The 72,089-nt window shown below is 29.3% G+C and overlaps 4 protein-coding genes across 4 annotated transcripts; 1 reads left to right on the top strand and 3 right to left on the bottom strand.

Moving 5' to 3' along the window:
• Positions 1-5,157: 5,157 nt before the first annotated feature.
• Positions 5,158-6,942, bottom strand: LOC124921074 (probable protein phosphatase 2C 25). The gene is made up of 4 exons (XM_047461678.1): positions 6,336-6,942; positions 5,910-6,257; positions 5,607-5,786; positions 5,158-5,497 (listed from the first exon to the last, which is right to left on the bottom strand). The coding sequence occupies exons 1-4, from the start codon at positions 6,828-6,830 to the stop codon at positions 5,336-5,338; spliced, it is 1,185 nt and encodes a 394-aa protein (XP_047317634.1). The 5' UTR covers positions 6,831-6,942; the 3' UTR covers positions 5,158-5,335.
• A 10,257-nt stretch (positions 6,943-17,199) lies between these two features.
• Positions 17,200-19,844, bottom strand: LOC124921980 (probable polygalacturonase At1g80170). Its single transcript, XM_047462692.1, has 9 exons — positions 19,605-19,844; positions 19,387-19,533; positions 18,488-18,661; positions 18,379-18,402; positions 18,102-18,309; positions 17,954-18,035; positions 17,765-17,873; positions 17,575-17,691; positions 17,200-17,491 (listed from the first exon to the last, which is right to left on the bottom strand). The coding sequence occupies exons 1-9, from the start codon at positions 19,809-19,811 to the stop codon at positions 17,243-17,245; spliced, it is 1,317 nt and encodes a 438-aa protein (XP_047318648.1). The 5' UTR covers positions 19,812-19,844; the 3' UTR covers positions 17,200-17,242.
• A 22,261-nt stretch (positions 19,845-42,105) lies between these two features.
• On the top strand, positions 42,106-50,592 carry LOC124915884 (plant intracellular Ras-group-related LRR protein 7). The gene is made up of 9 exons (XM_047456634.1): positions 42,106-42,380; positions 42,605-42,674; positions 43,012-43,058; positions 43,903-44,011; positions 44,179-44,264; positions 45,147-45,237; positions 47,285-47,370; positions 50,017-50,103; positions 50,228-50,592. The coding sequence occupies exons 1-9, from the start codon at positions 42,282-42,284 to the stop codon at positions 50,336-50,338; spliced, it is 786 nt and encodes a 261-aa protein (XP_047312590.1). The 5' UTR covers positions 42,106-42,281; the 3' UTR covers positions 50,339-50,592.
• Positions 50,593-52,676: 2,084 nt separating this feature from the next.
• Positions 52,677-57,217, bottom strand: LOC124915876 (neutral ceramidase 1-like). Its single transcript, XM_047456628.1, has 9 exons — positions 57,016-57,217; positions 56,268-56,640; positions 55,981-56,189; positions 54,749-55,358; positions 54,363-54,633; positions 54,160-54,285; positions 53,988-54,051; positions 53,719-53,888; positions 52,677-53,393 (listed from the first exon to the last, which is right to left on the bottom strand). Exons 2-9 carry the CDS (start codon positions 56,576-56,578, stop codon positions 52,845-52,847), a joined length of 2,310 nt encoding a protein of 769 aa, XP_047312584.1. The 5' UTR covers positions 56,579-56,640; positions 57,016-57,217; the 3' UTR covers positions 52,677-52,844.
• Positions 57,218-72,089: the final 14,872 nt, after the last annotated feature.

Below are 72,089 nucleotides of genomic sequence, written 5' to 3'. Positions count from 1 at the left end.
TTGTAACTCTAATTTTTCTTGCATTATATTTAAAGTACCTAATTTTTTTCTTACATTATATGTTCTGGATGTTTGGTGCATGAAAGACGGAACAATAATGAATAATCAAGATTTGGATGCATGAAAACTCAACATGGTAATCACTCACTCACCCACCCAATCCTAAATCCTAATCTAATTAACTTGCCTTCTTTCCAGCAGACAAACAAAACCCACATGAAACACTTAACATGCATGTGATGGGTTTTGTAACAAAAAAAAAAAAAAGAGGGGAGTGGGACTTAACCTTAATTATATAATCTCGACATGGGCTACCTCTTGTCTTGTTATTGTCTTTTGTTTTTTGATTTACATATCTTTTTGATTCCATTCAATCTTATCATGGAAAATCTTAATAAGAATGATAACTTTACTATACGCTCTGTCGACATGGAATAGTTGGCCTAACAGACTAGGGCCTAAATGAAAAGGGAAAAAAGGTTGAGGGACTGAAAAGAAAAGAAAAACAGAAAAAACCAAACAAACTGTGCAAGATTAAAAATAAAGAGCTTTCATATTCAAGGGCTTTGTTACTTCACTTTAGTTACCGTTAGTAACACAAATGAACAACAAGAAGAGCAACAAAAGTAAAACAAAAATGCTGAACAAATTATCGACTTTAAATAAGAAACCAAAACTTTTACGATGAAACAAAACCTTACTAAAACCAAGCAAACCGACACTACAATCAACTGATGAAACGATGTTTTCTATTAAAAAAATCACTTCAAATCTAGCCCAATAGATAAAACTAAACTTCTAATTTCTTATCTGTTTGGGGTGTCCGACCCATTGGTATTAACTGATAATATATAATTGGTGAAGATAAATTCAATATGTATGTACATCATCTTAATAATAATAATGATGTTGTTCTTGAATGTTTAGGTAATTGGTTAGATTATAAACCTTAATTTGTAAGAACATTGTGTAACTAATTGTAAGTTATGAATAGTTTAAGCGGTCTTAGAGTCAAGTGGTTTTACTCTTGTTGAAGGGTTTTCACGCTAAAGTTTGTGTGTCGTTATATTGTTTGTGTGTCGTTATATTGTGTTACTTGATCAATTGATTGAATATTAATATGTTTATAAACGTGACACTAAAATAGAAAGAATCGTGTTTGCATTACTATTTTTGTTGTTCATTTTATCAACAATTGGTATCAAAACAAGTTATAGTCATTGTGTCATTTTATAATAATGGAGAGTACTATGAGTAAAATGATTACAATTAATGGTTCTAACTATCATGTGTGGAAAGAGGAGATGGAAGATATTATTTATGTCAAAAATTATTATTTACCTATGTTTACTAGTAAAAAGTCATAGGATAAAACTAATAAGCAATGGACTTTGATTCCTCGTCAGATGTGTGGCTATATTAGGCAATGAATGGATGATAATGTTCTAGTCATGTTAGTGAAACGATACATACGAAGAGTCTATGGAGCAAAATTGAAAAGTTGTATGTTTGTAAGCAACAATAAAGTGTTTCTGATCAAATAGATGATGGGCTTGAAGTACCAAGATGAAAAACTATGTCCTATCACTTTAATACGCTTTAGGGAATATTTAATTAATTGGATGAAATGAGTATCAGGTTTAATGATAAATTGCAAAGATTATGGCTTCAAACGTCATTGTCTAACTCAGCCATAAATGATATTTGTACTATGAATGTGGTAATAGTAGTGTCATCAATAAAGAGATGAGAAGAAAATCATAGGATTCTTCTTTGCATTCTCATGTCATGTTTATTGAAAGAAAAGGACTAAGAGTAGATGCTCAAATGAAAAAAATGAAAATAAAAGTAAATCTAATAACTATGCTAATATTAAGTGTCATCATTGTGGAAAAATGGATATCAAGAGATTTTTCCGAATATTCTTAAAAGAGAACAAAATACAAATGGAAAAGAAATGAAAATCGATGATAGTGATAAACATAAAAAGTTAATGTGGTCATCGATGCTATCTCGTTTTTCAATAGACTAGTTGGGTGATTAATAGCGGTGCTTCAAGAGGTGATATTAATCTTGTTTGTCAATAGACTAATTGAGTGATTGATAGCGACGTTTTAATACATGTCACGTCGATGAGGGATTTCTTCACATCTTACACTTCCAGTGATTATGAAAGTGTTATATTGAGTAACGATGACATTGTAAAAATTATTGGTATTAGAAATGTGTGCCTAAAGCTTGAAAATAGCAACACATTTATTCTGAAAAATGTGAAACACATTCTCGACATTCGTATGAATCTGATCCCCACCAGTAAGCTCAATGATGAAGGGTTTTACAATACTTTTTTGATGGGAAATAGAAGATTACTAAAATTCCTTTGATATTGGTAAATGGAGAAAATTGATCTTCATTTTATATGATTAGGGTAACGATTACAGATTGTTCAGTCAATGCAATTGATGATGAAAAAAATGTAGAACTTTGGCACAAAAGACTTAGTCATATGAGTGAGAAATGTTTGATAATATTGGCTAAGAAAAATTTTCTCTCTGAGTGAAGATTAGTTTTTGAAAAAGTGTTCATTATTTAGCGGAGGGAAGCAATCTAGAGTTACCTTCAAAAGTGTTCATCACATGTAAAACCATATATATTTGAGTTAGTGTATTTGATGTGTGGTCCTATGAAAACAATAACAATTGGTGGTGTTTTATATTTTGTGACTTTTATGGATGATCATTCAAGAAAGAATTGGGTGTATATTTAAAGTCCAAAGATTATGTGTTAGATGTTTTCAAATAGTTTAATACCTTTAAAAAGGCAAACTGACGCAAATCCTAAAAGTATTCGGACGCATAATGATGATGAGTATTGTGATATTTTTTATGAGTATTGTAAAAACACCTAATTTGAATTGTTTAACTAAGAGGATGAATTAAACACTATTTGAAATGATGTTTGTTTTGATAATCAAATATACCGAGATAATTTTGGGATGAGGCTTTGAATACAGTAATACATGCTTTGAATATCATGTCATGTGTTCCTTTTGGTTTTAAGGTTCCATATAAGATATAGTCGGGAAATGAAATTTTATGACTATCTACACGTCTTTCGATGCAAGGATTTTGTTCATATTCCGAAAGAAAACCGATCTAAGTTTGATGTGAAGACAAGATAGTGTGTGTTCACCAACTATGGGTTGAATGAGTTTGGTTACAAAGATCTAATTCGGAATAAACTTATTAGAAGTCGAGATTTTGTGTTTATGGAAAACCAGAAAATAACAAATATTGATAAAAATATAAACAACTAAGAAAAATAACGATAATTCTATTAAGTTAGATCAAGTTCTTACACATATATAGTATTTTAATCATGGGGAGATGTGTCAAATGATAGTGATGATATCGTTAATGATGAAATTTCACCAACCAATGATGTTGATCTAGTCAAAAAAAGATGATGAAGAAGTTTAGGATGAACTAGTTGAACATTTTTTTGAGAAGATCGGTTAGAAAGTGTTGTTCCTCGATGACATACCCTTCAGGTGAGTATGTAATGTAGGGAAGTCAGAAGCTTACCAAGATGCAATTTTATTAATGAGAAAAAAGTGTGGTTGAAAATTATAGAAAAAAAAAAGATGAAATCACTTCATAAGATCCATATTAATGACTTGGTAAAGTTGTCACAAGACAAGAAGACTCTCAAAAACAAATAGATTATAAGATGCAGACCGGAAAAAAAAAATTACAACAAAGATACAAGACTAAATTGGTTGTGAAAGAGTTTGGTAAAAAAAAATGTATTGATTTGAAGAGATATTATCTCTAATTGTAAAGATGTCCTTGATTCACCACAGAAGCAAAGCTGCAAAAATGTGTTGCGTTATCCACCATAGAAGCTGAGTAAATTGCAAAAAAAAGTTTTATGAATGAGGAAATTTCTCGAAAAATTGGGTTTTAACCAAGAGAAATTTGTTGTGTTTAACGATAGTCAGAGCGTTATCCACATCTCCAAAAACTCGTCATTTCAATCCAAATCGAAGAATATTGTTGTGAGATACAAATGAATTTGAGACATGTTTGAAACAAAGTAATTGGACATGGAAAAAGTGCACACGAGTGAGAATAAATCAGACATGTTGACGAAGACTTTATCGAGTGAAAAGCTTAAGTCTTGTCGATGAAAAAAATGTTTGCTAGAGCCCACCATGAGCCGGAAGGGGAGTTTGTTAGGGTGTTCGGCTCATTGATCTTGGACTAATAATATAATATATATTATATAATAGGTAGTAAGAGTTTTCAGACAAAAATAACAAGAGAGAGGGAGACGAATACAATTGTCAAGAAGAAAACATTTATTTTTCTTCAACAGCAAGAGAACGCTTTAGATCATCTTCGATTTTGTGAAACAACTACTTTCTCTTCTCTCCCTAGATACCTAGAGTTATGTATTTCTACTATTGATGAAGATAAATTCTATAGGTATATATCATCTTTAATAATGAACTCTACCATAATAGCTAGTTCCCACATTAACTACCGTGAGTCATTATGTGAAACCTAAAACAAATTAGCTGGAACAAAAAAAAATCAACAAAACTTAAAATTCAAACCAAACCGACTTGAAACAAAACGTAAACCACATATAGAACAAAACGCTTAAGCAAAACATAAAGCAAAGAATCATTATCTAGATACATATGTGAGTCAAGTGCATTGAAGGAGGATTTGAATCTTTGACTACTTTGTCATCCCATAAAGATATGACACTTGTTAAAGATAATAATAACCTATATATATATATAAATATATAAACCTATAAAACAATAAAAGTTCTTTCAATTAAGATTCAAAGCCTTAGGCCTTCAAGCAGAGTAATAGCATAGAAAACTACAGGGACAACTTAACATGTATGTAGTTCTTCAGATAAATATGTTATTGTATTTTCACTAGAAAAATATTAGCACAAATTGAAAGAATCATATCTTACATTATCCCAATACAATAAACATCATACCAAAAAGCACTTTTGCCACTCTTAATACGGTGAATTGTGCCCCCAAGAACTCTTACCAAACATAAATTAGTGCAGAAAAAGATGGATATACTAAATTGAATTTGAATGAAAAGTTGTGCAAGATAGAGAGATCGATAATGAAAGACGTCCATAGAATAGAATGGAGGTATCATATTTCTATTATTACAAAAAAATGAATGAAATAAAGAGCATATCCAACTCTTTTTCTACTGAGTTATTCGATCATCTATGTATCCTTGTATTTCTCATACCACCTATGAGTTAGTTAGTTACTGTAGTAATATTTTGTTAACTATGCAGAAAAATGGAACAACTGAATCAGCAAAACGCTAACATCATCCAGGCATCCTCGAGAGACCGATAGCTCAGCCAGCTGCTTACAGGCCGCTAATGGATGTTTGGCACCAGAAGAATTCAGATTACGCGCTATGTCAACTGCTTCCTGATTACTCACCTGCAAAATAATAATGATAATAAATCTTCTAAAGATGGATGGAGGATGGATGCATTCAAATCATTTTCAATGATCAGATCAGAGGCAATTTAATTGTTTTTTTTTTTACCTTATCCCACAAGCCATCCGAAGCAAGAATCAAGAACTCGCAGTCCCGATCAATTTTCAGAATTCTGGTCTCTGGATCCGCTGTCACCCATTGCTTTAGCGATCTATCCCCAATCCCCCTTGACACTGCTAAGGAACCGTTGATCCTCCAAATTCCATTACAGCAATCCACAAATCCACCCTACATATATATAAAATCAATCAATCCATCAGTTAATGTTGTGTGTGTCAAATTATCTACAAATAACATATCATATCATATCATATCATCTCATAATCAAACTAAACAACTACTACTACTTACCAAGGACTGAATTCTATGTTTCTCATCATCCCTGGAGGGACGGTGATCAGAGGTCAGGGCCTCCGCGATCCCTCCCCGGCTTAAGACAGCACGACAATCGCCTGCATTAGACACAGCCAGGTTTCCATTTCTGATGATAGCCGTGACACAGCAAGACCCGCCCCGGGACCCTTCCTTTAGAAACTCTGAATCCGTTTTCAAATAGCCTTGTCTGATACCTGCTTTCACTTCTTCCTCAGTTCTTGATCCTGTTCTAAATGATTCCTCTGATATGTTCTTTTCTAAATGTTTAGCCGAATATTCAGCAGCATAAGCACCACCGTGCCCATCAAAAACACCAAAGAAACCCTAAAAAAATTTCAATAAATCAGATTCCTAAATAAAAAAAAATAAAAAAAATCTCAATTAGGTCATAAAGAAAGCTACCTGCTTTGAATTTCCTTGTTGGTTGACCACCGCCGCCGTGTACCGATCTTCCATATTTTCTCTCCTACCTCTCTTGCAGTAAACCGAATAACCATCTCCCTCTACTTCCACCACGTCGATCCGAGGACCCACCGGCGTAGCCGCCGCCGCCGGGAAGCCACTTCCAAAGGCCGTCGATGCTAGAGGAATATCAAGCTTCCCCGGCCTTTTCCTTTTCAGCAGAGTTGTTGCCGTCGACGAAGAAAGAGGCGAAACTGGAAGATCGGCCGGAACCTTGTTCAACCCACTAGGAATCTTTTGAAGCCTGAGTCTCAAAGGGGAGGCAGCCGGAGAAGACGAAGAGAGCGCCGCCACAGGGGATGAAGATGGGGAAAGGGTCAAGGTAAGACCTTTTTCGGGTGACGAAACGACTGAAGAGGATATGCGGAAGTGGGAAGAAGAAACCCTACCCGGAGAGAAGACCGGTGAATTGGGGATCGCAACGGTACAAGACATTTTTCTTAGTATTGGGAATTTGGGATTCCTACACAACGTTCGATTTTCGATTTGTTTTTTTTTTTGTTTTTTTGTACTTCTGTTTCACTTGATTGGATTTTGATCCGTTGGGGGGAGAAATATACGTTGACGGAAGAGAGAGATTGGAGAAAGGGTTTATATATAGTAGAGGACGTTTGATGAGGTGTCTCTTTGAGTCAAGGGTGGGGTCCACTTTTAGGGGGTAATCCCGTGTTGTTGTTTTTTTTTAATATTTTATTTAAGGTAATCCGTGTTCTTCTAATGTGTGGATTCGTAAGATATAAGTATTTGACTAGAATTTGTGCTTTTTTTTACTTTTTCTTTATTTTCTACGAATATATCTTTCTCATTATTCTTTATGTTTTCATGTTAATTTTTTATTATTTAATTTTTATAATCAATCAATAAATATTCAATTTACAGAATAAGGGTATAAGTTGGCCGGCCTAAACGGAAGAACCGGTCTAGACCCAACCTGCCCTAAACCGGTCAAATTGAGAAAGTTCATTCGATTTCGAAGTTCGATGATGCAGTAAAACGGGCTGATTGTAGAGAATCGCCCAATTAAATGTTATTGAAATTTATTCTGACTTTTGACTTAATATTTCAGTTCAAATTTCAAATTATTTCTAAATTCTAAACTAATTAAGTGATGTAATTGATTAATAACGAAATAAATGATATTTAATTAAGTTTGAATTTTAAATAAAAATCAAACAAACAAACTCTTTTGGTATAAATAATCATCCAGCTTACAACTTCTTTAATACATTGATTTTGACAGCAAACATCATCCAAAACGAAATACAAAATCAAGTCTCTCATAGTACTGCTTTTGGTCTATTGACCTAATAAATGTTTCTTTAAGAAATTGTTATTGAAATTTAAATACTGAATTATTTAAATATTTAAAAATAAAAAGTTTAAACATCTTAAATTTAATAATTAAATATAAAATAGATTAAAACTATTATACTCTTATATATTAATTATTTAATTTAATATATTTAATTATAAAATTAGATAAATGTAATTTATATTAAATAAATAAAAACACAATACTAATATTTTTCAAACTCGCATATTAAAATCAATTGTTCACGTTAATTAATTGTAAAATTTTATCGGCGTCTCGAAAACTCTATCATTGTTGTTGATTATTTTGAGTCATATTATCAACTTTATATTGTTCAAAAAATTAATTTGTGTTGTATTTCTTTGGCAAAAACTGTCCGGCATCATCTTATTTAAGATTAGAAAACAAGTTTTCAATACGCCACAAGTACATTCAATGAAAATTTTGAATTTTTCATTTAATTAAATAAATAATTCTTTGTTCGATTGAGCTCGACCATCTCGTTGAAAATCAGCGAGCCAAAAATGCACATTTCGATAAGGCGACATATATCCTTGAGTATGAGTATATGCAACATCACATAAAAAAAATATTCATTTACAATTTAAAATAAACACATATATCAAGTTATTAATGTAAATAAATAATATATTTCTTTATGTTATTTGTGACAGTAACCGGTTTATGGATGAGTGCTCTTAGAGTAGTCGGTCTAGCCCTGAACTTACGTGCCTATGACTTCGTTTTTCAGGAAATTTGCGCAGCGAAAAATCCTGAATTTGAAACTTTCTACTAGAATAATAATTTACCTGGTGCTGAAAATAAAAGATTTGACAATGGATTACGTATTATATCAATTAAACACCTTTGAATTATGTGTCACTTCTTCTCATTCCACCCAAAGAAATATAAATGACATATGAAAATCGCAAATGACTAATACATAGCATTCCCCCTCTTCTCTTCCTCTTTATCGAACTTATTCATTTCTCATAAGCATGTATTAGAGTTTCATCTAATGCACATAGTACCCAAATAAATGTTAAAACAAATTATGAAATAAAAATTGAAAAGGTTATATATTGTACCAAACGTCTTTTTCCAGTAGGTCAAATAACGTCTTCATTTCATATCTACATATTGTAGTACTGCATTTCTGAATTATTTTGTATTAGGATAAACCTATCAAGGACGGATCTATGTTAGAAAAAAAATAATTATTTTTTTTTACGGTATAAATGTGACATGACCTCCTAATTTCTTTATTTTTTCAATTTAATTCATAATTTTCTTTTCTAATTATTAAAAAATGGACAAAACCTACATTTATTCACTCACTTTATCCATAACTTTTCCGTTATTTTCTAAAGTCTATCCCAATTTTTTTAGTCCACCATAACTCAAATTTGTATATCAGTTCCTAAACCTATCATAAAAATAAGTCAACATTTCATTTATGCCAATATATTTTGTTTTCCATTTTTAAATATGATAAATAATTAAAAATTTCGTAACTCACCATAATATATTCTTCCCAGTCTTCAGAAGTCCAACGAACAATATTTGTAATTGGATAATATCCATTTCTAGTTTTATTATACCAAATGTCTATTTCTTTCAAATAATCTTATTCATATTTTAATTGTGTTTTATTCTATATAAGTTATTTTTTCATTTCTTAAAATTATTTTAATTTGTATTCTTGTTCCTATCTTTCTTTATATACCAACATCTAAATATAATTTTAAAAATTCAGAATGTTTCTAATTTTCTCTATCAGTCATTTTATTTGTGTTGATTTATCAATTATATTGATAAAATAAATAATTAAACAAAAAAAAAGTTTAATAAAACAAGAAAAAACCTAAAAGAGATTTTCATCCTAAGACTTGTTCTCGGGTTTTTTTTTTTAAATCCAAACAAAATCAATTTTTCAATCAATCACTTCTTAAAAATCACATTACTCATTTCATTAATCAAAATACTAAAATACTCTCTATTTTAAATTATTATTTTTATTTATTTATATATATCCATACTTTTTAAGTCTTTTTTCAAATATAATTATTACCTCCTCAAAATCATTAACAATCATTATTTTTTTCTCCCTTAAAAATTTAAAAAAACCTCAATCCGAACAAAGCCTAAAGACCTCACTTACTTTAAGAAAAATAAAAAGTGAAAATGCAATTTTAGAGAAGTTTATTAAAGATATACTCAAATATTGCCTTAAGCTTGTTTGGTTACATTAAAGGAGAACCAATTATATATGTGGTTTAATCGATTTCAAATTAGTCACGCTAACTCTTAAGGTGGATAGTTCAAAATAATATCCAAGTTAATTACAAGTATTGTGTATTCTCTAAAAATATTAGGGCTTATAAATGTTGAAAATTGAAAATGTAAATAATAAATAATATCCAATTTATAAGTAACCTTTTACAAATAAACAGAGGTAATGATTTTCCTTCCAAAACAAATTAAGAAGACCTGCATTTTGGTAGGCCTAAGAGATTCATTACCAAATAAAACTCAAAGGAGAAACTTGTACGGTAAGAGATGAAGAAGAGAAAACCAAATTGGAAGGCTAAGGGAGAGATCCACAAATTAAAGTAATAAATATGATCTCTTTCAAAAAAAACAGAATGGATCAACGAAAACGAATGTAACAGCAAACGCTTCCAATTTTTAAACAATTACACAAACAGTTTGATTATGATTCTATAATCAACAATGATCGGTAAACACTTTTTTTTATGCCACTTTTTTTGTACCATTCTTTCCTTCGTCCATGAAAAATGATACATTTTCATCAAGGTCATCCTCTTCCCCAACATTAGAAGAAATCTCAATGGTCCCGTGACAATTCTCCCTTGATAGTGTTCTTTTCTGATGACATATCTCCACCATAAGTTGTGATTCCTCTTAAATCAATATTTGTGTCTTTATTGTGTGCTCCAGCTTTATCAAATTTCATATCTCGATTTAGTATAACATTATCTCCACCTTCTTCCAGCCAAACTCTATACCATTTGACATTCTCTGGAAATCCAATAAAGAATAATTTATTTGCCCTGGATCCAACTTCCCTTGCATTACCATGAGTTAAAGTTCTTGTACCAAAAACTCTTTTTTACCCAAATTTTGCAAGCCTTTTAGGCCAAGCCTCATATGCCAAAACCTTGATTTATATTGACTGACCTCGGAGATAATAACTTGCTCACTAGCAATGGTCGATCTCTTGCCTTCTAAGCTTAACCTTTTCGAGTATTCTTCTTTAGTTTTAGGCAATCTTTTCTGAAGTGTCATTTCTCTTAACACTGAAAGTATTTCACATTTTTTTTAGTCTTCAACATAGACTTAAACCTCTTACTATTATGTCTTCAACATAGACTTAAACCTCTTACTATTATGTCTTCTTTCTCGATATTGTTTATCTCTTGCAAATATCCCTTCTCCATTGTTTTCTTGTCTACAATATGCACTCTTAGTTTATTCTTTGAACATCAAGTAACTCGTACTTCTTCCACCTCAAACTTGATAGTCATTCATATCAACAAGAACAACAATTTAGACATCTTTTGGAAAACTCCCATTTTTTGTCAAGAACCCAAGGATCATCCAAACTCTTCACATTTCTCTCCTCTCGAACAGCCTCGCTCTAATACCACTTGTTGGGATACCAGGAGATGAAGTATCCCTTAAATCAATAACAATAACAACATCAAAATAATTGCTGAAATGAAAGAAAATAACTAAAAAATGCAAACATAAGATTTATAGTAGTTCGGTCAAAATATGTCTACATCCACTTTTGAAGCAAGAGACTCTCAACATTATTATCAAGAATGTTACAAGAGTATTGCAATGATTCTCTCATAATGAAGGTCACACATAACTTACAAGAAAACAATGCTCTTAAGGCAAATACTTAATTTTCTAAAGTGTCCGATTGCACCTTTAAATAAGTTCAAATTAGGTCAATATCAATATTTTATCTAAAACTCAAACTTTCATAATATTTTTACCATATTTCTTAATTGTATTTCCATAACAAACGATCAAATTTTCTTTTGTGATAATCTTTTTTCATATTATCAAGATTATACACCAAAAAATATAGTTTATTTTTGTTAAATATACAATTTCTTTGTACCAATATTATATTTGTAATATTGTAAATTCATTCTCAACAACAACACAAAAAAAAAATCAACTGATATTCTATTAGACTTACACGTGTTTAATTATTTTGTGATTTCACATGAATTTTCTGTATAATTTTTTTTTTATTAATAATAATAATAATTACCCAATTTGTCATCACCAAAGAGTATCTTGGCAATAAGATTCCACAAGCCTCACAAGATACTCAGCCCATATAATAACACCAATCTTTGGATTCACTCAAGCAACAAATGCACTCATACACATACTAGAAAGAGTCGACTTAAGATATCAAAATGTCACGAGTTCGATTCTAATTAGAAGCGCTTTAAATGAAAGTGAAAGGTGATTAATGTTGGGATGTCATGTTAATTAGTTCCCCATAATTAAAAAAAAAATACACGTGACAAACAAGTTGGGTATATATAACGAAACAGAAACAATATTTACTCCGAAAAATTATTCGGTTCAAAACTAATTGTACCCTGATATAGACCTGATTTTTTTAAAAATTATTTCTATATAAATATTTATTTTCTATCACGAAATTAAATAAGATTTAAAATATATATAATTAATATTAAGATATATTTTAAATATCAAAAAAAATACTAAAATATTTATATATATAATTAAAAACAAATTCTAAAAAATGACTTAAATAATAATAATATTTAAAATATATATAATTAATATTAAGATATATTTTAAATATTAAAAAAATTACTAAAATATTTATATATATAATTAAAAACAAATTCAAAAAATGACTTAAATAATAATTATATTTGTTTGAGGAGAAATGAGAAAAATATGACATAGAGCAATTTAATTTGTTGAAAAAATAAAATAATTTCTTTATCTTTTATTTTTCATTACACTTTTTCATTTTTTCAATCAATAAGGTAATAACACGGTCATCCTCCCTCTCTCATTCTCTCCCTAAATTTTCATTCTTTATTCATCTTCTTATTTATCTCATATTGTAAAATAATAAATAAAAATATATAATAATAAAAATAATATAACACTAACCACTCTCACATAAAACAGCCGCCGGCTTGAGCGTCTTTTTTCATTTTCTCCTCTACCACGTACCTACGTATCAATATTAGGTAAAAGACTTCTTTTTATTAAATAATCTAGTCATTGAAATTTGAAAACTATATGTGAACAAGATAATGACCTAAATTTAATAATCGGTCACAGTTTATTAAGTCGAGTATTTCATTGGATATCCGGACCCGATTGGATCTGACCCGATCAGAACTGAAATTTTAAATTAAACTAAAATGATACCCCTAAACGTTGCTAATGTTGAAAGGAGTATAAATGGACATTGTGTGTCAAATATAAAATTAACTGGATCAATATAATTTTTTTATTTGATCTATATTTATAACCCATCAATTATTTATTTACTTTGAAGAAAAACAAAAATATATTTACCTACTATAATAAAAGATGAAAAAATTAACTTCATAAACCGTGTATAAAAAATAAAGTTGTGATAGAATTAAACATTTATTTAACAAACAATTAAAATACTTTTGACATGCACCGGCCACATGATGTTCTAGGAAATTCATGAGAATATTGAAAAAATAGATCATGAGAGACTTCCTACTAGCCCTCGTGTATGGGCCCCTTTCTGTATTATTTAAAAAAAAAAAAAAAACATCAGCCTCCTCTGCACAAAAGGAAAATAGGGAAACTTTCATTTCTATTATTATTATTATTATTATTATTATTATTACCACAATATTTTGGGTTACAAGATTTAAAATAGGTAAATATTATAAATAATTAAAAATTGTAGTTAAATATATACACTAAACATATTTTCATTCATATTAAAAATATAAAAATTGTAGTTAAATATATACACTAAACAAATCGATCGATCATGATCATGAAACTCTTGAACTATGGCATGTGTGTATGATCCTGATGAATTAAGTTACTGTGAAATGTTTCTAACTCATTTAACTATAATGATTGATATGTGACATGTTAATGTGGGATAAAAAGTTGACATGATGTTCATAAGTGTTTGTTTCATTGCATATTTGACTTGATGGTGATGACAAATGTTTGAGTATGATTATCATATATTACACATCTTTATGCATATCTGATAAATCGCAGTTTGTTTCTGTTGAAATAATTTGGATGAAGTTAACTGTTATCGATAAGTAATCTGGAAAGTTTGGATGGAGTTAATTTATTTTGTAAATTAGTAAGTTGGAAAATGATTTTGAGCATATATTAGGTGTAAATATAACTATCAAGTCCTGCTGAAATTTGGTGAATATTAGGGGTGAGCAAACGGGTAAACCTAACCCGTATTATCCAACCCATATTCAACCCAAATTAAATTTACCCAACCCATAATTCAACCCATATTATTTACTAATATGGGTTGGGTATTGGTTGGGTTGAGTATGGGTTGGGTAACTCAAATTATTTTATTTTTATTTTTTTATTTAACATGTATTTGACTCATTTAACACATTTTTATTCGTTTAACATTTTTTTTCACGTTTTTGACATTTTTAATACGTTTTTCACACGTTTAACACGTTTTTGATACGTTTAACACGTTTTTGATACGTTTAACACGTTTTTGGCACGTTTAACACATTTTGACACGTTGAACACATTTTTCATGTTTTTGGCATGTTTAACACGTTTAACACGTTTTTGACACATTTGACACGTTTTTGACACGTTTTCGACACGTTTAACACATTTTGGCACGTTTAACACGTTTTAACACGTTTTGACACGTTTTGACACGTTTAACATATCTTTCACATATTTGACATGTTTCACACGTTTTTCACGTTTTTGGCACGTTTTGACACGTTTAACACGTTTTCCACATTTTGACACGTTTAACACGTTTAATACGTTTTTCACATTATTGACACGTTTCACACGTTTTTCACATTTTTGGCACGTTTAACACGTTTTGACACGTTTAACACGTTTTGACACGTTTTGTCACGTTTAACATGTTTGTACACATTTTTCATGTTTTGGCACGTCTAACACGTTTTGACACATATTCCACGTTTTTGGCACGTTTAACACATTTTTCTCGTTTTTGGCATATTTTGATATGTTTAACACGTTTTTGACACGTTTAACTTGTTTTTCACATTTTTAACACGTTTAACACGTTTTGACACGTTTAACATATCTTTCACATTTTTGACACGTTTCACACGTTTTTCACGTTTTTGGCACGTTTTTGACACGTTTAACACGTTTTCCACGTTTTTGACACGTTTTGACACGTTTAACATGTTTTCGACACGTTTAATACGTTTTTCACATTATTGACACGTTTCACACGTTTTTCACATTTTTGGTACGTTTTGACACGTTTTGACACATTTAACAAGTTTTGACACGTTTTGTCACGTTTAATATGTTTTTACACGTTTTTCACGTTTTTGGCACGTTTAACACATTTTGACACATATTCCACGTTTTTGACACGTTTAACACGTTTTCCTCGTTTTTGGCACATTTTGATACGTTTAACACGTTTTTGACACGTTTAACTTGTTTTTTACATTTTTGACACGTTTAATACGTTTTCACACGTTTAATGTCAAACGTGTGAAAAACATATTAAACGTGTCAAAAATGCCAAAAACGTGTTAAACGTGACAAAACATGTCAAAAACATATTAAACGTACCAAAATGTGAAAAACATGTTAATGTGTGAAAAACGTGTCAAATATGTCAAAAACGTGTTTAACATGCCAAAAACGTGAAAAAAATATTAAATGTGTGAAACACGTGTTAATTGTGTGAAAAACGTGTAAAAATGTGTTAAACATATCAAAAACGTGTTAGAATGTTAAAAACGTGTTCAACGTGCCAAAAATGTGAAAAACGTGTTAAACTTATCAAAACGTGTTAACGTGTTAGTTATGTTAAAAACGTGTTAAATGTGCCAAAAACGTAAAAAAGACGTGTTAAACTTGTCAAAAACGCGTTAAACGTATTAAACATGTCAAAAACGTGTTAAACATGACAAAAATGTGTTATTAGTATGAAAACGTGTTAAACATGTTAAAAACTTGTTAAATGTGCCAAAAACATAAAAATGTGTTAAACGTGTGAAAAACATGTTTTAAGTGTGAAAACGTGATAAAAATATTAAAAATGTGTTAAACGTGTGAAAAACGTGTTAAACATATCAAAAACGTGTTAAAATATCAAAAACGTGTTAAACGTGCCAAAAACGTGAAAATTGTGTTAAACTTATTAAAAACGTGTTAAATATGTTTAAAACGTGTTAAATGTGGCAACAACGTGAAAATCGTGTTAAACTTATCAAAAACATGTTAACGTGTTATATATGTTAAAAACGTGTTAAACGTGTCAAAAACGTAAAAAACATGTTAAACTTATCAAAAATGCGTTAAACGTATTAAACATGTCAAAACGTGTTCAACGTGACAAAAACGTGAAAAATGTGTTATTAGTGTGAAAATGTGTTAAACATGTCAAAAACGTGAAAACGTGTTAAACATGTCAAAAACGTGAAAACGTGTTAAACATGTCAAAAACGTGAAAACGTGTCAAAAATGTGAAAACGTGTGAAAAACGTGTTAAACGTGTGAAAAACATGTTAAACGTGTTAAACGTATGAAAAACATGTTATAAGTAAAACGTGTTAAAAATATTTAAAACGTGTTAGATGTGTGCAAAACGTGTTAAACGTATGAAAAATATGTTAAACATGTCAAAAACGTGTTCGACTTAAAGTTGGAAGATGATTAGTTTATATTGGATTAATAATAGAGAATTAAACTAAATTTATATAATTTGGGTAATTTGGGTAACCCTAACCCAACCCAAATTAAACTCAACCCATACTCAACCCAACCCATACTCAACCCAACCCATACTCAACCCAACCCATATTAACCAACCCAAATTAATATTTTGGGTTTGGGTTAGGGTTGGGTTTGGGTAAACCCATATTATGCTCCCCTAGTGAATATAATGAATTTCAGTTTAGTATTAAGGTACTTAGCAATTAGTATATTGAGTATCTTGCAATTTATTTAAGTTGAAGCTTCACCAAGTTATTTGCAATGTCACAATGTGATGTTTTGTGACAGAATAAAATTAGTATGAAATGCGTCTATTTATTTTAGCATGGTTCTTCTCGCCTTCCACATCTCGATGAAACTGAGAATTCAAATATAAACTATCAAAATTTAGTAGAATATGGTAATGACAAATTTCATGTAATAATAGATGATGTTAATAATTATCATCTATTTATTAATCTAAAATAATCTGATTACAATTGTATGTGTAAACAGTAATAATAATTTGTTAATAACTTGAAGAATCTTGAATGGCTAGACATGAGTTTGGTTTTACTTGGCCTTTTGCAGTCCCATAAGCATTATTGCAACTAGAAATAACCTCTTTTCCAATTACAGAAGATTCCAATAGAATAGAATCCAACAATATATTATTGCAAAGAACAACTTGGCTGCAATTCAAATTTATCGCCACTTTCGACTTCGATGTCCCAAACGCTCTCGCGTAGACTACGTCATTTATCGCCACCCCCGTTTCCTTCGCCAGCAAAAAAAAAAAAATTAGCAAACTTTTTAGTAATTATTTTGTAAAATTTGAAAATTTCATATTGTACTTAGTACCGTTTGGTTGCAACCACCCCTAACATCACAATAGTATTGGTCGATGATGATTGGGTTCATTACGTCCGTAAACATAAGATCCTCGAACACGACCCCTCGAACATATCCTCTCCCAACCTTTGGGAATTAATCAACAATTTTAAATTAAAATTCTCTATTTAAATAAAATGTTTATATTTACCTAACTTACCTGCCATGTCTTGATCCGAGCACCATTAGTGGTTCTAATGAAGTGGACTCGACTTACTTTGATGTTATCTACATTTACCACATTCCCACTTTTACCCAAACTTCCAATGCTGTAATTAGAAAAAAAAAACATAAAAATGAGCTTACACTTAATAAAAATACAAATAATTTCCTAAAATGGGAAAACTACCTTATTCCATGACCAGGCCCACATGTGACATCAGATATGTCGATGTTCGAGATATGATCACCAATCGATATGCAATCGTCGCCTATGATGTATCGACAAATCGATCATACGCATATAACAATATAATTCAAAACTTATAATACTTTACCGGTGCCAATAGTGACTTTTCTGATGGTTACATTTTTGGAGTTGCTAATGTGCATCCCATCTGTATTTCGGCTTGTCTCAGGGCTTCTTATGGTTAGTGACTCGAACTGGATTGATTGTGAACCGGTCACAAGTATGTGAGTTTGTGGGCTATTAACTATTGTTATTTTGTTTATCGATATATATTGGCTTGATATAATGCTCAAAGCCTATTTTCAACACATAAGTTAGTAACATGTACAAATAAAATAAATCGTCAAAATTTCTATAGAACTTACCGTTGGAGCAAGCTTTACGCAACCCTGTTGGTACGAATAAAAATAAATTACAATCCAAAAGAAAGTTAAAACTGAAAAGTTAAAAAATGAATGTAGTAATGAATTATACCGGGACAAGTTTAGGGCCCGGGCACAAGATTTTCCACCATTCATCGCCACGACCATCGATTTTACCATAGCCATCGATCTGAAGACCGCTAACACCTTGAAATATAAGCCATCGACCTTGATTCTTTCCATCCCATGCACTTGTGTTTGTTGGAGCCACAATAGTTCCTAATATCTATTTAAATATATGATATTATATATAAGAAAAATATTAAATTTTGATAATTTATTTGTGCCTCAAGGATTGTTTGAATTTTGAAATCATGTTGGAATCAAATTAAACAACCTTAATTATTTAATATAAAAAAATAAATAGGGAATCTTAATTATGAATTATACACTAAACACTATATTGTCTTTAATTTTCTTGGAAAACTAAAAGAAGAAAAAAGAAGAAAAAGTCTTACTAGAACCTTGAAAGGAATAAATAAAATAAGTATCTTGTCTAAGTAACAAAGTAACAACCTGGTCCAACTATAAAATAAAGAAAAGCCCAAACTGTTGTTCCCATTCTTGTCTAATTGGAGCTTATTTGTAGTTTTATTTGAGACAGTATATCTTATATATACAATTAAGAAAAATTGGGTAGGAAATGGATGATGACAATGAAAAATAAAAAATTGTGAAAAAATAGAATATAAAGAATTTTTTTATTTTTTTCGGTAAATCATATTAGGTTACTCATTCTCTTCTTCAAATTTTCTTCCTAATCATTTTTCTTCTGCATATTAGATTCATACATTTTTTAAGCTAGTATTAAAAGAGAAAAAACTAACAAATATTGAACTAAGATAATTTATGTTATTTTTATAATATCTGAAATTATAAAAATACTTAGTTAATCCTAATTATAAATTAGTCTTAAAAATGTAAAACACTAGACTAGACAGACAAACTTACCGACAAGTGGATGAGTTGAGGGAGACAGGGACCGGTAAAAGTCACGGGATACAACAAAAAGGTCCTGTTCCCGGCCGGAACTTTGAGATCCACGGCGGCGGTGCTGTTACTGCCGTTGCATGTCATGTTCCATGCTTTCACAAATGCCTGAAAAAATCAAACTAGCTCCCATAAATCTTTAAATATGAAAATGGATCAAAAACATGAGTAATCCGTACGTCTGTATCGTTGGTTATTCCATCTCCGACAGCTCCAAAATCCATAACGTTGAAATTGAAAGCTCGACAGCAGCATATCAATGGCGTCGACAGGAGGAGAATGAGACAACAGAGAAGCAAGATCTTCTTCTTCTTCTTCAAGAAGCCATTGTTGATGAATTGGAAAGCTGCCCATTTCTTGTTAGGAAGAGAAATTGCTTTTACCATTATAACGGAAAGAGAGAGGAAGATGGATTCTTTAATGAGACAATTGAGTGCAAGTATAATATTAATAATAATATGTATATATAGAGAGAGAAAAAAAAAAGAATAATTTATTTCATTTGTATATATAAGATTTTTTTATTCATATTATAAAAAACATCTATAAAATGTAAAACGTTGTTTTTGTTTTTGTCTCAGGTTGATTTTTTTTTTAATATAGGAAGGTACCTTATTTTTTTTACTATTTAGATCGATTTGAATTATTGTTTTATTTTGTTTGGTTTTACACTTTTAAAATAGTTTACTTAATTAAAATTGATGGTAAGTTATAAACTCGTAAAATTAAAAGTTTACTTAAAATTTTAATAGTTTAATTTAAAAAAATATTAATTATATATTATAATTATTATTTATATATATAATTAATTATTTTATATTTAGTTAATTTTAAAATTTTATATATTTAAATATAAAATTAAAAAAATAATAATAAATAAATAACATTATAAAAAAATATTTACACAATTAATTATATTAATTAATTTATTTTAATAAATAATGATTTTTTTAATTAATAAATATAAAAAATCAATGTAAAATCTTTTAGAATCGTAAAATCGAAATTATTTATAAACTTGTAAAATTTTATTATCGTAAATTTAAAATTATAAGAATTTACCTATTTAAGAGTTACTTAAAATCAGACTCGTTAACCTTCTCTGAAATCCTAAAATTTTAAAAGTCAACTCGAGATTTTATAATATCATTTAAATTTGATTGGATTTTTCGTTCTATATTTTTATAATTTGAATAAAAGTGGTGGTTTGCGCCTATACAAGCATTGGATTGGTAATGTTTTTTTTTAGTTTGTGACATACCTTATTAACCGTGGTAAAGAATATAAAGTTACTAAATTTGAAGTTTTTTTCTTTTGCTTTATTGAAATTGATCTTTTATTTATAAGTTCCTTTACAAGTATTTTTCTAATTTATACGAATTTTTTATTATTTTGATCATATAGATGATTAATTAATATTTGACAGAACTTTTTTCGACATTACTTATCAACCTATAGACAATTACAAATTTCACACTCGTTTAGATTATTTGGTAAAGATTATTCTCCTAACACGGTTGATTTGTTCAACTTATTTTACTTCCTCACATATCGTTATATAATTTAAATAAATTCGTACTTAAGTTACCCTCGATAAATTTTAAGATTATTGGATCTCCTCGATTGAAATTTTTATTTTTTTAAATTTGTCGTACCATTTAATATCTACGTTCTCATTTAATTGTTTTTATTATTTTCTAGATGTACAAATTAATATTTCATAAGTAATTATTTATTTGAATGAAATATAATTAAATCTTTATAAAAAAATGATTTGGAAATTAAATCCGTTAACCTTATTAGCTTCAGATATTAAGTTCTTAAAACTTCCAATATGTTAACTCTTCTTTTATTTCTCATTAACTTACCCACTTATCAATTTGCTTTTAAAATTCTCCAAAATTAATTTTTAGACTCTTGATTTTATGTAACTATTTTGTATCCAACCATTTTTTTCTCTCTCTTAATTTTGCCTTAATTGTAGTAGTTTAACTTAACTCAATGCTACTTTACTCCACATAATAAAGTTTGATTTCGAATACCCATATATATTTAATATATGATTATTATAATTGGGTGTTAGTTGATCTTCTTACCTAATAATCTTAAAAAATATATATAAACTTATTTAATTAAAGGATAAAAAGAAGTGCCACATTTAAGTAGAAGATACATTAATTAATGGAATTAGTTCATTCTTATTAATTACTAAAACATTCAATTACATAATTTTGTATTAACCAATTAAAAAATATATATTTTATTTATTTTATTCGAAATGAAAGGAAATGATCTAATAAATTTGATTTGTTATTTATTTTTAATACTGATATAATAATTATTTATACCAATTTAGAAATCTATATATATATATAATGCTTAATTTTAAAGTATTCCGAAATGTAATGTCAATGTTAGATTGAATATATATATATATATATATATATATATATATATATATATATATATATATATATATATATATATATATATATATATATATATATATATATATGAGTAAATGAATATTTGAATGGTTGATCTGTCCATAAATTTAAACGGTTAAAAATAAAATAAAAAATGTTATATGCATGTCTCAAACTTGAGACCAAACAAAAACAAGTCAAACCCGTTAATCAAGTGTGATTGTGATGTTGTTTGCTGATTAATAATAGGGCGGTATCAATTGAAAATGGTTAAAAAAATATGAATCAAACGTGAGCTCATGATGTTAAATGTTAAAATAAATATGAATCAAATATTTGATTGACCAAAATGAAAAGTAGGTTAGAGATTAGAGGTTGATTTAGAAAAAAAAAAAGTGAGAAGATAGTTATTTTACCGAAATGAATAAAATGTTAAATTAATGTGTTTTATTTTTTATTTTAATATATTATTTGTAATTTATTAATAATTTTAACATTTATACATAATAATAATAATAATAATAATAATAATAATAATAATAATATTATTATTATTATTATTTTATTACGTGGCATAGTATGATATCATCTTTAGTTTTAGATCACTTTTTTTTTTTTTTTTTATAGAAACTTGTGGATAAAATAATTACGTTATCTTTCTATTTTTACAGTACCTTATAAGATAAGATATGTAGTGTTTTCGTGCACACAATTGTTTAAAAAATTGTTAAATATAAGTAAGCATTATATTTGCATTTATGTATAACCACATTATCTAAGGAGACCTCAATTAAAGTCTTAATTTAAGTATCAAGTTATTTTACAAATGACCCTCTAATAACAAAAAAATAAAAATAAAGCTAAGTATATTGTTACTTCGCACAATAAATTCAAAATATGCAAAAACTAAAGAAAAAAAATGATTGAACAATATAAAATATAAAATTCAAACAACCTCTCTTACCAAAAATAATATATAATAATAAAATCATCACTAGTATGCTTAAAGTTAAAGCAAATATTTAACTATCTAATTAATAGAATATCAAATATTTCTCAAACCAATTAAATTAAGAGTATTTTCTTCTTTATGTTTCCTAAAAATTAATATGGTCAAATTAATCTTCTTTATGTAGTTTTATCTAAATATTTTTAATGTAAAAAGCTAGTTTAGGGTGTAACTTTATCTAAATATATTATATAATATTTTTATTTACTTAAAATAATGAAATTCCACAATTCTTATCCTGTACCAATTTATTAAAACAATCTTTGTTTTCATGTAAGTTTACTGTAATATATTTATCTAACTTTTTGTGTTTTTGTCAAGTAGCAATGTTTACTTAAAGAATGAAATAATTTGAATGATTTAGAGTAGATTAGTTAGAATAACTCATTACACTCCTGAATTGAATTTATTTAAGTGATCAAATATTTTACAGATATCATTTTTATTAAAGTGTCAACAATTACTTTTGAATTGTGCTAATTTTAAATAAAAAAAACCTCTAAAATTAAGAAATATTTTTATATTACAAATAAATAAATATATTCAACTTACTTTTTATATAATTACTTAAGATCTGAAATAGGTTATTAAATAAGGATTTTGTTAGCCACTCTGATAAATATAAATAAATATATATATATATATACATATATATATATATATATATATATATATATATATATATATATATATATATATATACATATATATATATATATATATCATTTGAGGCGTTATAATTAACCTGATATTTGAACTTTAAGTCGAGTCATAGGGCTTTTCTCAGTAGAAGTTTAATCAATATTTTTTTTACTTATGTGACTTTATTTTTTTTATTCAGATGTCACTTAAACATATTATTTGGACATAATAAATAAATAAATTATCAAACAATCCGAAGCGACCTCTCTCCATTTTCTCTTCCACATTCTCCATCCTTCCACTTCTTCTTTTTCTCCACAACACCACCTTCCATCGTTTAATCTTATACTAATCATACACCTAATTTTATAACATATATTAATAGTAATTTGTATTTATGATGATGGTAAATCATAAAAAAATGAAACTATTTAAACGCAAGACATACCTGTTAGCAAAGTTAGTCCAAAGGGAACATTGATTTGGTAAGCTTCCCTAACTTATGACAATCCTAGAGCAACCATCCTAATAAAACGGGAACTCTATGGGTACACATATATTCGATATCCATGGGTACTCCATGGTTGAGGCGAGTATTTTAAATCGAGTTCGGGTTTGAGGATGAGAATGGTAGAAATTAGAAGGTTACTCGATAGAGTTCGAACTTGGGGATGAGAATGTGCCAAACCCGATCAGACTATATTAATATATATATATATATATATATTAATTATTATTATTATTCTTAATTTTTTTGGGGTAAAATATAGGGAGGGCAACGGGTACTCTATCCACTGGTATTGAAGTACCCATCCCCGAACCTAATTTATATTTTATTATTGACTCCAAATCCGACGGGTATCTCCACTTCTATTCCCATCCTTGATTCTTCGGGTACTCGATCCCCGACGAGTACCTCATTATCCAATTAAAAAAACTAATTATGAGATTATAAAGTTTGAAGAAAAAAACATAAATAATTTTAAAACTAGTAATATCAAAATATTAAAAATATAAATAAAAACATTATTTACTTTAATATGGTAAATTATAGTGAAATATAAAATAATATTTTAAAAGAAGTTAAAATATTGAATATGAAGAACTATGAGAATATGTAATATTTTTATATTAAAGTAAGTTGAAGATCATGTAGAGAATATTTTTTTAGTAATGTAAATTTTTTTAATATAGAGTGGAGTGTATTTTTTTTATGATATTTGGAGTGTAATGTGAATAAGATTAACCTCAATGATGTATTTAAGAGATATTTGTGATGATGAAAAATTTGAAAAGTCATGTTAAGTTTTAATAAAAAAAATATATACTTTTAATATTAATAAAATTGGGTATTGAATTTGGGTTTTGCACACTCCCAATTTCTAATCCCGTACCCGACTGGGTACCTTCTCCCCTCCCCATGTCCGACCCTGAACCCAATTTAAAATACCCAAATCCAACTATCGAGTACCCACGAATATCGGACATACGATTACCGATTATCCTCTTTAGTTAAATATGTGATTTTTCAAATTCTTAATATTATAATTATAACATTAAATATATATACCATTTATTATATTCACTCACAGTACTTTCCGTCAACAAAACAATTTACAACTCATTCTATTCATTTCACATTTTCTAATACCAAAATATTATTTCCTTTTCTCCTCATCTTTCATATTCAATATATTTTTTTCTTCTAGTTTTTTCAATATTATTTTTCTCTCGTTTTCTTTTTCAATTATAATAACAATAATATTTTTATATTCTTCCACCACTGTAACATAACGTATAGATAAATAATATTTATATTTTTTATATAATTAATTTTAAAGTTATATTTCTTAATTTTCAACATCTAAAATCGTATAAATATTTAATCGGGTAATAAGTTACCCGTCGTTCGGATAGTAAAATGAAAATCGAGTTTGAGAATAAATACTTACTACCGGGCCAGTATACTACCCTTTGTCATCTCTACTTTGGGGATCATCAATGTAACTAAGTGACAATCTAATTGTTTTAAATGTTGTTTTTTCGAAAATGATTGTATGTAGATGTTAGTTTAGCTCAAACTTCCTCAATAGTTACATTTGTACTAGATGAGTCCCTATAGGAAAATTAGGACTATAAACATTTACAAAGAAAGGAATTTCAAGAAATAGAGGTTTTAACTGCGAACTCTAGAAAATTTATTCAAGATTTTATGTAAGCATGTTCGAAGTCTATATTCCAATAAGCTTTTAAAAGGTAAGAGAACTCAATGATAGCTATGCTCAATTTGGAAACTGCATAAAATGCCATGTGGATACTGATCATTCAAATCAAACTATGCCAAAACTTGTTCCAAGGGTAAATGAAACTGAAACAAATACCATCCTACTTCACAAACGCATCATTTTAATAGAGCTACATGTACATAGAAGAAGGTATAAATATTATAAATAATAATAATTCTTTTATCTAAAAAGAGTAATTTTAAAAATAAACAAGAAACTATTATGTAAAGATATCTAACTTCTCATCCAACTACAATTTTCATATTAAACTTAACTAAAAATATATTAAAAATTATTTCTCCATATATCATCAAAATTCATTTCCATCTCCAACCCAATCTATATATATCTAATAACGCTTAATTTAAAATGTTGGAGGTGTTTTACACGCTCTTTCCTAAATCATCCACAAATTAGGTAATTTATCTTTCCTAATTTATTTATTTTAATTAATTTCTCTCTCCTAATATATATATACACATATTTATATACATAAATTTCTTTCCTAATATATAGTATTTTTTTTTTCTTTTTACCATATAGATATTTATATTTTTTTCACACTAATAATATAAAATATATAATATTACATAACATATTTATTTTTATATTTAATAATAACAATGTATAAAATAATGCTCATCATATATTAATAAATAATTCTCCTACTCTATTTTTCTTAATTAAATTATATTAATATTAATTAATTTTTTTTTATTAAATATCAATTATAAAACCTCCAACAAAACGTATAATAAAATATTAATTATAAAACCTCCCACAATGAATTCTCATTAATTTAGTATTAAATATTAATTATAAAATCTTGCATTTAAACCAGACTTTTCATTTTTTTTTCCACCCAAACTTTTCATTTTCTTCTCCACCCAAATATTTTTCTACTTATAAATAATCTTACATCAACAAAGTCCAATTGCAACAATCACCTCAACAAACACTAATATTTTCTTCCTCCTCTCTTACTCTTATTTTCTTAAAAATTGTGTTTGTCTGGTTAAAGCAGATGGGGAGATATTACAACCGAGAATATTCAACTCGGAGTCCCTATGGATTGTTGAGCACGATTGGATCTTCCGATTCTGGCTAATTACATTGGAAAATGCGTAAAGTTTCAGATAGCAACGATAAAAGTTGCATCTTTGAAAGGGGAGAAAGTTTGTTGATGGCGATGACGATGACGTCAACTGCGATTGTAAGATTGGCTAAAGAAGCCGATGACGTCAACTGCGATGGTAAGATTGGCTAAAGAAGCCGTGAAAGGGATAAAGAAATGGTTATCTGATGCATGGCGATTCTTAATTCAAATAAATTTTTTTTATTATCTATTTTTAATGTACTCTCATCAACAATTATAATACAGTCATTGTACCATATAAAATTACAAATTTCTTTCTTAAATATTAATCATATATATAATAATAATATATATATCTTTTCTCACATAATATAAATAATAATTTTTTTTTTTATTTCTCTCTTTCACACTCTATATTAATTATTTTCTTTCACATAATATATATATATATATATATATATATATATATATATATTTTTTTTTTTCTTTTTTCTCTCTTAATTTCTCTTTTACAAATATTTATAATAATAATAATAATTCCCAAATTTTCTCTATTAATAATTATTAATTTATCTCTCCTTCTATAATTACTATTTTTTTTCTAATTAATATTATAAAAAATATTTATAATATACAAAATAATATTATATAAAATATTTATAATTTATTAGAATAGAAATTTTGTTATTTTTTCGGTCAATTAGAATATGCCACGTCATTCCATTTAAAATTATCTCTCTCAATTTCACTCTCTCAATCATTTCTTTAATAACATATATATTCCCTCACCTAATATAATTAATAATTTTAATTCTTTCTCTCTTTCTTACTCTATATTAATTATTTTCTCTCACCTAATATATATATATATATATATATATATATATATATTAATTTCTCTTTTACAAATATTTATAATAATAATAATTTTCAAATTTTCTCTAATAATAATTACTAATTTATCTCTCATTTTATAATTATTATTTTTTTCCTAATTAATATTATAATTTTTTTATAATATACAAAATAATACTATATAATATATTTATAATATAATATAATATATTTATTATAATAACATTTAATATGATTTATTAAACTGATAATAAAATTACAAATTTTATTTTCCTAAATAATAATCATATATATAATAATAATAATAATATATATCTTCTCTCACCTAATATAATTAATTATTTTTGTTCTTTCTTTCATACTCTATATTAATTATTTTTCTCACCTAATATATATATTTTTCTCTCCAAATTTTTTTTTACAAATATTTATAATGGTAATAATAATAACCCCTAAAATTTCTCTTATAATAATTACTAATTTATCTCTCCTTCTATAATTACTAATTTTTTTTTCTAAATAATATTTTTATTATTTTATCTCTCATATATATATTATCTTTTTTTTATTAATTTTAAATAAACTTATTAATAATAAATATTTATTTTTTATATATATAAATATTTATAATATACAAAATAGTACCATATAATATATATATATTCATATAATATATATATATATATATAAATAATATAAAATATATAATATTACATAACATATTTATTTTTATATTTAATAATAACAATGTATAAAATAATGCTCATCATATATTAATAAATAATTCTCCTACTCTATTTTTCTTAATTAAATTATATTAATATTAATTAATTTTTTTTATTAAATATCAATTATAAAACCTCCAACAAAACGTATAATAAAATATTAATTATAAAACCTCCCACAATGAATTCTCATTAATTTAGTATTAAATATTAATTATAAAATCTTGCATTTAAACCAGACTTTTCATTTTCTTTTCCACCCAAACTTTTCATTTTCTTCTCCACCCAAATATTTTTCTACTTATAAATAATCTTACATCAACAAAGTCCAATTGCAACAATCACGTCAACAAACACTAATATTTTCTTCCTCCTCTCTTACTCTTATTTTCTTAAAAATTGTGTTTGTCTGGTTAAAGCAGATGGGGAGATATTACAACCAAGAATATTCAACTCGGAGTCCCTATGGATTGTTGAGCACGATTGGATCCTCCGATTCTGGCTAATTACATTGGAAAATGCGTAAAGTTTCAGATAGCAACGATAAAAGTTGCATCTTTGAAAGGGGAGAAAGTTTGTTGATGGCGATGACGATGACGTCAACTGCGATTGTAAGATTGGCTAAAGAAGCCGATGACGTCAACTGCGATGGTAAGATTGGCTAAAGAAGCCGTGAAAGGGATAAAGAACTGGTTATCTGATGCATGGCGATTCTTAAATCAAATAATTTTTTTTATTATCTATTTTTAATGTACTCTCATCATTATTTATAATACAGTCATTGTACCATATAAAATTACAAAATTCTTTCTTAAATATTAATCATATATATAATAATAATATATATATCTTTTCTCACATAATATAAATAATAATTTTTTTTTTATTTCTCTCTTTCACACTCTATATTAATTATTTTCTTTCACATAATATATATATGTGAAAGAAATAATATATATATATATATATATATATTTTTTTTTTTCTTTTTTCTCTCTTAATTTCTCTTTTACAAATATTTATAATAATAATAATAATTCCCAAATTTTCTCTATTAATAATTATTAATTTATCTCTCCTTCTATAATTACTATTTTTTTTCTAATTAATATTATAAAAAATATTTATAATATACAAAATAATATTATATAAAATATTTATAATTTATTAGAATGAGAAATTTTGTTATTTTTTCGGTCAATTAGAATATGCCACGTCATTCCATTTAAAATTATCTCTCCCAATTTCACTCTCTCAATCATTTCTTTAATAACATATATATTCCTTCACCTAATATAATTAATAATTTTAATTCTTTCTCTCTTTCTTACTCTATATTAATTATTTTCTCTCACCTAATATATATATATATATATATATATATATATATATATATATATTAATTTCTCTTTTACAAATATTTATAATAATAATAATTTTCAAATTTTCTCTAATAATAATTACTAATTTATCTCTCATTTTATAATTATTATTTTTTTCCTAATTAATATTATAATTTTTTTTATAATATACAAAATAATACTATATAATATATTTATAATATAATATAATATATTTATAATATAATATAATATATTTATTATAATAACATTTAATATGATTTATTAAACTGATAATAAAATTACAAATTTTATTTTCCTAAATAATAATCATATATATAATAATAATAATAATATATATCTTCTCTCACCTAATATAATTAATTATTTTTGTTCTTTCTTTCATACTCTATATTAATTATTTTTCTCACCTAATATATATATTTTTCTCTCCAAACTTTTTTTTACAAATATTTATAATGGTAATAATAATAACCCCTAAAATTTCTCTTATAATAATTACTAATTTATCTCTCCTTCTATAATTACTAATTTTTTTCTAAATAATATTTTTATTATTTTATCTCTCATATATATATTATCTTTTTTTTATTAATTTTAAATAAACTTATTAATAATAAATATTTATTTTTTATATATATAAATATTTATAATATACAAAATAGTACCATATAATATATATATATATATATATATATATAATAACAACAACAATAAAAATTCACATCAAATAATTTACGATTACTTTCTCTCCTAAATATTAATTATAAAACCTTTAACAAAATGTATAATAAAATATTAATATAAAACCTCCAATAACATAAATTCTTATTAATTTAACATTAAATATTAATTATAAAACCTTAATAAAATATTAATATAAAACCTCCAACAACATAAATTCTTACTAATTTAGTATTAAATATTAATTATAAGACCTTACAATTAAATCAGACTTTCATTTTGTTCTCCATCATATAATATAATATAATATAATATAATATAATATAATATAATATAATATATATATATATATATAAATTAACAATAAAAATTTATATCAAAGTATAATTTATATTTATCCTCTCCTATTTATTTTTCTTAATTAAATTATATTAATATTAATTCAAATTTTTAATTAAATAAATTTACATTAAATATTAATTATGGTTAGAAAAAAGATAAAGGATGAGGAGAATGATAAATTTTGTTATTTTTTCGATCAATAATCGAATATGCGCCACATCATCCTTTAAAATTCTCTTTCACAATTTCCCTCCCTTAATCATTTCTTTAATAATATATATTCCCTCACATAATATAATTAATAATTTTAATTCTTTTTTTCTTTCATACTCTATATTAATTATTTTCTCTCACCTAATATATATATTTTTCTCTCTTAACTTTTTTTACAAATATTTATAATAGTAATAATAATAATCCTTAAAATTTTTCTTATAATAATTACTAATTTATCTCTCCTTCTATATTTACTATTTTTTTCCTAATTAATATTTTTATTATTTTATCTCTCATTTATATATATATATTATCTTTAGCATATAATCTCCTCCAACAAAAACATAATAAAATATTAATATAAAACCTTCAATTTTTGTTCTTTCTTTCGTACTCTATATTAATTATTTTCTCTCACCTAATATATATATATATATTTTTCTCTCTTTAACTTTTTTTTACAAATATTTATAATAGTAATAATAATAATCCTTGAAATTTCTCTTATAATAATTAGTAATGTATCTCTCCTTTTATATTTACTATTTTTTTTCCTAATTAATATTTTTATTATTTTATCTCTCATATATATATATATATATATTATCTTTAGCATATAATCTCCTCAAACAAAAACATATAATAAAATATTAATATAAAACTTCCAACAACATAAATTCTTATTAATTTAGCATTAAATATTAATTATAAAATTTTATAATTAAATCATACTTTTATTTTGTTCTCCACCATATAATATAATACAAAAATATATATATATATATATATTATATCTAATAACGTTTAATATTATTTATTAAACTAACAATAAAAATTAACATCAAATCAAAGTATAATTTATAGTTACTTTCTCTCCTATCTATTTTTCTTAATTAAATTATATTAATATTAATTCAAATTTCTAATTAAATAAATTTACATTAAATATTAATTATAAAACCTCTAACAAAAATATATAATAAAATATTAATTATGAAAAAGAAAGGTAAACGGTGATTTTTGTAATTGGACTTTGTTGATTTAAGATTATTTATAAGTTGAAAAAATATTTGAGTGGAGAAAAAAATGAATGTCTGGTATTTAATGTTAAATTAATAAGAATTCATATTGTTGTAGGCTAATAACTAATTTTTAAAATAAAAAATATTACAAATTCATGTTTATATGTATATAAAAATATTTGATTCATACAAATTTGTTTCATAATTTTTTTTTCATATATATATATATAATATTATATATATATATATATATTTATTTATTTATAAATATTTTATACAATTTACCTATACGAAGAAACAATTACTAATAACTAATTATTTTTTTTTATGTTTTTCTCTAATTATATATATATATATATATTATATTTTTTCTTTATATAAATATATTCTCTTTTACTAAATTAAATATTTTATAAAAAAAACTTCGAGGATAAACAGTAAACGATCCATCGAAGATGATGAGAATTATTCTGATAAAAAAATTTCTAAATAAAAAACTTGATCCGACTAAATAAGATGTCGCATCAAACAAAATATAACATCAACTCAAATCTAAGTAATTTAAAAAAATATGACACTCAAGTACTAAAAAAGTCATTGAAGGGCCAAGAAAAAAAGTTTTTTCAACCTCTCTGCAACTTTATTTTAGAGAGAAAAAAAAGAAGTAACTTGGATGAATTATTTTACAATTGGTAATTATGTAAGAACATTTTAATTTCCCGTACAACGTAGGGGTATCCTACTAGTTTATCATAATCTCAATAAATTTAGACGAATGATAGGGACAGTAAAATTAAATCCACGAATTCAACGTGGTTTGCCACATGTGTAATAAAGAGAAAAATAATAAAAATTATTTAGTATAAATTCAATCACAAACTCCTCAAATTATTTCTCACTCTCAATTTTCTTCTGCAAAAATTTTCTCCCAATCCAAAACCCCAAACCCTAGCTCATGGTATATATTTCAGATCTAATTATGCAAAATCTTATCCCAACCCAAAACTCTAGCTCATGATAACAAACTTATTAATGTTTAATGTTCAGGAAATCAGCAAAGACAACATCTCAATAGATGAAACATTGAACAAATCGCCCATTGAGCCCAAAAGGTACCGATTTCTTTGCCGAAAACTTATTTTCAAGATTTCATTTCAAGAAGTTGATTACAAGTCCGGTAATGCGTAATGGAATTTGATGTGGGAATCCCTCTCATGTGAACCGTACTACATTAACTTCTCGAGAAGAAACTTGATGATGTAGGAGATTTTTATTGGGAGCTGGTGCAAATGTTCACACAAATTTTGGGATCTAGTGCAAATGTTTGTGCATAGTCGAGACAAAACGTCCAGAAGTGTCTCGAACATGCACATTTTTAGGAAAAAATGTCCCAAAAATGTTCATATTTGGAATAAAATCATTCTAAATATGAACATTTTCGGGACGATTTTGTCCCAAATATGCACATTTCAGGATGTTTATGTCCCGAACAATTGTTCAAATTGACATATTTTTTCAGTTACACTTATTTTCAGTTCAAAATAACCAATTGGAATGACATTTCGCAATCGAATTCCTAATGTTGGAATGACATTTTCCTCCAAAGAAAAAGTTCATGATTTCTACATATCATATGCCCACTCAACTGGATTTGGCGTCACCAAGTTAAGGACCAAAAATGTAAGTGATAAGCATAAATACTCCAGGATTAATTGTGTCAAGAGTTGTATGAAAGAAATAAGGGTCAAAACCAAGTTTCAACCTAGACCTACAACTAAGACAAACTGTAAAGTTAAGATTAATGTAGTTGTTCGGAATGAAGGGGAATATGTGATAATAAGTGTATGTCTTGAACATAACCATACATTCACCCTAAAAAGATACTCCATATTAGATCCTACAAAGTAATAGACGAAAATGCAAAGGATAGATTGAATACAAACGATGAAGCTAGAATAACTGTGGCCAAAATATACCAATCTGATGCGGTGCGAGTCGAAGAGGCGTTTATGCGAAAGTTGCAGCATCCGAAAATATCTCGCAAGTGTCAGATTTCGACGATTGCCTAGTGTTTTTCGGGCGAAAACGTTTAGGGGCTCAAAATCGCATTTTTTATTAGTTTCGGGTGTTTTTTGCAATTTATTAAAAGTTGTTTATTTCTTTTGCAAGCTAGGGTTTGAGTATTTAAAAGGATCTTAAAACACTTTGTTAGGGGAAGATTATTAATCAGAAAACGAGGTTTCCTCAATATCTATCAACGTTCGGTATTCGTAAGAATCAACGAATCTTGATAAAGGTTCATCCTAGCCACGCACGCTGCATCAGTTGGTATCAGTTTCCAGTCGACCCTGAGGTATGCCGCCCCGAAGACAGCCGCGCAACCCTACCCCTGGTGCTGATGATGGTGACCTTGCTGAGTTGCGACGTGAAAACGCTGAGTTTCGCCGTGATAACGACGATTTGAGGCGGCAGGTTGAATGGTTGACGCAACGGATGGATGCATCTATGCACATGCACCACCCTGAAGATGATGTTACGATGACAGATGAAAACCCTCTCGGTGGTCTTCGGAATCGATCCCCTGAACGCCCCAATCATCGCTGGGAGCAGACTTTCAGGGTGGACATCCCTAAGTTCGATGGTAGTCTATCACCGGAAGAGTTTATTGATTGGCTTTCTCAGGTTGAAGAGATTCTGGATTTCAAGGAAGTTCCTGCAGATCGTCGTGTACCCCTTGTTACGATCCGCTTACATGGTCGTGCACAAGCATGGTGGCAGCAGTTGAAACAGACACGTGTTCGTCATGGTAAGGCAAAGCTCACGAATTGGGACAAATTCAGGAAGCATATTAGGGCTGCGTTTCTACCATATAATTACGAACGTAACCTGTACCAGCGGTTCCAGAATCTTCGTCAGGGTTCTCGTTCCGTGGATGACTATTCCACTGAGTTTTACACCTTTGTGGCTCGTGTTGACCTGTCTGAGTCCCCTCTCCAGTTGGTTTCTCGCTATATTGGTGGCCTTCGCCTCCAGTTGCAGGATATTTTGAATATGTTTGATCCATTGACTGTTTCTGAGGCACATCAGCGTGCTTCACAGGCTGAGAAACAGCTAGCCAGGCGCGGTTCGGGTAGCTTTGGAAAACAGGTTGTCCCCACTAGTGGCATTGGTTCTTCTTCCCAGTCGGCCCATCCCACCCCAGCCCCCCCTCGCGGCACTACAGCCCCCCTGCAGGGACGTCCCGGTGGCTTGCGTTGTTTCAATTGTGGTGAAGTTGGCCATCGCCAAGCAGAGTGTCGCAACCCAAAGTCCACCAATCGTGGTCTTTTTACTGAGGTGGATGATCCTGACTCTACTCTTCCTTCAGATTCAGCCCCAGTGTATGATGTTTATGATGATGAGGCAACGGAGGAGTATGTTTCTGGTGATGTTGGCCCCCTTTTGGTGATTCGTCGATCATGTTTAACCCCTCGTGCTCCTGACAACGAGTGGTTACGCAATAATCTGTTCCATTCCACTTGTACCATCGGTGGCAAAGTTTGCACCTTCATCATTGATGCTGGGAGTTGTGAGAATGTGATTTCTGAGGTTGCAGTTTCGAAGCTGGGTCTGTCCACTGAACCTCATCCCAAGCCTTATCGCTTGTCCTGGCTGAGTCAAGGTACGGATGTTACAGTTTCGAAGCGCGTACTTGTTAATTTTTCCATTGGTTCCCATTATCGTGATGCTGTATATTGTGATGTGGTTCCTATGGATGCTTGTCACCTTTTACTTGGTCGCCCTTGGCAGTTTGATCATTCTGTTATACATGATGGGCGTGCTAATACCTACACGTTCTTATTTCATGGTACCAAGATTGTGTTGATGCCAAATCAGCCCAAGAAGGGTGCTGCCCCCACTCATCATGCGTCCCCCCCTGCCACCTTGTTGTCTCGGGGTCCTTTTCAGACCGCCATGGTCGAATCAGGCATGGTGTTTGCTCTATTTTGTTCGCTGATTACATGTGGTGCTAGTTCTGAGGTGCCTATTCCAGTGCAGCCGCTGTTACAGGAGTTTGCAGATGTTTTTCCTGAGAATCTGCCTTGTGCCTTGCCTCCTTTGCGTGATATCCAGCATCACATTGACTTGGTTCCAGGTGCTGCCCTACCCAACCGTCCTCATTACCGCATGAGTCCCAAAGAACATGAAGAGTTGCGTAGACAGGTGGAGGACTTGCTGGCTAAGGGACACATTCGAGAGAGCCTTAGTCCCTGTGCTGTCCCGGCCCTTCTTACCCCAAAAAAGGATGGGTCTTGGCGTATGTGCATTGATAGTCGTGCTATCAACAAGATTACAGTGCGTTATCGGTTTCCTATTCCCCAGTTGGATGACTTGTTGGATCAGTTGGGTGGTGCTTCTGTGTTTAGCAAACTGGATCTCAAGAGTGGATACCATCAGATTCGTATTCGCATGGGTGATGAGTGGAAGACTGCCTTTAAGACTCGTGAGGGCTTATATGAGTGGCTGGTTATGTCGTTTGGTCTGTCGAATGCTCCTAGCACCTTTATGCGTGTGATGAACCAGGCTCTTCGCCCTTTCATTGGGAAGTTTGTAGTCGTTTACTTCGACGACATCTTGATTTACAGTGACAGCGAGGTAGCACACCTCTCCCATCTTCGTGAGGTGTTATCTGTTCTCCGGCGTGACAAGTTCTATGCTGCTTCCTCGAAGTGCACATTTCTTACTGATTCTACCCAGTTCCTCGGTTATGTGGTGTCTCGGGAGGGCCTGAAAGTGGACCCGAGTAAGGTACTGGCTGTCAATCAGTGGCCCCGCCCCTCTTCGATCACGGAAGTTCGCAGTTTTCATGGCTTGGCTTCCTTCTATCGGCGTTTTATTCCTCACTTCAGTAGTGTTACGGCTCCTATCACTGATTGTATGAAGGGGGTTAAGTTCTTCTGGACGGATGATGCCGAGGCTGCCTTTGTTGAGATCAAGCACCGACTCACTTCAGCCCCTATTTTGGTTCTTCCTGATTTTTCCCAGCCATTTGAACTACATTGTGATGCTTCGAAATTGGGTATTGGGGCTGTACTTAGCCAATCTGGGCGTCCTGTTGCTTATTTTAGTGAGAAACTGTCTAGCGCTAAACTTCGTTTCAGTACCTATGATATTGAGTTCTATGCTATTGTCCAGGCAGTCAAACACTAGCGTCATTATTTATTTCAGCGGGAGTTTGTCTTATATACGGATCATGATTCCCTCAAGCATCTTGGTGGTCAGGACAAGATTTCTCATCGTCATGCTTCGTGGGTCTCTTATTTACAGCAGTTTACTTTTGTGATTAAACACAAGGCTGGTGTGTCTAATCGCGTGGCTGATGCTTTGAGTCGTCGTCATGGGCTGTTGGCGGAGATGCGTGTCCATGTACCCGGCTTTGATTCGTTTGTGGACCTTTATCGTGATGATCCTTTCTTTTCTCAGGTCCTCATTCGCATCCAACAGGGAGATTCGAGGGACTTTGTCTTGGAGGATGGGTTCCTTTTCCGCGGTGTGCAGCTGTGCATTCCAGATTGCAGCCTGCGTTTGAGGATGATTCAGGAACTCCACAAAGAAGGCCATGTTGGGCGTGATCGTACCTTCCAGCTTCTTGCAGCTTCTTATTTCTGGCCTTCGATGCGCAAAGAGGTGGGGCGTTTTGTTGCTCGTTGTCGTGTTTGTCAGTTGGCTAAGGGCGCTTCGACTAATGCCGGGTTATACTTGCCTCTGCCTATTCCCACTCAACCATGGTCTGATGTCAGTATGGATTTTGTCCTTGGGCTGCCACGTACCCAACGTGGTTCTGATTCGATTTTTGTGGTGGTTGACCGATTCTCGAAGATGGTTCATTTCATTCCCTGCAAGAAAACCTCTGATGCTGTGGCTGTTGCACAGCTTTATTTCAGGGATGTGTATCGCCTTCATGGACTTCCTGCCTCCATAGTTTCTGATCGGGACACTCGCTTTGTGAGTCACTTTTGGAGGAGTCTTTGGCGTTTGGTTAATACTCAGCTGAATTTTAGCAGTGCCTATCACCCGCAAACTGATGGCCAAACTGAAGTTGTTAATAGGTCTTTGGGGAACCTTCTGCGCAGTTTAATTGGGGATCATCCTAAGGCTTGGGATCTGAAGCTGCCTCAGGCCGAGTTTGCTCACAATCATGCTGTTAATCGCTCCACTGGTTTCAGTCCTTTCCATGTGATTTACGGGCTGTCTCCGCGTGCTCCTCTTGATTTGTTAGCGCTGCCCAGCAAGGTGCGTCCTCATTCCACTGCTGCGGATTTTGTTGGTCAGTTGGCTCAGGTTCATCAGACCACTCATGACCGCTTGGTTGCTGCTACTGCCAAGTACAAGGAGAAGGCTGATTCGAGAAGGCGTGCTGTTGATTTTGAAGTTGGTGACTTTGTGTGGGCTATTCTGACTAAGGATCGTTTTCCAGCTCATGAATATAGCAAGCTTGCTGCTAAGAAGATTGGTCCTGTTGAGATTGTGGAGAAGATCAACCCCAATGCTTATCGTTTACGCCTTCCCAGCCATGTGCGTACCTCTGATGTGTTCAATGTGAAGCATCTTGTTCCTTTTGTGGGTGAGTCTTCTTCTGATGAGGATGATGCGGTTCCAGATTCGAGGACGAATCTTTTCTACCCTGGGGGGAATGATGCGGTGCGAGTCGAAGAGGCGTTTATGCGAAAGTTGCAGCATCCGAAAATATCTCGCAAGTGTCAGATTTCGACGATTGCCTAGTGTTTTTCGGGCGAAAACGTTTAGGGGCTCAAAATCGCATTTTTTATTAGTTTCGGGTGTTTTTTGCAATTTATTAAAAGTTGTTTATTTCTTTTGCAAGCTAGGGTTTGAGTATTTAAAAGGATCTTAAAACACTTTGTTAGGGGAAGATTATTAATCAGAAAACGAGGTTTCCTCAATATCTATCAACGTTCGGTATTCGTAAGAATCAACGAATCTTGATAAAGGTTCATCCTAGCCACGCACGCTGCATCACAATCCCTTGTGGAAGCTGGAGGGTATGATAACATGTCTTTCGATTAGAGAACATGTAGAAATAACATTATAGAAGAACAAAAGTTGACATCAAGGAGTGGGGATGCTGAAACACTCACTAATTATTTCTTAAGAATGTAATCCAGGATCTCTAACTTTTTCTACTTGATTGATTTGGACGAGAAATCCCGAACTAAAAATGTGTTTTGGGCAGATGAAAGATGTAGGGATGCCTGTGAGTATTTCTTTGATGTTATCACTTTCAATACAACATATTTGACAAATTGCTATGACATGCCCTTTACTCTATTTTTCAGGGTCAGTCATTATGGTCAATCCATTTTATTTGGATGTGGATTATTGTTAAGTAAAGATTCATAGTTTTTCACAACTTGGTTGGAATGTATGTTTGATCGACCTCTAAATGTCATCATCACAAACTAATGTCGACCCATGACAATTGCAGTTTATAAGGTATTTCTTAAAGCTCATCATCGTTTTTGTTTGTGACATATCATGAAGAAACTTCCTACAAAATTTCAAAGTCATGCTGAATACAAACTAATAAAGAAAAATGCTAAAAAATATTGTATACAACTCCCTTACTAATGAACAATGCTAAGACGATTGGATGAAACTATTAGATGATTATTAGCTAAAAGATAATGACTAGTTGCATTCTTTATTTTTGGAAAGATCTAAAGGGATACCTGCTTATGTGAAATAATAGTTTTGGGTAGAGATGTGCACATCTCAAAGGAGTGAAAGTATGAACGCCTTTTTTGATGACTACGTGCAGTCCAAAACATCTCTAAAACAATTCGTCGAGCAATATGATATAGTTTTATTGAGAAATATTGAGAAAGAAAAGAAATTAGATTTTCAATCGTTTAATTTTATCATACCAACTGTAAGTGTTTATGCCTTTGAAAGATAATTTTAAATCTTTTACACTGAACATATATTTAAGTTGTTTCAATAAGGAATTAGAGAGATGTTGTTCTACGATATCTCAGTATTTGAAGAGGTAATGACAACTTTAGTATTTGAAGATGAGGAACACATTTTGTGAGTTAATGAAGAAATTTAAGAGATATTTCTTATAAAGTGCACTATATCGAACTGGACTGCAATGTTAAATCTCAATGTCGAATGTTTGAGTTTAAAAGTATTTTGTGTAGACATAACATGACTGTGTTAAAAAAAAATAAGGGTGAATGAGTTACCAATGTGTTATATCATAGACCGACGACGTAAAAATATTAAGCGTTGGTATCAAACTATCACCAATATTTACGATTCAGATATGTCTTTGGAAGAAAAAATTTTTACAACAGTCTAACCCCATTAATGCAAGAGGTTCAACACCTTAGAACAAAATATAAAGAAATTGTTCTTTTTTGCTCAACGACATAAAAGACATCAAAGAATATTTTATGTTTATAGAACATAATCATGGGAATAAAGGCATTGAAGCTTATCTAGACAAAGACACATAAGCATCTCTAGACAAAGACACAAAAGTATCTCCCACCATTAACGGCACAAAAACATAGTTATGTTAATTTTGTAACTTGCAAAATATTGTAACTTGATTATTAACATAGTTAATTTTGTAACTTGTAAACATGTTGTAACTTAATTATTAACATAGTTAATTATGTTAATTTTGTGTAACTAAGAAAATTATTAACATATTTGAACAATTGTTCGAGACATAAACGTTCCGAAAATGTGCATATTCAGGACATTTAAGTGTTCATATTCGGGAGAAAACGTCTTGAAAATGTTCATATTTAGGAGAAAATGTCTTGAAAAAAATTATTTGGTATAAATTCAATCATAAACTCTAATCCTCAAATTATTTATCTCTCAACTATCTCTTGTGAAAATCTTCTTCCAACCCCAAACCCTAGTTCATGGTATATTTTTTAATCTAATTATACAAAACATTTATTTTATTTGCGAAAATCTTCTTCTAACCCAAAACTCAAAGCATTGAAAAAATTGCACGTTGAGCCCAAAATGTATCGATATCTTAGTTGAAAACCTATTTTTAAGATTTCATTTCGAAGTAGATGCAAGTTCGGTAACGTTGTAATGGAATTTGATGTGAGAATCTCTCTCGTGTGAACTAGACTGCATTAACTTTTTGAGAAAAAAACTTGATGATTATGATATTTTTGTTGGGAGCTAGTACAAATGTGCAAATGTTCACACAAATATTGGGATCTAGTGCAAATATTTAGGTAGTTGGTGAGAATGTGCATATTCGGGAGAAAATGTCCCAAACATTCATATTTTCGGGAGATTTCCTCCTTAAAATGTGAAAGTTCGGGACATAAACGTCTTCAAAATGTGTATATTTGGGACGATTTCTCTCGAAAATATTCATGTTTGGAACGTTTATGTCCCGAATATAAACACTTTCGTGACATAAATGTCCCGAATTTAAACATTTTTAGGACATAAACGTCCCGAATATGAACACTTTTAGGATATAAACGTCCCGAAAAAATATGACAAAAGATGTGCAATTGAACTTGTTATTTTCTCGAAAATGTGCAAGTTCGGGAGAAAAACGTCCCGAAAATATGCAAGTTCAAGACATAAACGTCTCAAAAGTATTATATTTGAGAGAAAACGTCCCGAAAATTTTAAATTTTATAATAATTTTAAATTTATTATTTTATAATAATATGAAATTTTAATATAATGTATATAATATTAAAATGATAATTTTATTATAGACAAATTTATGTTTAAAAATATAATAAATGGAGTACTGCAATTCTTCAAAAAATTATAAAAATAAATTTCCAATGAGTCTTTGTAAGTCATGATTTTCGATTGTATTGTGATCCCTATCTATAATGAATCCTTGAAAAAGGGTTTTGAAATTTTGGATACATGTTAGATTACAGCAAATTTTACGGATAAAATTTGATAACTTTTCTTTTATTTGAGGTCATATAAATTTGGCTTTCAGTGGCAAACAAAATAAAACAGAAGAGGAGGAAGAAAGCATTGACAAAGAAGATACCAACTACACGCGGTTTCCTCCCAAGTCATCTCTGAAACTTCTCCTTCTTCAAGGGAAGCTGCAGAGATCATCATCATCTATCCCTCTCTCTCTCTCTCTCTCGCCGTGGACGGACGAGAATTGGAGGTGAAAGATGGGATGCTGTAGCAGCAAGAGCGCCGATTCCAAGGCGAGTCGCCTGGCTCGTTGGCGCGCCACCGGCATCGTTGCCTTACGCGACTCGAAATTGAAGGTATTCTCTCCATTATACTACTTTCCCACACTTATTTTACATTCTTTTTTCATTATGTTTGTGAAAACCCTGCCGGGTTCGTTTTCTAGAAAATTATAAAAATTCTTCTGATAATTCTAGAGCTCAGAAAATATAATGAACTAGGAGTTTGTTTATATTTTGGTTCATTTCTTTTTGTCCTAGAGTCTTTTAATTTGGCTGATCAATCTTTGTCTCTTGGACAGGCATTTCCTGATGAAGTTTTTGACATGGATAGGTCTGTAAGGACTCTTGATTTCACACATAATAGAATAGGTATGTTAATAATTACATATAAATATTCAATCTTTCTACTACATGTATAAAGAGGTGATATCATTTGTCTTGTTGTTGGTCCTTTCTCACAGTATGCACCATGAACATGACTTGCTAATTTTGTTCTCTTTCTTTTTCCCCTCCATTCAATGGATGTGGTAGGGTTTTGTTTTTTGTTATTTGTGTGGTGTTTGTCGGTTTGAGGGGGGGATGTAAAGTGCGGAGTCTTGATGACTAGTTCATTATTTCCATCTAACTCATTCATCACTTAGCTTATCATACTGACTTTTGTCCATAACTGCTTATGTGATTTCTACTAACTATTTGGCTCTTGCAGCCGACGTTCCCATTGAGATAAACAAATTTGTTAACATGCAACGTCTGGTAAGAATTTTTGATGATTTTATGTCTGATATTTTATTAGTTCCCAAGTTTAATCATTTTCAGCATTATCACCCCATTTTTTTTGTATCTTCTAATTGATTGGAGTTTTTCTTGTTCACAATAAAATCTGGTAGAGAATGATATTTCTGCAGAAAAACTAGAGAAATCGTCATGCGAGAGGCTTCCTTCTATTGATATTCATTCTTATGATTTGCTAGAAGCTTTTAAACATGAATAGCTCATTGTCTTTATCATCTAACATTTGTGCTAAATTACTCTCTAAACATTGCAACTTCTCATGTTCAACACTGTCTTGGTTACATTTAGCAAAGGAACTACAATGATATATTGCGGGGATATGTATGTATTAGATATACAATTTTGGCTAATCGTATTAGACAAAAAATAGTTCTAAAATTATTAACTCTTATTATTACGTATAGGTATGAATACAACGTTTTCTTTCCCCTCGTTGATCCTTGAAACCATGCTTTACTCAATACACTAGACCACTAAACCACAAGAGGATTAGTTAGTAGAATACAACCTTTGAGTCGGGAACCTTTGATCATATTAATTGGGATCCACAATTTGTTGCTGCTTTAAATTTAGAAAAAGTATACGTCTCCCTTTTCATATATCCCTATGTTTTTTCTTACTTTTACAAGAGGTTATGACTAACTGTACCGAACTATTACAGTAACCTGAAACTCACGATCTAATTTGATTATAGCCATTGATGACATTTAAGTTAATGTTGCTAACTGAATCCAATGTATGGAAGTTCATATATTTAATGAGTTAATAGGTTTGAATTCCTAACAGGCAAAGTCATCCATTTCAGATTCTGGCGGAGAATGTTATTGAGCGCCTCCCAATTAACATGGGGAAGATTCAGGCTTTAAAAATCATGATACTTGATCGGAATCGCATTACTACCTTGCCGGATGAATGTAATTTTTCCTTGCTAACTTAAAATGTTGTATTTCTTAACATGATCAATCAACAGTTTTAGCTTTTTGTAGTTCTCTCTTATTGTACTTGTATTGAAGTTAGAGGAAGATTCTTGTGCAAGATCATTAGAAGCATGTTCTCATGGGATCTATATTCCTGTTTACAGTTGGTCAGCTGGTCAGGCTTGAACGTCTGTCCATATCAGAGAACTTATTGGTACAGCTACCTGAGACTATAGGGAGCTTGCGTAATGTGAGTAACTAACTATATGATCCTAATAATAAGAGTGGAATGTTGCATACGTGTAAGCTACTTATCTATTCATTTGCAAATGTAAAGAACAAGCAAACTATGATAAATGGTTGCAGCATTTTCATAATCTATCTTTTTAGTTTGGTGCAGGAATTATGAGTTCTTCTTTCCTTTTTCCTCCACGTTTGATTTTTGGAAGTTAAATGTTTTAGAAAAAATGGGAATTTAGTTTTTTTATGAGTAAAATAGTATTGAATTAAGAAAGCCTTGGCATCAAAGAAAAGAGGAGTATAAAACCTTGGTCCGGCCCACCCATGATAGTTAAAGGGGAAAGAGTTTGGACTTGAGAGGTTGAGGTCTCAAGTTCAATTCCAACTGAATGCACCTTGTTTGATTAAAGTGGGTCATGGCGTGAGATGTTGTACTAACCTCCTCTAGGGAATAACCATAGTCTTAAGAAAAAACCCTGGTCAGGGCAACCAAGGTTAATCGCCTTCAATTCTAGTTTGACTTTTCCCTGACCATGATTCTTCTTACTCCTTGACTTCTTCTGTATGAGGTTTCTTTCCACTTAATTGGGTGGTTATTGATATAAGATTTCTTCGCTGAAGATATGGTCTTTCTTATTTAGTTCAATAATATAACAGCTGAACAAAATCAAGCCTCTAAGAAGTTATATTTAGAAGAAGTGCATGAATCTTGTCAAGAAAGGATTTTGCGTCTTTCTCTAAAGAGTTATGTCTGCTAAGGGGAGTGGCTAGCATTCCTAAGTTCATTACGAGTCTTTATGATCAGTTTAGGAACTTGTTAAATTTTATTGAACATATTACATTTTCTGTAAGATGAAGTTGCATAACCTGATGAGGATCTTTTACAATGCAGCTGACACTGCTAAATGTGTCAAATAACAAGTTAAAGAATTTTCCTGAATCAATTGGAAGTTGCTTTTCTCTTGAAGAAATACAAGCAAATGGTACCTTCCTATGTACTTCTAATTCATTGTGACTTTTATCATTTATGAACTTCATATCTGATTATTATTATATGCAGAATTCTTAAATAGCAAAGATTGAAATTTTCAACTTTACAGAAAGATGTTTGGAAATTCTGGTGCCTTTATTTATTTATGTGTTCCACAAATAGAAGATTTTATACATGTTCAATTATTTGACTTTCAAATGTTAGGGGATTTCAGTCATACAAACTTTCCTAGTAAGTCAAAAACTAAAAGAGAGTTGGCAAATGATAATTTTGTGTTTCAACTGTGCATATTTTACTCAATCATCATCCCTCCACTCCATCTCTTGGATTGATCAAACTTGTAGATTGTAACTTTTCTTGGATTGATCATACTAGTAATTTGTAACTTTTCGGGGTTTATAGAAAGAGGCGATACTAATAAATGACTGAAGCCCTTAGATAAGAAAACCATTGAGAACTTCTAGGAACAAATCTGAACTCCATTCATTATTCATGCATTGATATGCTTCAACAACTCCTCCATTTATAGGTATAGAGGTTAGTCACTTATTCTAACAAACTTACAACTCTATAACAACTTGGGGGTAATACTAACTTACATAATAACTCCAAGGGCCTTTTTACTATTTTGCCATAACTACTAACCTAACCTACTAATATGCACCATATATCTACTTCATTTTTCTAGCCTTGGACACTGAATGCTTTGATGGCAGAATTATGGTTAAAGACCTGAAAATGGAGGTTGAATTTGGTAGTTTTCTACTGTTCCTTTGGGTTCTATACTGTTCTGGCTTGATGTCATACAATCATAAGATTAGTAGATTTGGAAACAATGTGTAGAGTTTGAGCTCTTGAAAGGGAAATAGTGATTCAATATGAATGTTTGATTTACATTAAGGTTGTGAAGTATTTAAAGTACATTGAGTACAATAAAAACAATACAATACAATGACTTCAAGCAATACATTGAGTGCAAGTTGTTGAGGAGAACTGCCTAAGAGGACTGGAGTTGGAGTTGGCCCATTTGCCCCAACCACTCTAAAATAAAGAGATTTTCCAAACATGGTCTGGGCTGGACACGGTCTGAGTGGGGTTTAGGTGTTAATATTTTAAGTTGTTTATGTGCTCATATGCATTTTAATGTTTACATATTTGAAACTTTTGTGTTAGATAGAAACGGATAAAAAGCTGCTTCCAGATCATGCCAATAGCACAAGGTTGAATAAGATAAGAAAATAGGTGTATCAGGCTCCACATAACTGGACTAAGTGCAACAAACAAAGTAAACTGACATAAGGAATAACTCAACCTGTTTTGTAGAATAGTACGGAGGTCTTAATGATTTTGTCAGGATTGTTGATATTTAACTGATGGGCACCTCTAAGGACAACTTTTGTCATTGAATTTTATAGACCGAATAAACTTTACCAAACTCTTTTTTGTTTATTTGAAAAAGGGTCATCTTGTATTAAATAAATGGAGTTATGAATGCGAGTGCAATCAATTTACAGGAATGAAAATAAATGAAAAGACACTAACAAATACAAGTGTGCTAGATTCTTATCAAATCTAACAAGTCTTCAACCCATGAAGTAGGGGGGTTGTGGTCTAATCTTATTCCAGAAAGGGAACATGAGGTTTGCTGGACCTATATTCCACAAAAGTATCTTATCAAGAGTTCATTAAATAGAGGCCTGTGGCTAACTCAAGTTTGATCAAAAGAGTCTTTAGTCAAGAAAATAGAATGTTGAGTGTCCTCACGTCTGCCACTTTTTTTATTTGGTTCAATCAGGGTGATAATGCAACAAAATGCTTTATTGTATAATTTATTACCTCATATTTCTGAAGGACAAAACCATGGCATGACACTTTAATCAGGTATCATTTGATGATTCATGAAGTTTGATTAATGTGGTCAGTCTGGTGACATAGCTTAGATTTCCTGTTAGTCTTTTTTATGCTTCCATGATTTCTTTTTCCTGCATTGTCATCTCATTTCAATGATGTCTGTTTCTCCCCATCTTCTCTTTTGTCAGAAAATGCTATTGAGGACATTCCTTCTTCAATATGCAACCTTGTCCATTTAAAGTCACTTTGCTTAGATCAGAACAAGTTGAAACAGGTATTTTGTACTGTAAGGACCTTCCTTCTTTCAATTTACATATTTGAAGATTTGCCACTATTCTTCTGTTACTTTTTTTTATTCTTTTCATATGTTCTCAGATATCATGTCTCATACTTGCTCCCGCTTTATTTTATTTCCTATACTTCAAATGAGGATCTTGAGGTTATTTGGAAACTGGGTATTTTGTTACAATCACGATATAATTGGAAACCGTCATTAAAATTGAAAGTGATTGGTACAAAAATTGTTTTCTCATCATGAACGAGATTATAGTTTGATTTTTTAGCTTCATTTGGCATGGAAATTATTTTAAGGATCATGACCCGAATTGTAAAATGTGATAACAAATAGGCTCTTTGTATTACCTTTTTCATGAAGAGAACATAATGACTTCTCTCAGGGCAACTTGGTCCATAATTTCCTCCATTATTTTCTATGATGGTTAAGGGTGAGCAAACAGATAAACCCAACCCATATTACCCAACCCAAATTTAATTTATTCAACCCGTAATTCAACCCATATTATTCACTAATATGGGTTGGGTATGGGTTGAGTCATGTATGGATTGGGTAACCTAAACTATTTTTTTTGTTTATGTTTTGATTAACACGTATTTGACTCGTTTATCGTTTAACATGTTTTTAATTAGTCTAACACGTTTTTGCTTGTTTATCGCATTTTTTTACACATTAATATGTTTTTAGCCCGTTTAACAAATATTTGACTCATTTTTGTTCTATTTAATATTTTTTTGAGTTATTTAACACGTTTTTAATTCGTTTAACATATTTGTAATCCGTTTAATAAGTATTTGACCCATTTAACCTCGATTAATACATTTTTACATGTTTAATATTTTTTTTAATCCGTTTAACACATTTTTTATTCATTCAACTTGATCACATTTCACTTTCTTAATATTTTTTTATCTCAAAATTAAGTATATAAATTAAAAAATTAATATTGTATTAGTGAAAAATAGGGGAGAGAGATGAGAACTGATGTAGTTAATACTGAAGCATTGGAGCGGAAGAAAACCTGAAGTAGAGCGTGTTTGAATTTTAATTAAAGTTATTTTATTTGGGTAATTTAGGTAACCCTAACCCAACCCAAATTTAACCCAAACCAAATTATCTTACCCAAATTTATATTTTTGGTTAGGGTTAGGGTTTGGGTCAACCCAATATATGCTCACCCCTAATGATGAAAGTCTTTTCACTCCAGCAGTGAATTAGATGAAGGAGCTATTAAGAAAACTACTCATACAAAATTTGAGAGTAGAAATGGATTTAATCAACACCCTGGTGCTACATAATTCTGACTTCTTCTACCTTAAAGCAAACCCCATCTTTGTATCCTCTACAGACAATAATTTATTATTATTACATCAATCAGATAGGAGGCTAGTAGCTTCATGTGTGTGGCTGGAAATCTGAGAATAGATACTAGTATAACTAATAAAGAGAAGGAAGCTGATTTTGGTGCTCCTCAATTATCACATACACTCCATCTTTCTATCTTTTTGGATATCAATGACTAATTTAAACTTTGTTTTTTACATTTATTTCTATACTTGAATTCTTTAAATCTCTTCATCTCTCAATACTCATTCCAGTTTTTTTTTAATTTTTGGCTAAGTTAGTATACAAATGCTTAAGTTGTCAACTGTATTGTAGATTGCAGAATGTATTGTATTGATAAAGAAAAAAATTTGAGAACAAGCTAGGTAACCTCTAGGGTTCAAACGAACATCTAAAACCGAAACAACATGCATCGTAGCTCCGCAATCACCACAGAAAACCCAAACCATTCCGCCCTCATCCCAGAAGTAGAATATCACCAAAAACAATGACCATCCCAACAAGAAAAATGCACATCTCAACCCCCTCCCACGGAAACAGGCCATCTACTTCCATCTTGTCATTTGAATTTTCTCCTTTCACTCTTTATCACATTTAGAATCAAGACTCATATAAGTTTATAAAGATATTTACTTAACTGAATTTTATTTTAACACTGTTCCTAACCTAACATTCTTTGATCTATAACTAAACACTGATCATTGTTGTATTTGTTATACACTAGAGAAAAAAATGTTTAATTAGAATGAAAGGAAGAATAATTATTATAAGTTGAAGAAAAGGTCAGAGAGTGATAAGTATAAAGGATATTTTAGCCAGTTATCTCTTCTATCTAGAGGTGAGAATCCCCTCCTTCAAAGGAATTCCCTGATAATGAAGCAGATACGCAAACCAAAACTAATTCTAAGGGCTTGTTTGTTTTTACATTTGAGTGCAGTTTAAACCACTCATTTAAAAATATCACTTCTTATTGAGATGTCCTTTTGGTCTTAGTTGGATTTATCTGAAGTTCACATTCAAAGAGATGTCATTTTAAACTTCTATATTTCTTATTTTATGTACAAAGAAGCTTATTTGTCTTCAAGTGTAATGGAATAAATGTAACAACTTAAATGTGTTACTTTTGTTTTGAAAATGTAAAAGTATTATTTACATGCCCAAAAGCATCCAGATGCAAAAACACAGAAATCTAACTATTGATCCTCCTGTTGACGACATTAAAAACTTACCAATGCTTAAATCTGTCACTTATGTTTAGTTCTGTGACCTTCCCTTTTGCAGATACCTGATAATCTGTTGACAGACTGCAAAGCTCTCCAGAACATTTCCCTCCACAATAATCCAATATCTATGGATCAGTTTCAGCTGGTGAGTATTAAAACTATCACAAATTTAGGCTTCTCACATATTTTTTCAACATCATATAATTATTACTTGAAAACTCCAAACATCCCTAAAGAAAATGCTAAGAGTATTTGTATGCATATTTCAGATGGAAGGATTCCAAGAATTTGAAACCCGAAGAAAAAAGAAGTTCGATAAACAAATAGATGCTAATGTGATGATCAGTTCTAAAGGCCTTGATGAGGGTGTTGATTTATAACATTGTGATCTGGTACTATTTCAAACACATGCTGATGTGTCAACTGGGTTTCTATATATGTCAATTCAACAGGATTAACACAATATCATTTATTTCATAACTATATATGCTTTCGAGCTTGTATATGCCAACCATGTCTCTTGTAAGTTAAATTTCCATTTCTTGCTCTACATGAGATGGAAATATTACTGTTTCAAATTCCTGTATATAGGAATTCCAAGCTTCAATCAATTGCTTTCATTACTATTATTTATTTATATTAATGTTGTGAATTTACTTTCTTATCTCTCACACTCATGCAGACACGGTTGAGTGCATCATTTCCATTATCTTTAATTAGCTCCCTTTTACACGAGTTTTCATTTACTATTGATTTTTGGTCATATATATATATAATTAGCTAATTTAAACAAATAAATTATTAAAGTCTCTAAACTATATAAAAAAAACTATTTAGCCACTTGTACAATATACCGTTTTAATAGTGTTAAATATATATAATTAATTTTTTTCTCTCTTTTAACTTATTCTTAATTGTAATTTATTTATTTATTCTAATATTTAATACTTTTTTACAAAAGTGATTTCTAATACTTTCATTAAATTTGTCACAAAATAGGTAATGATATATTCATTATTTTTTTTTTAGTAAAATAAACTTTTGCACTATCTTCATTCATAAGGCGTTCTTTCAAAGATTCTATCATAGTTTCTTTGAAAATAAAAAAATCTTGAGGAAATATAAATGGAGAAGTCTTTAAATCTAACAAGTTGAATTTTTTTTTTTACCAATTGCTAGTAGATACAATATTTATTTAAAAGTGAAAAATTCATTGATCATATTCTTCTTTATTGCTACTTTGCTAAGAGTACGTGGACTCTCCTGCAGAACTTATACATTTTTAATGGGATGCACTAACAAATGTCGCCGATTTATGGGTCAAATGGATTGAATAGAGTTTTAATAATAACATCGCGGATGACTGAAAATAAATTCCGCTCATAATGTGGTGGATGATTGTATAGAAAAAAATAAGAGTTTTTGAAGGGAAAAATAAATATTACACACGTTCGCTTCAATCTGAAAAAGGGGTTTATACGCGATGAGATTTTTTCGATCTTATTGACATTTAAAATTCTTACGTTAATTTTTATTTCTTACTTTTTTTTCTTTTTCCTTTGTAACGTTTGAACGTATCTTACACTATTTTCAGTAAAAGTTGATATTTTAATCCTCTCTTTAAGTCTAGCGGCAACAAGATGTGGATATCCTTAACCTCCTTAAGAGGTCCTGAGTTCGAGCTTGTTAGGTGTTAAGTTTTGTGTCTGATAAATGATTAAGTGTGTTTATAGATTATGTGCTTAATCCCTCTCGTGACCACATTTTTATCTCCTCTTATAGCTTAACAACAATAAGATGTGGATATTTTTAGCCTCCTTGAGAGGTTCTGGGTTCGAGCCGATCATGTCGCAAATTCTGTGTCTAGTTAAATGGTTAAGTGTGTTTGCGGACTATGTGCTTAACTCACTTGTGGCCACATTTTACTTCACCAAGGTAGTCCAGTGGTAAGAGTCGACTTAAGAGATCAAAATGTCACGGGTTCGATTCCATCTGGAAACGTTTTGAATTTAAGTGAGAAACCATGACTATGGGGTATCATGCTAATTTTCTTTTAATTCCTTAAAAAATGCCGAATTTTTATATGAAACTAAAAAATTACATTGAAATGTTAAGAATAATACATAAAGTGAATTTAACATTGAATTTTGTAACCGGCATTATTTGTACTCAAATTTTAACATATTTTTCAGTTTTGTTGGGGGGATCAAACTCTTCTGCACGTGCGAGTGATGTCGTGTTTATGTATGGGTATTGGTCAATATTCACCGAGAAAACCACTATGTATTGATCAATTCTCATCTAAAAATTCTAACGAATATCGACAATTTAGGCAATAGCCATCATACTTTTATCGACCATTTCCAATCAAGATATATCTAGTCGATATAGATTAAACCGACAAGATTACTGTCTATACCGACCAAAAAATTTAGTAGTATAATTGATAGAGAAGGAATGTTTGAATAGCTTAAGCAAAAGATTTTGGTATAAGGAGAAGATGAGTAGGATAGAAGATAGGAAGGTGGAATGGGAAGCAACCATAGAAGAGGAAGAACAGCCTAAGCTGAATAATTGTCACAGCCTAACCATAAGAGAATTGGTTACTGAATTAAACCATTTCTTTTAAATTAATTTAAATAATAATTGTCAAATTTAAATGAAGTGATTATGAAATCAAAATTTCATTTCTTTTTAAGTGATCCCCATGCTACGTTATGAAGAGGAAGAACAGCTAAATTAAGCTGTTGAAAAAGATCCATAAGTTGATTGGCAGTGGTACACAATTACAATACAAGAAGGCTTCATTCAATCAGCCTGAAAATCATCAATGATAGACATATATATATATATATTAAATACAAACAAGTTTGAAGTTTTATTTGTCTACACAACAACAAAAGCACTGGATGAACCAGTGAAATGCTTGACAGCCCCGAAAAGAGCCTTGGCAGCACCAAAATGGGAGATTCTGTAAACACCTGAAACAGCTGATTCAGGTATCCTCCATTCTATTGTGGCGTGGCTCCTTGAACTGAGTCTGAAAGGCCTGGACCACTTAAACCGCAGACAGAAATCGTCGTCATCATAAGCTGGGACCCATGTATCCTTTCCTTGGAGATGCTCCACAAGGGCGAATGTTCCTTCTGTCATGAGATCGTTTCTTGGGCTTCCTGACCAGAAAACTACTGTCACCTTGTCTCCTCTCCTGAAGGTTGAGTTGAAAGGTACATCTTCGCTCACATCTCCGAAATTCACCCCTGAAGGAGTTCCATCCACCAGGACAGGGGTTAGCAAGCTTATTTGCTTGTTCAGTAGGTCTGGTGGTTGTGGGCCTGCTATCACTGCTTGGCCACTTATTAGAGCCACTGCTAGTTTCTCGAACTCTTGGATGTACGCGCTCAGGGTATGCGCACCATAAAGCGTCGATGCCCCCTTACATGATGAAAACCAGCAAATTCGTGTAAGTCATTTAAGGTTTAAGGGAAAACCACATATTGTAGGGCTTGTTGTTCCATTAATCCTTTGAAATAACCAGTTTTTACCCTCACCTTTAAATGACCTAACTAATATAATGAAATTGAGTTTAAAAGAAAAAATGAAGGGTTTTTAGTATTTTGATTGATATTTTAAAAGAAGCTATGGTTGATTGGATAATGAATTATCTAATCGATATAATCACAAATTACCCACCTCAACTAATGTGTTATTTTATACCAAACAAAGCAAAAAAAGAAAAGTTGATAATGTAGTTACTGACCTCGTATCTCTGGACCTGGTACTCCTCAAACGTTGTGACGTATTGAGAATAAGTGTTTGTTAAACCAGCTATGACAATATGCGTGCTACTGTCAAACTCTCCGTGCCCTTGGTTTATAAGAACTGTCTTTACAGCTTCACGGAGACGCCTCCCTGCCATTGTTGTGAACTCTGCCACAAACAAATGGCAAAAGGGTAACTAGAACAAACACTTTTTCTTTACAAATTAATTACACTTCAATTGTTAAAGGAAAGGAAAGCAGCACACACCTCCAGGTACACAAAGAATGAGAAACTGACCAATCCGTATGATCTGAATGGGAAGGATTGATGGCTGCAGAAGGTAGATGTTATATATACAAATGATGATATTTTAGTTGAATATTTGAGTTATTGATAGAAAGAAGTGATGGATAATGGGATAGTAGTTTATAATCTTTACCGCCCAATCATAAGGAATCCTCATTTCACCGATATCAAGAAGAATAGGTTTAGGAGATTGACATTCAACTTGTTCCTTTCCTGGTTTCTTTAGTAAATTACGGATCAACCTCCAAAATGGATTCCCCTGAAATTGATGATAATAACAATAAACATGAAAAACTAGTAAACTTTAAATTGAAGGATTCAAATTAGGTTACCTACTTTGTCATCCCCTTGTCTAAAGTCAAATGCCCCCGGTCCATCAGTAGTTCCTGCTGCAAACCCAAACCCCATTGCAGCAGGACATGTTCGAACTACATCGTTTACTCCCTCCTTCTTGGAGATAGTTACATTAAGCTTGGAGAAGTCTATGTAGGCATGCCTGTAATCAATCTTACCCCTTAACTGTTCAGAGGCACTGTTGAAGATTGAGGCAGCTTTTTTGAATTGTCTCTCGCCAATGATACGCGTGCTCTCAAATTCATCAGGGTATCTACAACATGAGAGGAGGAAATGAAGTAATACTACATCCATTTTGTTTCTTTTTCTTTTTTTGAGATAAGGGTATTTTAATATGTAAGAAGAGCAACACAAACAACAACATTTACCCTGGTCCTCTACCATAGCATAACTCGTTCTTTCCATCACAAGTACTATGGTTGAAGTCGCAAGGAAAACCGGTGTCTATGCAAAACGCACCAAACACATTTGGGCTAACATCACCACAGTTTGACTGACAAAAGGCTGAAACAAAGGTAGGCTTCTCAGCCTGTCTCAATGCACTTCTAACACGTCTTGCAACACTAAGTAACCTCGTAACTTGTTTCCCAGAAGTTGGTTTGATCATAGAAGCAATCTCAAGCAATTCACGATTTTCACTAACAGCTGGAGTGATATCTGAGACCCTGCGGTGTGCTGACTCTGCATTAAGTTTGTCAGAGAAAGAATTGTCAACACCTTTCTTGTTGTTAAACCAGTCTTCCATAAACCGCGAAGCTGCTCCTTTGTTATCCCCACTTATCAATGAGTTAGTACGACTCATAGATGTCCCATGAGTTGCAAACCAATTGAAGCTCCCTATTGGTCCCCATTCATCATCCACAAACTTGAGGAGGGTCATTTCTTTATCAACATCGTACTTGTACTTGTTACGTTCTTTTACAGGATTATTCAGATAAGCACTAGGACTCCGGTTCACACCAGCATCTAAAAGCTCCCCTGGAAATTTATAAGAAATTCAAAAATATGTCAGATCTTCCAAGAAAATGTGATTTTAACTTAACAACATATATCAATCCTTACTCACACTGACAGTTCAAAGCTATTTCTACTGGATGGAAGCACTTCAAAAAACTAAGGTGAGATGGCAATGGATTTAGCTCAAAGAACCTTATATTTCATTGACTAACAGAATCCTGAAACTACAATATAATCTATCTACACACCATGTACAAAAGAATGGCTGATAAAACATGTTGAATTCATCATGAAATTGAGATACATTTGATAAAACTGAACATTAAGTGCATAATGCTAAATACTGAATTTGAAGTGACAAATGAGTCAAGTATATGAATAATAAATGTTGAATAAAACAAATAAAAAATATAAATTTTAAGTATTTGGTACCTAAACTGATTTTTGAGTTTTTACTATCATTCGTACCTTTTAGGCACGATTCTTACCACTTGAGCTACCATAATGGATTAATTTACTTTATTAGCGATTGTCTTAATTCAAATAAACATCTCATCTAACATTTTCATGTCATGATCCTCAGATATCTTTATGCATATATGTTTCATGATATGCAAGAAAAAAACAAAGACCTTATTATTACCTTTGTTGATAAAAATTGATCCAGGCTGAAGATTATTATGAGCTTGAATGATGCTTTGCTCAATGCCATCAACAAGGGCATCAAATGACTGTCTAACAAATCCAAGTGATGTGACTATGTAAACAACATATTGCAAATAACCACCAGGACCAGCATGGGTGTGAATACCACTGATAGCTACATTGTTTTCCGTATAGAGGTTGCCATATCTAACAAAAATGAAGCAAAATTATCAGTAGTATGTGCATTTTCCTGCAATGAGGTACATGGAAAAGTAGAAACTTCACCTGGCATTCAATCTCTCGAGCACTTTCATCGTAACAAGTTGAGAACCCATGCACGCGTCAAGATTCACAAAGAGTACCCGACTTCCCTTGGGCTCTGCCACGATAAATGCCCGAGATCGCAACCTGAAGTGCACACCAGAAGCGGCCTGGTCTGTATTAGCATAACCCATCATGTTCACATCAGCTGCAGGTCCTGTGATGTCATAGCTTCCGAGACCAATCAAATAATCTGAAAGTCCTTCAGTTCCTCTGTTACTTTGTAGTAAAAGTAATAAAGGAATCCACAACCACTTCACCATGGATGGCAGCATGTCACTATTAGTTTTTGAAACCTAGAAGTTCTTGATGTTTCTCTCCAAATGGAACCTTTTTCCTGTACCAAAGATATGAAATCCTCATAACATATATCCCAACAGAAAACTTAATACAAGATGGTAAAAAACAACATATGAACTTTTAGACATCTAAAAATGGAAGAACTTGACTGAAGTTGTAATGAATTTAATGTTAATGGCATCTGGGTAATCTTCATAAATTGATTCTCATGTTTTATTTGACTAATGAACGAACTATTTCAGGAAGCAATGAAGAGATTCACTCACAATCACTTTGCATCAGAGAAACTATTATTAAGTCATAGGGAATTGATACTGAAAGAGCAAAAACCCAAGTCTTATATTGTCTTAAATGGCCAAGGTATGAATGAATGAATCAAACCCTGAGCTAATAAGCAAAAGAGGATCCGTACCTGAACATAGAAATGGGTATGCAAAATTCTTCTTCGGCCTGAAAAACTCTGAATGCTCTTCAGAGAAAGAGAAACAAGTAAGATTAAGAGATAGAGAGTGTGAGAGAGAAGTATGGAAATTTCAACAAGTAGCCATGGGAGTTCACTGTTAAGACGACTTAAGGAGTCAAGGAGAAAGAGAAGGAAAAGGAGAAGCGAAATCTCGCTGATCTTGCAATTACTCCAACCATTTATTTATACGTGCAGAGGATCTATTCTCAAAAGAATTTTCTTAAATTATGTTATTTTAATATAGCATCAAAAATATAGAGTTTACATTTTGTCATTTATTTATAACATGTAAAATCCATAATTTATTTTCAATAATAAAAATTTATTTAATATAATTTAAGACCCGAATGGTTAAATTTGGGTTTTTATCGGGCACATTAGAATTTTGAACTTCTTCTTTCAAATCTTATCGTTAAAATTATAAAACGAGATTTTGTCTTAATAATTTTAAACGTTATTAATTTATTATATACGTGATATTTATAAATAAATAAATAAAATATTTATATTACTAATTTAATTAAGAATAAAGAGTTTTGCCTATTAATATTTTAAAATTTCATAATTAAAATATTTAATTTGATCAAATTCGATAATTAAATTAGTAATATATATTTTTTATTTATTAAATTATTTTCCATACAAATGAAATAGATTTAATTTTTCCAAAATGATTTAATCTGATTTTAGTAACATTTTTTACAAAACTAAAAATCATTTTGTAAGAAAAAAAATTACTAATCTAAGTAACATAATAATATATATTTTACAAGTTTAACTTCAAATCTCATATTTTATTATTATTATTTAATTATTAGAAACTAGCATAAATTTAAAATTATATGCCCTCCATTACAACTTAATCCAGTTAATTTTCACAAATTCTTCTAATATTACTTATGATTTAAACCCAATTAATTTTATAGACTTGTATCCAACTGAAATTATATTTATTGTTATAACTCTATCTTTTAAATGGTTAAATGCCTTTTATTTCAAGATTTTTTTTATCATAATTTAGAGCATTAAATTATTGAAGAATTTTTCTATTTTTTATTTATTTATATTCATTCTACTTCGTTTTGGAAGAAAAAACCATCACTATTTATATGATTACCATGTTTAAAATTCTACACTTTGGAAGCACAAAAATCATCACTAATTATATGATTACCATGTTTAAAATTTTGGTTACCGTTCTTATAATTTATGCATAATTTGTCAATAATTTATTCCATATACCCTTTCATATTTTATTATTACTTATTCTAACTATTTGGTAAAAAAAAAATTATGTTAATTATAATTAAACATCGTTTCATCTTCTTTATTTAAAATAAAATAAAAAAATATTTTATATATATTCATACCCTTCATTTTTTTTAAATCTCCTCAATATTAAACATTTTTTTAAATAATCAAATAATTATGAACAAGCTCATGGTTCATTTTTTTTTTTATCATTATTACTTTTCTAAGGGATCTCTTTATAACTTAAAAAAAATTAAAAAAATCATGAACTGGTTTTTCTTCATCGCCATCAACTGAAACATAAAAAATGTATAAAACTTGTTGTCACGTCAACGGTAAGCAAGGTATCTTCTTCATCAAATATAATCATTGGACTTTTCAAAAAATTCAATGTAGTATAATGTTGCATTTCTTATGTACCAGTAAAAATAAAATTCCTATGGATTTTGTCATTTTTTGTGTTGATTATGCTTTTTAAGAAATTAAACATTTGTCTAAAATATATATTAATGATCTATTGTCCTATTTTAACTTAAAGATTGTTTTTATTTTAAAAATTATATATTTTTTGACATCGAAATTTATATTTTCTTTTTGTTCTAATTCAAAAAAATATATAAATATATATATATAGAAGAAAATTCAAGAAAAATATTACTTTAACATCAAACCTCATATTTATTTTATAAAACAATTAGTAACTCAACTTATAATTTTGCATACACTAGACTTACTATTCCATCACAATACTAAATGAATCTTTTCAAAACTCTATATCTTCAAATTTACTTTTTACTCATTCATTTTCATTTTATCTAATATAAATAAATATCATTTTTGTAGCTAAAATCCTCAAATGATATAAGAAGAAATAGTGAGAACATAAATCATATTGGTAGAGTATGTTTACCAAATATATTAACTTTATTGTGCAGTTTCCTATAATGGGAAAACAAAGAAGCATAGATGAAGCTTCTTCCATTTGGAATTGGGATTTTCACATACAAGGACAATCATTTTTTTTTTTTATTTTATATAATAAATGTTTGATGTTACTTATAGGTTTGTTTCATCTGGGATTGTTATTATTTTTAATTATTTGATAAAAAATAGTTTATTTGATAACAATTTTAAGCATCTTCCTATTTCACATTTTAAAATAATATAAAGAATGTCTCTTTTTCCAGTTTTTCTATAATCAAATAAAATTATTGCTTAATTTTTTATTGAAAAAAATATTAAATCAAGTTAACACAAAATTTACAAAGTAAGTTTTCATAAAATTTGTTTATTTAAGTGACATTAGTTTAACAAATGTTTTGCTCCAACTTAAAATTGGAGCTCTTTCCATGTTGGTGTGCTAACTATGATGTTACACTACTATTTTCTTTTTTTAAACCCAAAAATTGTGATACTCATGGTGTAGTTGAATGTAGTGTTACAAGTTCAGATTTTGATTTGTTCTCAAACTCCACTTTCTTGTTAAATTTTATCTTGAAATGTGTTAAATTTTTGCTCTGATCACAAGAAGATATAAGAGGTGTAGCATATAACATAAGTGTACCATCAAAAACAATATTTTGACTAATTATAATTTTTCTAGTTTCAGGACACCATAACTTGTACCCCTTTACACCGGACTTCCAACCGATGAAAATACACTTCATAGATCGAACCTCCAATTTTCCTTCATCAACATGAGAATACGTCGAACAACCAAAAATTCTCAAATTAGAATAACTAGAAGGCATACCATACCATACTTCTTGTAAAGTCTATTTATTAATTGTAGTTGACGGAAAACGGTTGACAAGGAAACATGATAAAGCTGCAGCTTCAACCCAAAAAACTCTGATAAATCAACATTAAGGAGCATATAACACATTTTCTCCGTCAAAGTTCTATTCATCCTCTCTACCACACTATTATGTTATAGATTCTTAGACATTGTGTGGTGACTTATGATTTCTTCAATTCTACATAGATAATAACATTCTTCAAAGCAGAACTCTAAACCATTATCAGTACGCAGACGTTTTTATTTATTTCCATGTCTATTTCTCCATCATAGTCTTCCAATCCTTAAACTTAACACATCACTATTTTTATTCAAGAAGAAAACTCAAACTTTTTTTGGAGAAATCATCGATAACCGTCAGCATATAACAAGAACCTCCCATAGACACCATTGACGGTCCCCAAAGATCAGAGTGAATATAATCAAATGTTCCTTTAGTGTTGTGGATTACTTTAGAGAACCTAACTCTTTTCTGATTCGATGACGCAATGCTCACAAAACTTCAATTTACTAATACTCTCCGCCCATAAAGAAGTCTTCGTTTTCTCAACTCAGTCATGCCATTTTCACTCATATAACCAAGTCGCATATGCCATAATTTTGTGATATCATCATCAAATAACAAGGAGGTAGTGACAATAACATCGCCTACAATTTTGGAGTTTTTAAGAACATATAATATGTCATGTTTTCTTTCAACTTTCATCACGATAATAACACCTCTACTAACCTTCATAACTCCACATTCAACAGTGTACTTGAAACCTTTTGAATCGAGGGTACTGAGAGAAATGAAATCTCTCTTCAAATTAAGAACATGTCTCACATCATCAAGTTTTTGAACAACTCCATTAAACATCTTATTTTTTATTATTCATATACCCACAACCTTGCATGATGAATTGTCTTCCATTAATACATCACCTTAGAAAACTGTATCATATGTTGAAAACCAGTCCCGATTGGGACAAATATGATACGTACAACCAGAATCGAGTATCCAATCATCTTGCGATCTTGCATCACAAACAAAAGCCATGAGGAGTTCATTGTCTACAGCGTTAGTAATACTAGTTTTGCCGCAACTTTTTGTCTTTTTTCAGTCAGAATATCATCCTCTTTCTTAATTTTATTTTGTAGCTTCCAACACTCATATTTTATGTGGCCTTCTTTCTTGCAGTAATTGCAAGTCTTCCAAAGTTTTCTTGAATTTGATTCATTTTTCTGATAATATTCTGAACTATTTTCTTGGGTTCTCTCTCGAACAATAAAGCTATCTACCAGACCATCAGAATAATCAACAAGAAGTTTCATTTTCTCCTTAGAGAATAATGCATTATAAACATCATTCGTGGTGATAATATCATGACTAAATAACATAGTATCATAAAACGTGATATATGATGGGAGCAACGAAGACAACAAAATTAAAGCTAGATCTTAATCATTATACTTGAATACAAGACCTCCAGATCAATAACAATTTCTTTAAATGTTGTTAAATGCTCTTGTAGAACTGTACCTTCAAATATGCGATTAAAATATAAATTATTCTTTAGATGTAGCTTACTAGTAAGACTTTTGTCAAACATATTTTTTTTAGGTTCATTCATAACCCAACAACACTCGTCTCCTTCAGAACATATTATAGAATATTGTTGGATAGATGTAGATGTATATGAGACATAACTTTGCGATCCTTCCTCGTTTCTCTTCTATTGTCCACGAATGGGGCATTTTATCAAACTCTAATAGAGTTTCGTACAAATCCATCTAAGTGAGCAAATATCACATCTTTATCTGTCATAAAGAAAATCTACTGTTGTGATCCAATAACGAAATGTCATACTTCATACTTGACATCTCCAAAAATATATATAGTCTCAAAATTAAAAAATTCTCAATGCACTGATACCAATTGAAAAACATGATATGGATCTAAGACTAATCAAGATAAATAAGAGATGAATATTAACCAAGAAAACACGTAAATAATATAAGATTTACGTGGAAACCCAAGACAGAAAAAACCACAGGTAGAAGAGGAAAAATTCACTATAGTTAAAATAGAAGAGTAAAAACTTTGATAGAGAAAATAATAGAAGATTAAAAACTTTGATAGAGAATATAATAGAAGATTAAAAACTTTGATAGAGAAACTTTTATTCCACTACTTTCACTTCTCTTTCCAGATAGTTCTTAAAAGTTTGTGTAATCTTTCAGATTGTAAACTTTATTTTATATGAACTCTGTATTACCCATTATAAATAATTTTATAGTGGATGGTTTAAGCGGCTTAAGGGTCCCGTGGTTTTTTACTCTTGATAAAAGGGTTTCCACGCTAAAAATTTTGTCTCTTTCTTTTCATTGTCTGCTTGGTTGAATGAAGATTGATAGCTTATAAACAGGGCACTAAAACTAAAAGAAATATGTTCCGCATTATGTTCTTTTTATCAACAAGTGGTATCAGAGCAGGTTGTAGTCTTTGTGCTGTTTATAATAATGGAGAGAGATATGAGGAGAATGATTACTCTTAATGGCTCTAATTATCATGTGTGGAAATGGAAGATGGAAGATCTTCTTTACGTTAAATATTAATATTAACCCGTGTTTGCTGAAGAAAAGCCAAAAGATAAAACCGATTAGCAATGGACCTTGAGTGATCGTCAGGTGTGCGACTACATTAGGCAATGGGTGGATGATAATGTTCTCAACCATGTTAGTGAAGAGATACACGCGAATGGTCTATGGAGAAAACTTGAAGAGTTATATGCTTGGAAGATTGGTAACAACAAATTATTTCTGATCAAACAGATGATGGGCTTGAAGCACCAAGATGGAAGCACCATGTCCGATCACTTGAATATATTTCAGGGGATTATTAATTAGCTAGTTGTAATGAGTATCAAGTTAGATGATGAAGTGCAAGGGTTATGGATTCTTGGTACACTACCAGACTCATGGGAGACGTTCAGAGCGTCACTGTCTAACTCTGCCGCAAATGGTATTTGTACTATGGAGGTGGTGAAGAATAGCGTCCTCAATGAAGAGAGGAGAAGAAAATATCAAGGTTCTTCTTTGCATTCTGATGTCTTACTTACTGAAAGAAGAGGGAGAACTAAAATTAGAGGCCTTAATGAGAGGAGTAGAAACAAAAGAAGATCTGGTGACAATTCTAATACTGAGTATTATCATTTTGGCAAAAAAGGACACATTAAGAAATTTTTCCGAACGTTCCTACGAGAGAACAAAAATACAAATGATAAAGAAAGGAAATTCGATGACATGACAAACATGAGAAAATCAATTGTACCACCGATGATTTTTTTAGTTTGTATGACGATGATGTTAATCTCGCTTGTCAGGAGACTAGCTAGGTGATTGATAGCAGTGTTTCAATACATGCCACATCGGGGAGGGATTTCTTCACATACTACACTTCTAGTGATTTTGTGCTCCGGAGTATGCAATGACGGGAAAACTAACTATTAAGTCTGATATCTATAGCTTTGGTGTTGTTCTATTGGAGTTGATCACAGGTAGAAAGGCAATTGATAATACTAAGTGGCAGGAGAACATAATCTTGTTGCCTAGGTAAGTTAACTATCTTAAACATGTCTTCTTTTTGTCAACTAACTGGCTTGGTTTCTATTAAATTGATTTTTTTTTCACATTTTTCACATTCCTACTTTTTGTTGGTTCACTCACGATGCTTTGATTACAAATTCTAGCCTTTATTTTTTTTCTAATTTTCTTTCTTTTCAACCTTCTGTTACTTCTTCCAGAATTTAGTAGAACCTTCCCTTTTCGATCAAAGGACTGGATTTTGATTTCTCAAGAATATCAAAATTACTTAGAATTGGGTTTTTCATTTTCCTCCTTATTAACTCTTAATCAACTACAGATATTTTGAAGAAATTGAATTGAGGCATTGATTGGGTTTACGAAATAAAAGATTAAAAATAATTCAGAAAATGTAAATGATCTTTGAAGAAAAAAATATTAACTTATCAATCTGATTTTGATACAAATTGGAGAATTTGTAAGGGGAGGTTTAAGATCTGTCATCTAGATAAGTTTCGGTACAGAGAGTAAATAATTGATTTTGGAAATTAGTTTATTATACTTTAAAACAAATTAATTACATCTTTCTTCGATGGTTATAATTGTTATGGGTAGAAATGTCACCGTTATGGGCATATATAATCATCGGTCCAACAAATTAGATATAGAGGAGATTAAATATTATGAAGACTTTGTCCCATAATAGAGTTTACTTTTTGTAGGACACAAACAAGTGTCCCCGCTTGAAAAAGAAGTTATGCGTTGACAATATATTGATAGTTTTAATGTGGAGCATTGCTATAAGTTGTTCGATAAGATGATTATATATAATTGTAGAATTATCTTGGAAGGAAACAATTTCAAAAATGGAAATTCCAAGAATGAAATGTTATTAGACTATCCATAATAGGGTATCAAAATTTTCATTTAATACCCTGCCACGTCAGCTTAACACATATTTTAACACCCACTTTTTAGCATATCCTACAGCAGAGTGTTATTCAAGGTATCAAATTACTTTTTCACTTTCTCTCACTTCCACATTATTTATACATAATTTCATATTTTTAAACCATGGGTAATTCATCATGTTTTGGTTCGAAGGCTGTATATTTGGGTTTTGAACTTGATTTGAAAATAAGTTGTAGTTTTGTGAAGGATCCAAGATTTCAAAAGAAATGTGATACAAACAAGGATGATAATATGGTGGAAAATTTCAGATTTTTTTTGGTATCCAAATGACACAAACCAAGTCTCTATTTATAAATCTCGAAAAATAAAAAATAATGATATATATATATATATATATTTGATCAATTATCATGCAAAAGTGTATTTAAAAAAGAAAATAAAAACAAAAAAGTAACCACCAGCGCTGCCACTTGACACACTGTGATTGGGCCACATCAAATTTGGTCCCGTATCAAAATTTGATACTCATATTTTAACACTTAATTTTGATACTCTGCTGCACCATTTGATATTATTTTAACACCCATTTGATACCTTATTTGACACCCTGTTGTGGATAGTCTTAGGAACAAATCAATGAGAATAATTAATTTGATACTTGATTGAAGATTTGATGTTGATTGGCAAATCAATCATAATTGATTTGATTTTTATTTTATTGGATTTTATTTTTATTTTATTGATATTTTATTTTATTTTATTGATATGTAATTTTCACTATTTAAGCACTAAACTTTTTATGTAATACGAAGCAAATACAAGCAATAAAATATTACTTTCCCTCTTTCAAAATTCTACATGGTATCATAGCTAAAGTTTTGTTCTTGAGCTATAAAATCTAATCTTCCGCTGCCTTCATCAATTGTTACTTTAGCCATTGATGGAAGCTCTATTAATTATTATTATTATTATTATTATTCTATTTTTTTCTATTTTATTGTTGTATTCGAGAGAATATTTTATTTATCAACACCTAGCGACACTTCGACGATTTGAACGTCACTCGCTGTCATCAACATTCAGCGACACTCCGGCGATTCGAACGTCACTCGCTGTCATCAACATTCAGCGACACTTCGGCGATTCGAACGTCACTCACTATCATCAACATCAAACGACACTCCGGCGATTCGAACGTCACTCGTTGTCATCAACATTCAGTGACACTCCGACGATTCGAACGTCACTCTCTGTCATTAACATTCAGCGACACTCCGACGATTCAAATGTCACTCCTGTCATCAAATTCCAATAAAACTCTGACAATTCAAAGTCTTTTCACTGCCATTTCATCCCATCGGCAACACCCTCTTCAATCTCTGCCCAATGCTCTATTGCACCCCTCTACGTTACATCCCGCAATCAGGTGACTGACATACTCACCAAGGCGATTCGAGGAAGTATGTGGCAAGTTTGGTAGTTTCAACATCTACTACGTACCCAACTTGTGGGGGAGTGTAGAATTATCTTGGAAGGAAACAATTTCAAGAATGAAATGTTATTAGTAACAAATTAATGAAAATAATTGATTTGCTATTTGATTAAAGATTTGCTGTTGATTTTCAAATCAATTATAATTGATTTGATTTTTATTTTATTGGATTTAATTTTTATTTTTATTTTATTTTATTGATATGTAATTTTCATTATTTAAGCACTAGACTTCTTATGTAATACAAAACAAATATAATATATTATTTTCCCTCTCTCAAAATTCTACAATAATATTTATTGGAAAAAACTTTGAGAGTCAAAGATTTCATCCAATCTATCGTTCTTTGGATGAAGTATTATTTACGGTGAAATTCTTACGAATGATATGTGCATGAAAAAATATTGTATTGTGGCTAGTCGTATGTGTAACGAAAATGTTGAACAATAACTCACTCATTTCTGTATTGTCGAGGGGTAATTAGTATTTAAAGTATTTTGTGGAGTATTAATGTGATTCATTGGGTGATGCTCGACTCTTTCGGTTGTTGTTAGGAAGTTTGGATTGATGTGGCTGATATGGTAGACCTACAAATTTGGGTTATCATCTCAATTATTTTTTGTTGAATTGTTTAGTTAGAGAAAATCGTCGAACTTTTAATGATCATAGTCGTCCGATAAGTATCATTTATAATGCTATTATTATGACATTTTTTTGAGATTCGTTCGATAAAAACCAATATATTTTGTCAGATAGTTAATCGTTATTCTTAAAATTTAAGGGTGCAATAACTTATTAAGTACAATTTTTTTTTTCATATCATGTTTTATCGTTGTATTTAGTTTTTTTTTATATTTTTAATATAATATATTTTAAAAAGAAAAATAAATTTTAAAAAATAAATAAATAAAAAGGGATATATTATTAATTTAAAATCTTCAACATGCATTTTTATCCAAATTTAAAATAATAAATCTGAAAATAATAATTTTTAAATAAAACATATAATCTAATAAAAAATTATTTATTAATAAGATTCATTATGGAAAATAATATAAAATTATAAATATTAATAAAATTATAATTATTTTATAATTATTTTATAAACAAATAATAATTTAAAAAAAAATATTAATATCGAATTTAAAATTGAAAAAAATGTTAAATCATAAATTATATAACATTTTAGCTTTTAAATATTTTTTCATAATCTATAAGTAAATATTACCAAACTATATTAAAATTTTATAATTTTATTAATTTGAAAAATAAATAATAATATATTTGTAATATAAGCTAATGTATAAAATACAAAACAAAATTTTATATTATAATTGTAATATAAATAATATAATATAAAATTATTAATAAAATAATAATTTTTAAAATTATTTACAAACTTATTATTAACTATTAAATATAAACTTATAATATTTAATAAAAATAATTATATTAAAATATATAAAATTTAAAATTAATTTTAATACAGAATATATTTAGTATAATTATATATTGTTTTTAATAATAATAAAATATTTGAAACTAAATTATAATTTATAAACTTTAATATTTATATTTGAAGATTTAATATATATATATATATATATATATATATATATATTTATTTATTTATTTATTTAGATATATTAGTTATTTTAAAATAAATATAATTAAATTTTAAAAGTAAATGTTTTTTTAAAAAATAATTTAATTTATATTAACTCTTTGAAAATATATTAATTTTTTAACTATTTTTTTGTTAATAAATTTACTTTCTAAAAATAGTATATTATAAGTTTTTAAGTTAAAAATTATAATCTAGTTTTATTTTTAATATATAATTTTTATTTTATTTAATAATTTAAAATAATTAAAATTATAAAAATATATTTATAAAAATAAATAATTATTAAATTGAACAAGACAATAAGTTTATTATGAGATTGATTTCTTCACCTATTCTCTTCATCTTGTTACTTTACTTACTCTTTATAGAACTTTCCCCTTTTCAAAAAAATTATTAAATTTTGATTTCTCAATAATAACAAAATTAGTTAATTGAATTTTAGATTATCCTTCTTATTAACTATAAAAAGAAAAATAATCTGATTTAAATTGTGTAATGAAAGATTAAACAAAATTCAGATAAGATAATGCAAGAAAGGATTTTAAAAAAAATAATTGTTTCAGAAAGTACTTTATTATAAATTAAATTTTGTGTTACCACAATGTTACTCAGTGCTTCATAACACTTCAAGTCAAAATTATTAATAGATTATCTATTTATAATAAAATATATAAAAGTTAAAATTAATTTTAAAAAAGAATTTATTTAATATAATTATATATTATATTTAAATAATAATAAAATATTTTTAACTAAATTATAATTTATAAACTTTAATATTTATATTTGAAGATTTAATATATATATATATATATATATATATATATATATATTATATTTAGATATATTAGTTATTTTAAAATAAATAAAATTAATTTTTTTCTAATAAATAATTTAATTTATATTAACTCTTTGAAAATATATTAATTTTTTAACTATTTTTTTTGTTAATAAATTTACTTACTAAAAATAATATATTTTAAGTTTTTAAATTATCCTTCTTATTAACATCTTAGTCAATCCCAAAAATTCAGATGAAATTTAACGCACTAGATTGGCTAATTGTATAATGAAAGATTAAGCAAAATTCAGATAATGCAGGAAAATGCAGGGAAGGATTTTAAAAAAAATAATTGTTTTGAAAAGTACTTTATTATATATTAAATATTGTTTAACACAACATTACTTAGTGCTTTACACTTTACACGAGGCAAAAGTATTTATCTATTTATAATAAAATATATAAAAGTTAAAATTAATTTTAATAAAGAATATATTTAATATAATTATATATTAATTTTAAATAATAATAAAATATTTGTAACTAAACTATAATTTATAAACTTTAATATTTATATTTGAAGATTTAATATATATATATATATATATATATATATATATATATATATATATATTAGTTATTTTAAAATAAATAAAATTTAATTTTAAAAGTAAATATTTTCTAAAAAATAATTTAATTTATATTAACTCTTTAAAAATATATTAATTTTTTAATTATTATTTTTGTTAATAAATTTACTTTCTAAAAATAGTATATTATAAGTTTTTAAGTTAAATATTATAATCTAGTTTTATTTATAATATATAAATTTTATTTTATTTAATAATTTAAAATAATTAAAATTATAAAATATGTTTATAAAAATAAATAATTATTAAATTGAACGGGCAATAAGTTTATTATGAAATTGATTTCTTCACAAATTCTTTTATCTTGTTATTTTACATAATACTCTTCTTACTTTTTCTAAAACCTCCACCATTGAAAAAAACTTTGATTTTGAAAAATTTAGATGAAATTGAACCTGAACATATTGAGTAAAAAAAAAAACAATTGTAAAATGAAAGATTAAACAAAATTCAGATAAAGCAATAAAGGATTTTGAAAAAAATAATTGTTTGAGAAAGTACTTTATTATAAATTAAATCTTGTGTTATAATGTTAATATGCTTTACTTGGAGTCAAAATTATTTATAGTTTATCTATTTATAATAAAATATATAAAAGTTAAAATTAATTTTAATAAAGAATTTATTTAATATAATTATATATTATTTTAAATAATAATAAAATATTTGTAACTAAATTATAATTTATAAACTTTAATATTTATATTTGAAGATTTAATCTATATATATAAATTATATATTTAGATATATTAGTTATTTTAAAATAAATAAAAGTAACTTTTAAAAGTAAATATTTTCTAAAAAATAATTTAATTTATATTAACTCTTTGAAAATATTTTAATTTTTTAATTATTTTTTTGAAAATATATTAATTTATTTCAAGAAATAGTATATTATAAGTTTTTAAGTTATATATTATAATCTAGTTTTATTTTTAATATATAATTTTTTTATTTAATAATTTAAAATAATTAAAATTATAAAAATATATTTATAAAAATAAATAACTATTAAATTGAACGGGGTAATAAGTCAGGGTGTCAATTCAGATGGGTCGGGTGGGTTCGAGTCGGGTTGAAGAAGGTGCATTATAACAAAATTTTCAACCCGAACCCGAACCAACCTGAAAACAACAAACCCGAACCCGAACCCAGACCAACTCGACCAACCCGACTAACCCGAAATATGTTTTTTGCTTAATAATAATACTTTAATTTAAATACAAAATAATTAAATTGGCATAAACATAATAATTATGTTTAGAAAATTTAAAATTTTCACAAAATAAATATTACACAACGAAATTATGATATCATTATAAAAAAAGTCTTCAATCATCACAAAAGTATTTTCAAGTTCAGACTCCATTTCTTCATCGTTGTACACCTTTTTGTATAAGCCCAACCTTGAAATAAGATATGAAATTAAAAGAAATTAAACTTTAAAATTTTCTAAAAATATATTAATTTAAATTACTTACTTTTTAATATTAAGTATCAATACTAATGTCTGAAATCTAAATGATCTATTTTCTCATAGTTTAAGTAGTATTTGAGCCATCGTCCCCATTTATGAATAAACTCATAATATTTTCTAACTCCACCTCAGTATTTTCTACAAAAAGAAAATATTAGTCAAAGAATCGAACAAATAACTTTAAAATGAAAATAAAAAGGAATGTATATTGAAAAGAAGTCGAAAGATGAAAAGAAAAATGAATAGTTAGAAAGACGGAAGGAAGAAAAGGAATAGAAATTAAGGATATAGGTTAGGCCCGTTAGGGTTAGGGTTTTTTTTGTAAGGTAGAAAAATTATTTTTTTTATTAATATATTAGGTGGGTCGGATTGGGTGGGTGGGTTCGGGTTGATGAGTGACCTGATTTTTTAATTTAGGTCAACCCGGGTTGACCCGAACCCAACCCAACCTAATTTTATATTTCAGATTATATTTTGGGTCTGACCCGAAAACTCCCAATCCTAACCCAATATTCTTCGGGTCGACTCGTGTCGGGTTGGCGGGTCGAGTTCATTTTTGACACTCCTAGTAATAAGTTTGAAATCGATTTCTTCACAAATTCTATTCTCCTTTCTACTTTACATAATACTCTTCTTACCCTTCATAGAACCTTCCCCTTTTCAAAAAAACTATTAGATTTTGATTTATCAAGAATAACAAAATTACTTAATTGAGTTTTAGATTATCCTTCACCCAAAAATTCAGATAAAATTGAACCGACTTTGTTGGGTAAAAAGAATAGCAATCTTATTCAAATGGTACAATGAAAGATTAAACAAAATTCAGATAATGTAATGAAATTTTTTGAAAAAAAAAATTGTTTTGGAAAGTACTTTATTATTAATTTATTATAAATTAAATTTTGTGTACTACAATGTTACTTATTGGTTTATCTTTTTATTTATATTTTATCTATTTATAATAAAATATATAAAAGTTAAAATATATTAATAAAGAATATATTTAATATAGTTATATATTATTTTTAAATAATAATAAAATATTTTAAACTAAATTATAATTTATAAACTTTACTATTTATATTTGAAGATTTATATATATATATATATATATATTAATAATATTTAGATATATTAGTTATTTTAAATTAAATAAAAGTAAATTTTAAAAGTAAATATTTTCTAAAAAAAATAATTTAATTTATATTAACTCTTTGAAAATATATTAATTTTTAAACTATTTTTTGTTAATAAATTTACTTTCTAAAAATAGTTTATTATAAGTTTTTAAGTTAAATATTATAATCTAGTTTTATTTTTAATATATAATTTTGTTTTATTTAATAATTTAAAATTATAAAATATATTTATAAAAATAAATAATTATTAAATTAAAAAGTGCAAGTTTCTTGTGAAATTGATTTCTTCACAAATTCTCTTCATCTTGTTATTTTACATAATACTCTTCTTC

This window comes from Impatiens glandulifera, chromosome 1 (assembly GCF_907164915.1).
Source record: "Impatiens glandulifera chromosome 1, dImpGla2.1, whole genome shotgun sequence".
NCBI lineage: Eukaryota > Viridiplantae > Streptophyta > Magnoliopsida > Ericales > Balsaminaceae > Impatiens > Impatiens glandulifera.
The sequence above is the reverse complement of the archived record's forward strand: the minus strand, read 5'-3'. Positions and strand labels throughout refer to the sequence as shown.

What these genes read in the sequence shown, in the direction of transcription:
- LOC124921074 (XM_047461678.1), bottom strand. Translation starts at nt 6,830, where the DNA reads ATGTCTTGTACCGTTGCGATCCCCAATTCACCGGTCTTCTCTCCGGGT. An exon ending in AACAAGGAAATTCAAAGCAG is followed by an intron (nt 6,258 to 6,335) that starts GTAGCTTTCTTT and finishes AAATTTTTTTAG; the next exon opens with GGTTTCTTTGGTGTTTTTGA. An exon ending in AACATAGAATTCAGTCCTTG is followed by an intron (nt 5,787 to 5,909) that starts GTAAGTAGTAGT and finishes ATATATATGTAG; the next exon opens with GGTGGATTTGTGGATTGCTG.
- LOC124921980 (XM_047462692.1), bottom strand. Translation starts at nt 19,811, where the DNA reads ATGGTAAAAGCAATTTCTCTTCCTAACAAGAAATGGGCAGCTTTCCAA. An exon ending in CTCGGATCAAGACATGGCAG is followed by an intron (nt 17,692 to 17,764) that starts GTAAGTTAGGTA and finishes TAATTCCCAAAG; the next exon opens with GTTGGGAGAGGATATGTTCG. An exon ending in GGGGTGGTTGCAACCAAACG is followed by an intron (nt 17,492 to 17,574) that starts GTACTAAGTACA and finishes TTGCTGGCGAAG; the next exon opens with GAAACGGGGGTGGCGATAAA.
- LOC124915884 (XM_047456634.1), top strand. Translation starts at nt 42,282, where the DNA reads ATGGGATGCTGTAGCAGCAAGAGCGCCGATTCCAAGGCGAGTCGCCTG. An exon ending in TTTCACACATAATAGAATAG is followed by an intron (nt 42,675 to 43,011) that starts GTATGTTAATAA and finishes TGGCTCTTGCAG; the next exon opens with CCGACGTTCCCATTGAGATA. An exon ending in CTATGGATCAGTTTCAGCTG is followed by an intron (nt 50,104 to 50,227) that starts GTGAGTATTAAA and finishes TGCATATTTCAG; the next exon opens with ATGGAAGGATTCCAAGAATT.
- LOC124915876 (XM_047456628.1), bottom strand. Translation starts at nt 56,578, where the DNA reads ATGCTGCCATCCATGGTGAAGTGGTTGTGGATTCCTTTATTACTTTTA. An exon ending in ATCAATTTTTATCAACAAAG is followed by an intron (nt 55,359 to 55,980) that starts GTAATAATAAGG and finishes ATAAATTTCCAG; the next exon opens with GGGAGCTTTTAGATGCTGGT. An exon ending in TTAGACAAGGGGATGACAAA is followed by an intron (nt 54,286 to 54,362) that starts GTAGGTAACCTA and finishes CATCAATTTCAG; the next exon opens with GGGAATCCATTTTGGAGGTT.